The following is a 72089-nucleotide window of genomic DNA, read 5'->3' on the forward strand; positions in this document are numbered from 1 at the left end:
CAGATATCCCAGTATAGATCCAAATGTGTAAAAATCAATGGAGTTCTGCCCTGTAGCAGGATGTCTGATGTAACCAAGACAATGGGTCTGATTCTGATCTCACTTACACCAGTGTTACGCTCACATGAAACTCCATTGACTTTGAGGGCTCTGCTCAGATGCCAGGATCTACCTTCATGAGGCAGTTTGCAGGATCAGGGACTGGGTTTACTGTGGTGTCTAAATCCCTGGAAGGCATTAAGTAAAAGGATACATCAGTGTTTCTAGTGATGCAGAAACCAGGAAGGACCTCCTATAGATCAACCATAGTGGAGATGGTTATATGATCCCCTTTTGTCATTGAGGGTGACAAGCTGTGTGCTGTTTTAAGCTATTCAGAGTTCCATGACATGGATTCTGTAGTCAAATACAGGAAGGAAAGTGCAATTTGATCAGACATGTACCTGAATCTCTATCTCTCCAACCCCCCCAGCCCATGTCGCCCTTCAATATATCAGATCTGCTTCACTGATTCCCTCTTTCGGGGACTGTAATTATGGAATCAAGCTGCAGAAAAATCCTTCTTGTCCAATATCTGCAGTGTTGTTGTAGCCTTGTTGGAAGCCTGTCTCTTTCACCAACAGAAGTCGAACCAATAAAAGATATTACCTCACCCACCTTGTCTCCTCTTGTCTGAGTCGCATCAAATTAGCCACTGTGATTCATTCTGAGGGGAAAATGATGCATCCGCTGCTCCAGCACATGGGAACGCAGCCTGACTGGCAAGAGCAAAGAACAGTCTTCCTAATCAGATAATTGATTTTTAACTCTGCCCCTCCATATGGATTAATCATTCAGTAAAGAACAGACAGAGCAAAAATTCCCCAGGAAAGGGAAAGACCATCCATTACCTAAGGGGGATGCCCAGGCTGAACAGTGCCTAGATCTGCAAGCATCTAAACTATCAGCCTTGCAACTACCAGATAGGCTGAGATCAAACAAGAACAGGTACATAAATTGTGAAGCTGAACAAATTATTTAATAAGCTATATGGGCTTGTACTGATTAGCTGAACAGACTCAGCAGTTCCAGTACACATAATGTTTTGTACTCAAGTATTCATGGAAATAATTCACAGCCACAAAACCTATTAAGTCTTCAGTTACAAGGGCATCCTGAGGACAATGCTGGGGGGGAGGGGGGAAGAAGAGAGCAACCAGCAGAGCACTTTATTTTGCACAGTATTACAACACACTAACAGTAAATCCAGAATCAAGAAACATAAATCTACCCCAGCATGCACTCTGCCTTCCGATTAGCAGCAAATGAATGACAGCACCAGAGCCAATCAGGCTAATTAGCAGTTTTGTTGCATTTCTCATATACTTTTACAATCTGATTTTGGAAAGAGGGATTGTTCTGTCCTGGAGGATAGGGGGTGGTCTGAGGATTTAGGTCTGTCAAGTTTGGCCCTTTCCTTGAGAACTAAAGTCCTATAATGATCTGCAGAAGAGGTTCCACAGCTGTGCATGCTTCATCCAAAGTACAGCTCACCAAAGTACCTCGTCCCTGCCCTGGAGGGGCAAACTACATTCGTACAGCTAAGACTCCATGGACCAGTTGAGCCTGGGCTTCTCTGCTGAGACTGGAATGCGAGAGGCTTTATGGTCTCATTGACAGCTGTCCACTAGGAACAGAACTGAGACCATCAACTCATTTCGCATAGGCAGCTAACTGGTCATCAGACGGTAACAACTTTTAGCCACCACCTGTTTGGCCTGGGCTAGAAGCAGTGAGCTAGATATGAAAGAGTCAATATCCGATTAAGTCACTGGAACTATCCAGTCCTTTATTATAAATATACTTTAATAGCTTCAGAGAGAGAGAGGTAGCAGGAGCCAGTTTCTTTGCCTGCTAACAGCTTTGCCTCCCCTCCCTCTGGCTCTGTGTACTTATTAATATGCTATCAGGAAGGAAGCATTAAGCCCTTTAACTCTATTCTCATAGGGATCTCAAGCAGATGGGGTCTTAGGTCATTAACCTACAAACCAGTTAATGACTCTTGGTACTGACTAATTGCTGAAGGATAATTGCTTAAGTGCTTTGCTATTTAAAAAAATGATGTGAACAGGAACCGTAATTTATTACAAGCAGATCCAGGATTCCACGACCTAATGAGAGGTCGGGTGGTTGGCTCTTTCCAGAGCATATGTATTATGCTTTGCTTATTAGATCAGGGGAGACCAATGAAACTGCTGGGTGGGAGCTTTATGATGGGTTATCAGAAACCACAGCCAGGAGCCGGGGGTGGGCGGTGAGGTCCTGAAAGTTCTTTCTGTTTAGCCTGTCAGCTGCTCTCTCCTTTCAGAATGCAGGACCATAAAGCTGCCATCACCCATGCTGTTCTCTGAGCCTGGGGGGCAAGGAACACAGCTTGAAGATGGGAGAACTGGGGTTGAGGAAGACGTGGAAGGAGTGCATTTCAGCTTAGGTCATATATCATGCACTGTTCGGAGTGCTCAGATACTGTGGTGATGACAGAGGTATCAGAACTGGAATAGAATGGACTAGACTAGAATAGAAATCTTTGTGTTTTATCACTGCCAGAAGAGGGTGTTTTTGATTAAGCCCTTCTCATACTGCCCCCTTTTGGGGGGACTCTTATTCATGGACTCAGTTTATACTTGATCCAGGCCTCACAGGGCTGTCCTTGATACCTTGCTGTAAGTTGCAGAAATCCATGTTTTATGAACAAAGGACTCGATTGTGTAGGTCCTGGAAAAAGGTCAAAAGCGGCCACACCCCAGTGCAAAAGGAGAATACAGGTAGGTACAAGAGCGAAAAAATATTAGGTGTGGTGCTCAACACCAAGAAATAATTCCTCCTTCTGCCCTCCCCTTCCCACTCCCCGCACACGGATGCTCCCAAGTTCACAGGGTCAAAGATGAGTGGGGTAGTTGGAGACTGGGCATGTCTGAGAAGACCTAGGGTCAACACCAATCCTTCCCATGCTACTGAGACACATCTCTATGCCTCCTCCTCTTTGGCCTCATTCTTGCTGCTAGGCAGGGGTAGCCTGTTAATATTGTAAAAATCATCTTTCATTTTACAGAATCTCTGCCCTTACTGGTACTTCCTGGAAGCACAGATGCCATAATATCACCAGCCAGGCCAAGCTGCTGAGGAGAGACTTCCAGCCTAGTTTTGTAGACTCAGTAACTCTTGGAAAGTCTGAGTAATGCATTCAAGCTTTAGGGTGCTTATCCAAACTGAAGCGCCAAATCATTTGGGCTTTGCTGGTCATTAATTCCCATGTTAACCAAAGCACCTTCAACACTGTGTATTACTTTACTAGGCATTGCACAAGTTGCTATGAAAGCCATAGCACTGTGGGGCTTTGAAGGATTTAAAGCTCTGAAATTCTTGTTTTCCCTGTGGAATGCTTCCCTTCACTCATCACAGCCCAACCAGCTTTCGTATATTTGTCTTTGAACTGCACCATTCATTGAGGCACAGTCGTACTAAGCAAAGCCCTGGTAGGAGAGTTTCTTTTGATATACAAGGAAATGGAGATGTTGAACCAGATCATCCAATCACAGGGTGTGTAATCTCTGGGTAAGAAAGTGACATTATCAGCCGAAATCTTCATTGAGTTCTAGAGTGGCACATTTCTAGCATGAACACACATGAGGTTCTATGGCTACACAGGAAACCTCCCTGCCTCTGTTTTCCTCCTTCATAGTTCTATGGCTCCATCAAGAATTCAGGGAACTATTACAGCGAAAGAACTAGAAAAGCCTAGGCTTAAGCCAGGAAATGAGAGTTCTGAGCACCCCCAGAAGAAGCCAAAAAGGGCAAAAGCAAATTGGGACCCATCAAACCAGAAAGACAATAGGATTAAACACTGAATTAAAAATATCTGTTTTTATTGGTACTCTTATGTTGGGAGTTGGGCATTGTTGAAGCTGGTTGAAGCTGTTGCGTCTGACAGCCACCTTCCATTCTGGCTAGCCGAGGGAACAATTAAATGGCCCCTTTTCAGTGACAGCTGAAACAATGGAAAACCACTGCGCAGTGACTAGGCTGCATGCAAGCCTGGGCAGAAGCTGATTCGTGTGGTCCAGTGGATTTCCCAGTGGTCTGGTAGCAAATGTAGAGATGGGGGATTGATGTGTAGTTGTATGTGGGTGAGTGGGATTGTAGCTGTGTGTGTGGGTGGGCAATAGAAACACCACAGAAGCAGACAGAGGAAGCAGCAGGGAAGCCAAGACACAGCTAGAAATGCATTTGTAGGATACCCTGAGCAAAGCCAAGAGAGGACGCTTTTACCTCAAGGTGCCCCTTTAGCTCTCAGGCCTCCAGCCATCACCTATCTATGGGCAGAAACCCATCCAGATTGAGGTTTGTAGTCCCCCTGTAATTCATTGTAACTATCCCAGCAGGTCTGACCTTAATCCAGCTCCTGTGATTCGTTCTCTCAAGAGACAATGACAGTTTACCAGTGACCAGCCGGCTTTCACAAAGCACAGAATGTTTATTTAGGACAAAAGAAGAAAATAAATCTTAACACAATAAACAGTCCACATGCATGCCAAGTTTACCAGGTGTCATCCACCTTCCACCCAGAGACCTTGACAGGTCCAGTTCTTCAACCCTTCTAGCAGGGCTTTTTGCCCTCTGGGGTACAATCTTATGTCAGTTTTTGGATCAAAAATGAGCAACGCTCAGCCAGTTCTGGCTGGTCTTTATCCCAAAAGCATGTTCTTTGTCTGCTGGGCCACTGGAACCCAGTCTGAACCAGTAAATGCAATTTCCCCAGAGGGAGTTTCTTCTATGGAGTTGTTTATCTGCTCTGGGACTTGCAGTAATTACCCACCTCTCTTCCCACTGATTTTAGTTCCTGTGGGAAACTCAGTAACCCTCCTCCTTGGAACTAGAATACAATCCTTAGCTTAAACATACATATAACATTTATAGTGGCTAATGTTTATGACTAATCGCTGGGCCCATAGTGTCTAGCACATCTCAATGTAAAAGTATTTTAAGTTTCCAAGGTCACACATTTGTCACAGGTCTCTCTCAGTCTCTCCTGTTGAAGCTGTTTCACTTTGTGTAAAATAAGTATTTCCTGGAGCAGGGACTGGAATCTGATTCTCCCAAATCCTAAGTGAGAGCTCCAACCACAGCGCTATAGCATATAAGGGGATCATAGTAATTTCCACCTCCAGTTGTGTTTTGCATGGGGGCCCAATCTTCAGAGCACGCTACCAGATCAGGACCCATGGACAAGATAGATAGGGGAATGCCTAGTGTGTGAATCCCACTGGGACTTAGGCATGAACTAGGACTAGGCATCAGGCCTTAGGTGACTCTGCACATGCCTACTGGAAGAAATTTAGGCACCTAGAGGACTTTACTAGTGGAAGCTTAGGCACCTAGGGAATTTAGGGGCCTACAGGGTTACGTGGAAGTAGAGCATGGATCTAGTCCTTAAGGATCTAGTCCTTAGTCTCTCTGTAGCTCAGTTCCCCAGCTGTAAAATGGAGATAATAGAACTTCCCTGTTTCATAACGGTATTGTAAGGATGAATGCATTAAAAACTGTGAGGTCCTCAGATACTTGAGTAAAGGGGGGCAAAGAAATAGATAAGAAAGATTTGTTTAAACACTTATAACTAATTAACATGACATAAGAATGTGCTTTTTTTAATCATTTCAAAAAATAATTGCAAGATTTATTTTTAGTGGTAACATGATATATACAAAAATACCATTAAAACATTTTTTTAAATTGCCTATTGGCCTGATTCTGAGAGAGCCAGCTCACCCATGGCATCCTTTGGCTTCAGTATAGGTGATAGATGCTCAGAGCCAGTTTTTCAAAGGTATCTAGGCACCTAAAGAAGCAGAGAGGCATCCATTTTCAAAAGCACCTGAGCGCATAATGGCAGTTAGCTCCTCCAAAACCCACTGTACACTAGATACCAGGAAAGCCCACCTCTTGAATGAAGCTTCCTGGCACATACAGGGTGTAGACCATGAGTGAGACTCCAGCATCTTTACCCCTTCCCTAATTCAGATCTGCTTCCACTCCCCACAAAGACTTTGGCTGCCCTGGAGGTAGAACAGGATCTGCTTTTTAATATATAGTTCATTAGCAAAATTCAGTGCATCTGGCTATAATATTTGTTTGAGCTTCTATCTCCCAAGACAGGTAAGTAAAAATTGTCAATTGTTGGTTATAGGACAAAATGTGGTTGGTTATGTAAAGTGTTGCCAATGACATATTAGTTATTCAAAACTAAAACTCAGGGCTTCAGAATACATTGGTACATCTCTACTGCCATGGATTTACATTCTTCTAGCTGGCACATTTTATTTCTGTACAAAACAAGGCATCTTCATATAAAGATGAAAAATTATGGCATTTTCAGCACATCTGGGTGACAAATTGGTCTCTCTATCTAATCAGCATATGTAACTCATTCTCCTTCTGTGTCTTTCACCCAGGTACTTATTATGTATCATTACTGGGGAATCTGAGTACTAAATTGACCATGTTGCTACACTAGTACCTTGGGTCACTCTCTGTTGCCTCCTGACTGAATGAAGGAGCAGCACTTATGGACATCAGAGGTAGTGGCATCTAAACTTAGCTGACAAGAGGAAAGGTTTCCCATGAGGGAAGGAAGCATAGTGAAGGAGAATCTGTTTATCTTAGATTCAATTGTAGACTAGAAGATGTTATTTCACTACATTATCTAAATACTGACTGCATGAAAAAAATAAATAAAGGAGGGATTATTTTGCCAGGATTTAGATCTTCTTTCCTGTTCCTTCTTGTTTTTCACACAAGAAGCCCCTGTGCGTGCAGCATGAGTATTGACCATTATGGATCTCAGTTGACGAGCTGCTGCAGACTCGCCTGGCAGAGCAAGAGATAGGTTCAATGAGGCCAATCACTTTGCATTTTTGACCCACCATTTTTGACAGTGTCACAGCAAAGGAGGCTAATGCATTTGTTGGCAATGACAGGCAAGATCCTTGGAAATCTGAATCGACAACTGAAAAGTCCTGGTAAGCAAAATAAAAAACTACTCTGTCCATTTCACACACCGTTTAGTGAAGGTATGAAGGAGGTTGGAAATGCAGATTTAAGGGTTTATTTATTTATTTTGTCAACTTAAATTCATCTTGAAACCAGAGTTTTTGGTGAAGCAGGCAGGAAACCAAAGCCAAATGAAAATCACCTGAATTCCCAACTTAGACAGTAGCTCCTAGGTATTGATACAAAAGCGACCAGACAGCAAAATGATGAAAATCAGATGAATTCCAGATGACTGCGAATGTCTGTTGTTGTGGGTTGTGCAGCATAAAAGAAATCATATGGCAGAATTCTGCTCCCTCATTTACATGGTGGATCTCAGCTCTGGTACCCTGCTCTCGTCTATTTGTGGGAATTCCCATACTGCACTTTGGCTAGGGGAGCTGAGTTTCTAGGGTTATCACTCTGGAACATTTCATCCTCACTGTGTTCATTACAATTATTTTCCCCAATGATTTTTATATGCAACAAATCCACAGCTACTGAGGGCTTCATAGTGATCATTGTGTAGCACAAGATGGCCCCATGGCTCTTCACAGCTACAGCAATAATGCAGGGCCTCCTGCTCCCAAAGACCTGACCCTGACCACTCAAACTAGAGGAGAGTTTGCTATCAGTAGAGGGCTTATGACATGATACACAGTTGAGCAGTTCTGATTGGATGACGCACAGAGCAGTGAAGGGCATGCATATACACACGTTCTCTCTGATTGTTGCTTAAGAATATGGTCTCTGTAGAAGAGGGGAATTGGGAGTATTAGATGCAAAGCAGAGCAATGAAAATTTCCTGACTGTTTGTGAGAAGATAAAGTTAGAGTTTTTTCTTTTGGCCTGTGACAAACAGAAAAAGCTTCTCATCAGGTGATAACTGAATAATGAGTCCAGCCAATTCTTAAACTCCATTCTGAAAGTGGGAAGCTCTGATGAATTCCTCTGAACATCTGAAAATGAGCCCTTAGTGATTTGGAAATGTATTTGTCAACAGCAGGCTCTGTCATTCTTTGCTGTCACTGAATACAATTCTCAATTGTGGTGGCTTAACTGAAAAACAGGAATACAGGTGAGGCAAAGAAAGCTCAAACAATTTTGAGATGTATATGGAGAGACATCGTATCACATCACTGAGCAGCTTCTCTTTTTCTCCTTCTCTGGGAAGAGCACAACTAGGTCTGGCCACCTCAATAGCACAGTGGAAAAAACAAAGAGAATCCAGAGAAGAAAAACAAAATTTACTAAGGAGATAGGGGACTGATTTAAAACAAAGTTGTTGCTGAACGAGATTGTGTGTGTATGTTAATGCCCTCTACTGGATGGAATCAGAACTGCTCATTTGTGTTAGACACAAATGCAATAAATACATTATTTGACAAATTTTGTTTGATTTTCTATGTGTTTGTTGCAGATCACAATTTTCTTGAATTCATTTGCTATTCAAATGTATTTGCCAAATAAGTTCTGAGTAACTCATCCACAAACTTTTAGCTGTGAAGGTTTGCTACTGGAAAGTCTAGCTGTGTTGTTTAGCTTTGATTGGATGCATCAATCACATGGCAAGTATTTGTTCCCTAATTGGATGAAAATAACATTCTCCTGGCAAATTTACTTATTATTGGAAAGCAAGCACAGAAGGGGCAGAAAAATAGCTAGTGCCTATTTGTCTAAAAATATGAATGAAAATTTGCAAGGGCTGAGAGGCGGTAGTAGTCATAAGAAGAGCTGATCAAGAATTTTAAACAAAACCATTTTTCATCAGAAAATGGAGATTCATCAAAACAAAAATGTTTCACAGAAACATTTTGGGTTTCAGCAAACTTCTGCAGAAATGTTGATATGATCCCAGTAGAAACCTGGGAGCCCTGCCTGGGCAGATTTCTGCCTGGTTTCCTGCCAGATGGCCTGGCAGGATGTTGAGAAGCCCCAGCTCGCAGCACCTGCAGCTCCATGGCAGCTCTGCCATGCTGACTGCCTCAGAGTAGGAAACCCCAAGGCTTCCAGGATCCCCGCCACAGAACTGGAACCTGGAAGCTAGGCTCGGGTCTTAGGGCTTCTAGGCTCCCTGCTCCACAGTGGGTGACTCTCTAGGGTAACCCCACGTGAAATTAAGCAAAGGAAATGTAAGCTGGATAACAGGAAAACCATCCAAACCAAGAGAGATATCAGGCTATGGAAAATGCTCCTGGGCAAATGGTGGAAGTGCCATCCCTTGAGAAATGTAAAACAAGACTGGACAAACATCCTGCAGGAAATACTCCTGTGTCTGTGTTGGTCATAAAGAGAGATGGACCATCTCTGCTTCTGAGTGGGCAAAGGAATAAATATTTATAGGTTTTGTTTCTAGGCTCCTTTTCCACTACTGATTACTGAGCAGAGTGGAATCTGCACATAGCAAGCACGTCTAAATGACTCAAAGCTCATTTCCATTTAGAATGTCTGTTTAAATACTGATTTGACCTCTGGATGTATTTTGTGTCGGGTATTATATATAAAACTGTCACTAAAACTGTATATGAAGCACACGTTGAAATGAACATACTGTACCTTATTGGCTTTTTTTTTATTCCTCTTTGGGATGAAAGGAGAAGAGACGGAGCCAGATAATCAATAAGGCAAGGATGAAGTAGGATATTTGATGTACAGCAGTAGTGAAGGGCTGGGCTCTTTTTATTTCATCATTTTTAAAATGTGGTTTATAATCACCCCCTTGGAATTTTGAAAGTGATATTCTATTTGGTGCTCAAATACAATGTTGATGAGCATGCTTCAGATGCCTCGCTAGCTATGACACACAGACTGTCAAGTAGCTCAAATCTAAATTAGGTTTTGTTGACAAATAGAAATTCTATTATGAACCCAAAACCTTTTCACAATTTCCTTTTATATTTGCTATGAAAACAGGGAGGTTGGAAAAAAAATGTTAACTTCTCCTGCAGTGTTTGAAATCAGCCTCAGCTAGAGTAAGGGAATCAGAGAGTGAAAAGAGAATAGAAATAAAAATAGAAACTGATCAGACTATCCAAGCTGAGTAAAGTATAAAAAGTAGGAAAAGTGAAAATCAATTTTAAGAATCTCTTAAATTGTATTAATTTAAATTGGGTCACATAAATTTATAACTATCCCATGATATAGCAATAAATAAATAAATAGCATTGTCAAAATGCTATACAATGCTGGATAAATAAAGTACAGTGTTGTATCAAGGTTTTTTGAAAAAAAGACAAGAAAATCTTTTGTTGTATTCAGTGTCAGACTCAATCATGAGTACTTTTGCATTGTACTATAGCTACATTCTACAGTCAAACGTTGAATGTATTAAAATAAAGCTTGTGTTACTAACTCTTTGGAGTCACGCTTTATATTAAGCATACATTTAGAAATAGTTCATAAAAGGTTAATAAATGATGAATAATTGTTTTAAATAAATGGTCAAGCAACTGTTAGAGTCCAGCATGTCAGCTGGTTGCTTAACTGTCTATAGCATCTTTTATTGATGTGCTTATAACCATGCATGAAATGCACTGTTTATGTCAGTAACATGTTAGATTGGGCATAGAGCACAAGTGGGACAACTCACTTCTCTACCCTTCAGTTTCCCTGTTTGTAAAATGGGGCTAACAATACTTACCTGTCTCCCAGCAGCACTGTGAAGCTTAATTCATTACTATTTGGAAGGTGCTTTGCAATCCTGGGATGTTTGAATGCTGCTGTAAAAGGCAAAGAAGTATTATGTACAAGAAACGAAGCTATATTTCTTGTGTGAGCCATAAGCTGGCATTTCAACACACTGATTCTTTAAAAAATAATTACAAGGACCTTATGAATACATGTAAAAACACTGAAAGTGAAATGCTGGGTGTCCCAATCTTTGCAGTATTTCTTTAAAGTCCAGTTGAGCTGAAAAGATTTTTTTCCCACAAGAATCAACACCTTCATTTAAAACTAAATTGCAATTTTTCCTATATGAGGAGAGTCATTAACCTTTGCCAAATCGTTACCTCCGGAGATAATTAACAGTGATCTTATAGAAAACCTAACTAATAAAGTATGCTCTTGAAAATAATACGGAGAACAAAAATATACTCTACCTCCCAGCCAATGGACTAATTTCCCTGGGGAATGTGAGTTTCAGTGAACTTTTTAAAAAAGACACAGACTTTTTTAATCTAGTAAAGCCCCAGTCATTGGCATTTAAAATCAGCTCTGACTTTGGAATGCACAGTTAACCTAGACTCCAAGTTTATTCAGGTACATTAGCAGAAGTGGAATTAGACAATAATAAAACTTTTTACCAGTGACCCCAAGACCTCACCATACCCTTTTCAGGTAACAGTGTTACCGTTATTAATTTACTTAGTGCCAAAATTATGCTAGATGCTTAACAGTATGAAGACATGGCCCCTCATCCATTGACTTCAATGGGAGTTCAGCACTTATGGCGAATTCCTGGCCCCATTAAAGTCTTGCTACTGGGGCAGAATTTCACCCTCAGAGTGCTTACAGGGTGAATCCCATTTAACTACCTAAGTCTCTCAGCATCCTTTACAGTAGTTAGGAGAGATATAGTAATCCCTAGCAACACGCAACAACCTCTGGAGGGCGATTAACCCAACAGCAACAGTACTCACCTGTGCAGGACAGGAAATGAAGATGAGTCCTGTACCCAGCTGAAAAAACAGGTTGGAATTCAGGGAAACAGAATGTAATGAACAGCACTGGAATCTGCCCAGAAAACCAGGGCTAATAACCCCAGGTGCCATAGGATGTTTGATAAACCCAAGTGGTTATGACCTTGATTTAACCTGCACTGATTCAGCATTAACTTGGAGAGAAAAGAGCTAGCCACAGAATCTCCAGCTTTGTTGGTTTTCAAATTGAAAGATATAAATTTCCTTCTAGTTAAAGGTAATTTATGTTTTGCCTGAGCAAAACAGGTCCATCTTTTTTTGTTAATTTCATGCTTCTCAGCTCTGCTTAGAAAACAGCCACATGGTCTCCACTCTTTCTCACTGCTCCAGGCAGGTGAGGGAGTGAACTGTTGTGTCTGTATAAATATGTCTGCTTTTGCAGAGTGTTAGCTGGTGCTATGGGGGGAGGGTGCTGGAAATGTGCACTGCTGCAGCCCCCAGTACCTACAGCTCTTCTCAGTTGTAGCTGCATGCTCTTTACAAGGTTTACATAAAGGTTGCAGGAAATAAATCACTAGCCTTTATCACTCCATGTAATCCTTCTGTGCATTATTTATGAGTAGCTGGTAATGTATCATGTTGATTCATGCTGGAAACCTATAATCTAGTAAAAGACAAAAAATATGCATCAGAATCAAGCATATTTAGAAAGAATATTTACCCTTTTCAAGAAAGCCCACATGCTGATTTGTGAAAATGCATCAGAAGGATGGAAGGACTGTGATCAGACCTATCAGTCCAAAATATGTAAGAAAACTTTAGGAAGCAATCCCTGCAATTGGTGAAGCAGGTTAGGAGCCTAGGAATGGCCATACCAGAATAGAGCATTGGTCTATCTGATCTAGTCTGATGAGTCCAGCAATGGCCTATATGAGAGCTTTCAGAAGAAAGTAGAATCTATGCAACTGACATAATATACCGTAATACTATCGACAATGTGGGGAGATTGCGTTCTCCATCCACCTGGTTATCAGTTAATGCCCTGCTTCATGGATAACAGTGGCAATCTTTTCATCTGACCAACTGCTTGGTGACAGTAATCTGTTGTTTTCGATGTCCACATTGTAATAATATAATGCACCGAGTCCTATAGATGACAGCCATAATTACCATATTATTCACACACATATACAAGGAAACAGGATTTGAATCTATGCCCATCAGCTCAGAACACACTGAGACTGCTACCACCTGAGCTAAAGGAAAGCTTCTTTAATAGCTAGTAGAAAGGGCCTCTATGGGGATCATGAGAAGCCTAGCTCAGAATTCATTTTTGTGCATAAAACCAGTACAATACGAAAGGCAGTCTGGTCCAGCAGATTGAGCCCTGACATAAGAGATCTGGGGACTATTTTGGGTTCTGCCACTGACCAGTTGCCTAACTTTGAGCAAGTCACTTCACCTTTCTTTACCCTCCCATCCATTCTCTGTTTAGATTATTTATGCTTTGGGACAGGGACTTTCTCTTACCGTGTGTGTTTGTACAGTCACTAGCACAATGCGGCCCTGATCTCAACTGGGCGGGTCCTCTCACCAGTATCTTAATTCGTTACTAAATAATAAAATATACTTCCTGGTAGAGGTGGGTGAAATCTTTAGACTGAAAGTTTTATCAGCAAAAAATGCAGATTTGTTGACACCAAAATATCATATCAATTTTGCCAAATTGTTTCAGTAAAAAAAACAAAAACTGAAAAACTCAAAGTGTTTCAATTTTTCAATTCAAAATTACTTTCCATTTCCAAATTTCATTTGATTTGATTTGATTTGATTTTAGAAAGATAAGAGAGTCATTGCAGCCCTTCAGGATTCAAGAGTAAATTTTAACAGGGATTATGTATTTAATGTTTGCATTAAGGAAAGTTCTGTTCTTTCAGTTCCGAGTGAGATAAGACTGCCCCCATTGCAAAAACTATGGTAAGAAGCCAGGAGGTTAAAAAAGTAAAATATAAATTGTCTCTCTGTCCCTTAATTTATATCTATTATTTTTATTTTAATTCCAATCTAATCTTTTTCCTCATGGATCTGTTTCCCTTTTATTTATACTGTCCATAGCATTTTAATACTGTATATAGAATTGATGTGTAAGATAATTAATTGATAAAAGCAGTTTCAGTACTCTTTAATATACCAAACCTCCATTGTGAAATATCCATGTTTAATGGCCAGCACAGATGCATCTGAGATCATCGTTAGTATGAGTGTCTCTGTGTCCCAATTTCATTTTACAGTTGATGTGCGGGAATGACTGCATCATAGTTTTTCTCTCTCACACTGTGTCTCTTCATTCTCTCTCCTCCTATTTCTTACTGTGCAGTTAGGATTTGTGGCGCTGTGATGCAATCAGAGCTGGAATCCATATTTGGCATTCAGGCACTACATCTGTGCATCCCAGCATCCCAGACAATAGACTCAGCAAGACATTGTCCAGCACATATGTGCCATTGGCAGCTGAATCAGAATCAAACCTTAATACAAACAGGGAGCTGGCAAATAGATTTGGGATATACTGACTTTGATTCTCTCTTTGTTTCTAATTCCCAGTGCTGTGTGTAGAAGCTGGAGGGTCTTTTTCAGGTATGATCCCCTTCTGTGTTTCTGCCCAGGACTTTGAAACCAGAGACAGAGACTGTAACATAGTCAGTCATGCTTTTCCATTTATTATTTGTATGTAGCAGCACCTAGATGCCACAAGCAAAATCAGGGCTTCATTTCTTAAGTGCTGTGTGCACACACACAGTGAGATACAGTCTTTGCCCCTACTTAGACAAGAAAAAGGGTGAGAGGGGAAACAAAAGCACAGAGGTGGTGAAGAGACTTTTCCAAGGATACTCAGCAGGCCACTCAGAACCAGGGAGTACAGCATCAATCTCCTGAGTCCTAGAGCAATACCCTATCCTCTAGACCACTTCCATGATTATAAGGTAGTTACAGGCTGTCAGCCGACATCAATCCTGAGCAAGACAATGGAATGGCTAATAATGGACTCAATTAATAAAGAATAAAAGGAGGGTAATGTATTTAATGCAAATCAACATGGGTTTATGGAAAACAGATCCTGTCAAAGTAACTTTTTGGATGAGACTGTAAATTTGGTTGGTAAAGATAATAGTGTTTATGTAATATACTTAGATCACTGTAAGGTGTTTGATTTGGTACTGCACAACATTTTGACTAAAAATCTGGAACAATATAAAATTAACATGGCACACATTAAATGGATTAAAAACTGGCTAACTGATAGGTCTCATGATGTAACTGTAAACGGGGAATCATCATTGAGCTGGTGTGTTTCTAGTGGGGCACACAGGAATCAGTTCTTGGCACTGTGCTATTTAACGTTTTTATCAGTGGCCTGAAAGAAAACGTAAAATCAACACTGATAAAGTTTGCAGATGACACAAAAATTGTGGAAGTGGTGAATAATGAAGAGGACAGGTCACTGATTCAGAGTGATCTGGATACCTTGATAAACTGAGTGTACACAAACACTATGCATTTTAACATGGCTAAATGTAAACTTATAGGAACAAAGACTGTAGGCCATACTTACAGGATGGGAGATTCTATCCTGGGAATCAGTGACTCTGAAAAAGATTTGGGGGTCAGGGTGGATAATCAGATGAACATGAGCTTCCAATTAATCACCATGGCCAAAAGAGCTAATGTGATCCTGGGATGCATAAACCAAGGAATCTTGGGTAGGAATAGAGAAGATATTTTACCTCTATATTTGGCATTAGTACAACCTCTGCTGGAATTCTGTGACCAGTTCCGGTGCCCACAATTCAAGAAGGATGTTGATAAATTGGAGAGGGTTCACAGAAGACTCACAAGAATGATTAAAGGATTAGAAAACACTCCTTATAGTGACAGACTCAGAGAGTTCAATCTACGTAAGGTAGAGAAGGTTAAAGGGTGACTTGATTACAGTCTATAAGTATTTAAATGGGGAATAAATATTTACCAATGGGTTCTTTACTCTAGCAGACAAAGGTATAACATGATCCAATGGCTGGAAGTTAGACAAATTCAGATTGGAAATAAGGAGTCCATTGTTAACAGTGAGAGTAATTAACCATTGAAACAATTTATCAAGGGTCATGGTGGATTCTTCATCACTGACAATTTTTAAATCAAGATTGGATGCTTTTCTAAAGGATCTGTTCTAGGGATTATTCTGGGGAAGTTCTATGCCCCGTGTTATACATGAGGTCAGACTAGAAGATGACAGTGGTCCCTTCTGGTCTTGGAATCTGTGAGTACTAATGCCAGGGCAGGGCTATATGGGGACATGGAGCAACGCGGGCTCTATTAATTTGTCAGAGAGTTAGTGAGTAGAGGGTCCTGTCCAGGTCCAGCTGCCACAATAAAGAGATCCTTTTTATATTCATTACAATGGTATATTCTCAGCTGCAATGGACAGCTTCCCCCCCACCCCCCGACGCCTCTGAGAGTTCACATGAGGTTTTACATGAGGCTCAGCATGTGCTGGGGCATGACAGTTGGGGAGTTTCCAGGGAGATCACTGCCAAAACTGGATGTAGTCAATAAAATTCAGTCCTCCATCACTGTCACACTGAGATAAAGTGCACTGAAGACTTTTGTAGACCTGGGGCACAAGGCAGGTTTCTCTGTGGCGCTTTGCAAGGTTTTTTCCGGAGAAAGGCAGAGATGGTTTATGGGCCCTGCTCGGCTGATGTCTGGTGCTTTTCATTTTAAGATATGAATTGCTAGCAATTCCTGATCTCACTGTCAGCTGGAGGTGTGAGGCAGCAGGAAGAAATCAGCAATTATCAGCCGGGTCAAGTGTTGAATGGCATAAATCAAAGCAAGTTACCATACCCATAACAAAACATATGCTAACAAAAAGTTTCCTCCACCTGGGGCTCACCCAGAACCTGGCAGTGTGACCTTACCTTGCTGCAGGCATTTTCCCCCTTGCTCCAACAACTCTTCTCATAGCTTTTCTCCAGAACTGTGCAAGGGGTAAGTGGAACTGGAATTAATCCCCTGTATACAGGAGACAAGGCAGTGTCCCAACACTGTCTCAATCACAAATCTCCCCTATACAGAAGAAATCAAAGCATTGGGTGAAGGTAGGCATAGTCCTTCACCTCTTCCAGCATTTTCCTCCAAAACCTTTAGGTTACAGAATTCCAGATGTCAATAACCCCCTGGGGAGGCAAAACAAAACACATGGCACAAACCAGCTCAACTAAAGCTATTCCTTAAAAATGGAGAGAGGGACTTTGGGTTTCTTTCCTTCCTTGAAAGATTAAGCATTTCCTTTGCTCATTTCTACTTCTTTCACAGCTTTTCTGGTGGATGCAAGATACAGTGCCACCTATTACCTTTATAATCATAACCACAAGGTGTCCAGAGATATTGATCCCTGTCTTGTGATAAGGGTATTTGCTTTCAAAGCCCTAGTATTGCCGTGAATCAGACACAGGGGCCAATGCAATATGTACTATCAGACACGAGACAATGCAATACGTCTTGTACATTACATACAACACAATGTGGCTGGAATTGTGGCAGAGGGGGAGAGCTGCATTAAGTTTTTCATCAAACTACCAAATATTTCAGAAATAGGAGAAAAATGAGGGGGAGAAGGCAAATAAAATGCATCCTAATTCAACCAATAATCATAGGATTCTCCATGTTGGGTCTCATCAGCAGTCCATCAGTTTCAATATCCTGCTACTGACATTGGCCAATGCCCAGTGCTCCAGAGAAGGAGAAAATGCTAATAATTCTCTTCACTAAACAGGTGCTTCTATAAGGGTGTGGAATTCCACCCTGACCCACCAAGGCAGTCAGATTCTGCCCTGAAGCATGCTCGTCTTTTGCATGTATAAACCAGAAAGTTTTTAATGCTCATAACATTGTTTGGCCTAACTGAAAATATAAAATGAATTGTAAAATATTATTATTTTACTGTTTTTCTTTCTCTTCTCAACATTCTTCAAAGAATTGTAGGAGCTGATCACATGAGGACAGCTCCTATCAGAGCTGATGGCACTCAGCAGCTCCGAGGAGCTAATCCCTCTTCTCTTCTGTTAGCCATGTTGTTCCTGATTTGAATGCAAGTTAATGCCACTTCTATCAGCAAGCCTGGTTCTGTCAGCACACCAAGTCAGAGAGCTAGTCATTAATAACTCATTCCCAGATAAAATTGACAGCTGCTCCACTGCATTACTAATGCCATCTGTGCCCAGCTCCCCACCTTCCCCTTTCTAACACTCCAAATCTTAGTCTCCAAAACATGCCTCGCACTGCAACATACATAATGGAAATGACTAGCACAAGCATACTGATAAATGGCTCCAGCTAACCCAGGGAGCGCAGGAGGGAAGTGATAGCATAAGTGCAAAGTCCAGCTGAGCTCTCAGCACGAGCAAACACCACTATAATCGGCAACATGCTGCTACAGCCCATTTCCTAGTGATGCTCTCTCCCCCTGCATCTCTGATTAAAGAATGAATTACAAGGCACATTGATATGATCCATTGTCCTTATTTTCTCTGAGAAACATTAACACTTTGATAGGATTTATTATTATTATTATCATCATCATCATCATCATTATTTTATTATTTTATTCTTGCTGACAGATTTTGAACAGCTTGAATCTCAGATGTTTTGTTCTCAGCTAAGGCTCCAGCCAATGAACATTTTCCAAAGGCAGATCCCTTCTCCCTGCTGCCCCACTGGGACAAATTCACATTTGTGAGTTTCAGGGGTGATTGGTTTTGAGTGTGGCATCAGCAGCATAGAAAAAAAAATCAGCTGAAAAGCATTTCCTTCCACTGATGCAAAAAAAACACTGAGGATACTAAAGAAAATAATAAAGCAGCAGTGTGAGGGCTGAATTTTTACAGGTGGGTGAGGTGTAGATTAGATCCTGAGCATGAATTGTTAATGTGTTACGCTCCCACAAATTAAGAGAAACTACACACACACAGAGTCACACAATCAGTCATCTACACTCCCTACTGTTCAGTGGAGAATATAGTCCTTTTGACCAACTGCTGCCTTAATTTTGTAGGTTCCCAATTACACCAGAGATGAGCACATTCAAGAGAGAAAACACAATATGTAATTAAACTGTGGAATTCACTGGCACTGGATGTTATGAGACCAAAAACAGCTAAATTCATAAAGCAGATTGGATATTTATATGGATAACAAGAATAGCCAGACCAATAACATGGTACCATATATTTCGAAAGAAAGATTTAACCTTTTGCTTCAGCGTTTAAACTAGTCTCTAACTACTAGAGATTAGGAGATTTCTTGCACTTTGCTCAGAAGAATCTGAGGCTGGAAGCTGTGGGAGACATGATACTAGACTGGACGGACCATCGGTTGGATCTAGGATGTCAGTTCCATTGTTCCTATAAGATATTTCAGCTTTCAATGCAGAACCATTTTCCCCTTTCTCAACATAGCAGAAATTGTTTCATATTCATGATTTTGGTCATTATTGTCAATTTTTATTCATGATTAGCATTATCATCGTACTGTATAATAATTAACTATCACAACTAGAAAGGGGTCCAAAACAACTTTCAGAAGTTTTGGTTCTGAAGTTACTGCAAACTTCTCAGTTTGGAACAATCTCTTCTCAGAATCCCTCATCACACTTTGAAGTAGGAATGCTGGGGGTGCTGCTGCACCCCCTGGCTTGAAGTGGTTGCCATTGCATAGGGTTTACAATGGCTCTCAGCACCCGCACTATAAAAATTGTTCCAGCACCACTGGTAAGGACTGAGTGCTATCGCTTGGCAGCCATATTTGACCATTTCTGTTTGTGGAGAGAACACAGGGAGGTATAGAGCAATATGGGGAAGTCATCTAAAACATACAGTATACATATGAACTCACCCACCAAACTGGGAAAGAACGGTAGTGGCTAGGAACAGAAGGGTTACCATACATCTGGTTTTTCCAGACCTGACCTCTTTTTTGGTCCTCTGCCCTCCGTCTGGGTAGATTTTTGAAATAAGAGGAAATGTCCAGGACTTTTCCTTGTGGGGCAGACATTGCAGCTCAGAAAGAGCTGTCTCCATGCCCCTGTTGGTCCCTTCTCTGCAACCGCAGCTGCTGGATCCTGCCCAGCCTGCCAGTTAAGTGGAACCACCAAGCGCCTCTTGACACAAATAGCTGTTACATTCCATCCCACAAATGTCTGTATTTCACTGGTGGGCAGAGTAACCTTCAAAACACTTTGAGATCCTTCATCATTCAAGAGTACTCTATACTTTTCTGTGATTTTTTTAATGTCATAAGAACTTTTTCCTTACTGGCATTGATTTGTTATTCATTAGGGAGTTCCATTTGTAGCCATTTGGAATAACACAAACTAACTTCATAGCAAACTGCTGAAGTGATGATTCTTTCAGGCATAGCATATTATGTCAGAACATTTTAATAAATTCATGGCACCCAGCAAAGCAATAACTACTGTCTCTGGCAGAATAGTTAATCACAGTAGTGTAATGTATACCAAGATCCCCTGTAGTTGCTTTGACCTCTGGAGCTACCATGGAGAAGTTCAGATCTGCTGCCAGATGGTAGCAATCAAAAGTCATTCCCATCTGACAGCTGTTAATCAACCAATATGAAACAAGTTGGGTTGATAATTACTGGCTATATCATAGAAACACAGAGATGACCAGGACTAAAAGGGACATGATGATTGAACTGGGTCACATTTTATATGAAGCTTCCATTTATAAAGGGATAATAGAGGATTAACAGATGTTTTTATAAAAGGTTAATCAGCTGTTATAGAATTCAATAGGCCGATAGGTTCCTCATAGCCATGGCTTATAAGCATCTATAATGATTTTAATGATATGCTTATTACTATGTAAAATGCAAACTATTCATGTCTATAACATGCTTATAACAATGCTTTAGCTGTTTATAAACCATTTATAAATGGAACCTTCATACAAAGTGTAACCCTGAACTCTCCTCTCACCCCCAAGAATTGATTCTTCTAAGCCAGGGTGGAAGCACATGGGGATGGGGATACCTGGTTCTTCCACTACCCATGCTGTACAAATGAAAGGTTTCAGTCCTCAAGACGTCAATTTGGCAGCTGTTACTAATGTTAACATTCTGCTTTAAGCGTATACAAACCTCAAAGAATAATTTATTCCTACACAGAGAAGCTCTGCAGAGAATGGATTGAGAACTGGCTCAGACATTCTTTATCTTCTACTTCAAGTTCAAGTGCAAAACCTACACTGATGAAGGCCAGGTAATGGGGTAGATAAACAGAGATAAACAGACAATGGGAGATTTGCTAGGTCTCTGCTTGCACCTGCTGTGGGATGAAGGGAAGGGAAGGGGAAAGAAATAGCTGGAAGGTTTGAATAGAAGCATGTGAAAAATTAAAACTAAATTTTTTTTAAATGTGCTTTACATTTGATGTTGAATTTTCAATTATGACTCTTTTGTGGGGAAACAGCCTCGCATTTTATGGGTTTTCACTCAAAAAATGGTCTTGTTTCTGATTGACAAAATGCAGAATTTTCAGAATATTAAAATTCAGTACTTTTATTTCCAGTAAAAATCAGGTTGCAGAGTATAAACATGAAAAATCTCCAATTTCCTGTGATTTCAAAGCAGAAATGTTCATTTGGGGAACTATGACGTGTCCAGAGCCACAAAGAGATGTGGAACAAATAGCAATGACATTTGTGGATATGCGTAAAAAAGAAGTTGCCTATCGCCCACAGCTGTAATTTTGGCGGCTGGTAGAGGGAGCACGAAGCAATGCAGGAGGAAGGCAAGGCTGCTCGTTGGACGGTTCTTCCTGGGAAAAGAACAAAGAGGGAGTTTGAGCAGCTGAGGGAGAAGATGCTGGTAATGGGAGAGTCAGAGTTTAGCAGTTAGGAAAGGGGCGGGGTAGACAGGTGGTGGAGGTTACCACCCACCATTGAGGACTAGAAATTTGGCACTTTGAGGAGGGTCCAGTTGAAATGGATGATTGATATAATTTTACGATTAAGTGAAATACAGTGGTTTAATGTGTGTGATTATCAACTGCTAGCACCTATCTCCAGGATCTATAGCAATCTGCCAAGTACAGCTAAAAGGAATTCTACTTTAGCTTAAGTGGTACGGGTCTGTCTGTGTTTTGAGTCTGAGTTCAGTCCCCACTAATGACCATGATGTCTGTATGTGGCCACAGTTCATTATATAAGCATGCTAGATTTTTTAGGAGATTAGGAGTCAGGAGATGATTTTACAAGCTTGTGTAGCTCTGGGTCCTTGTGTATTATAGACCTAATTCCACTGGGTACCACCTATTAACAGAGCAGATTTTGGCCCTGTGCTCACAGTATCCAGCTACACAATGTATGTACATGGTGCTTCCTGTGTCAGGATTCTTTGTTTCAGTACCTGTCTCTAATAAGCCTGCAAAAGCAGCGTCTCCCTCACATTACTCTAGGACCCCAGACTGCTACAGGAAAACCAATGTGAAGAAACTTCAACAGGGAAGCCAGTGGTAAAAGATGCGATAGGGAAGGGCTGTGGGTTTTGACAGACCACAGTGTGCGCACAGCAGCAGATTCTGAATTCTGCATAAGACCAAGGCTAATTGTGAGCAGGGTGCAACTTGACAAGCCTGCTTTGAAAAAGGAGTAGGAGAGAGACTTTTTTGTATATGGTCATTACTCTGTCTGTCGAGCTGTAAATCACTGTTCCAATACCACACACAAAATCATCAATAGTTCTTGTTTGTTTTTATAGGTTAAGCAATGGGAACATTTGATCTTATCTCTCAATTCTGCTTCCCTTTTGCCTTTCACAGCATTTAAAAATAAAAAAACAGCTCAGTTTTTCCCAGGCAACCAGAAGCTTGAAAACAAATCTAATTGATGATTTTAATTATCCCAAAAACACTTAATTAGAATTACATTTAATGAAACATTTTTCATTGCTCGTTCTTAAGACCGTGATGTACATGTTAATGACCAGGTGGGATCCGCAGGCTTAGGGCCTTTTGCTGTTGCTATTGCCTTTGTGTATTTTGAAATTAAAAGCAATATGTTTTATTATAACTGCCAGGGCACTCTGATGTGTTTTTATGCAAACAAAATCAAATGCTGCAAGCTATCCTGTATAGAAAAGAACAATGGTTTTGTTTTAATATGATATTAGCAATCTCAGGTATCATGACCAGCCTTTCTGTCATGTCAGAACAAAGGTTTTAACAAGCCTCTTTCTATATGGATTATGTTTTTAAAATCCCCTCGGATGCTTTATATGAGAGGGGAGGCATTGAAAATATCATATCTTGTCTGGACTGGATGGAGTGTTTTGAGTTAATTCATTGCAGATTAAGTTCATCCCAATACAGAGGGTTTGAACAAAGATTTATGCTCCACTAAAGCTCCTACTCAGAGTTTTAAGTGGGATTGAAAGGTAACCTACAAAGGCCTATTTTGCCTATTTAAGATGGATAAAGAAATCCTGGAATTTTTTTTTAAATACACAGCTTTTTGACCTGCTTGTATTTTTACCTTAGAAATATCAAGAGTATCAAATCTGCCCTGCTCTGTTTTTCTTCTCTTGGGAAGTCTAAATCTGCCTTACAGCAAGAGTCTAAAGAAGTTTGGTCTATTTAGCAAAGAGAAGATTAAGAGTTGGCTGGATCAAGGCCTACAAGTATCTATAGATTTCTGATAGAAACTCTTTAATTTACCTCCCCCCCCCCCCCTGCAAAAAAGCATAATAAGATCCAGTGGCCGGAAGCTGGAGGTAGGCAAATTCAGACTACAAATAAGATGCACATTTTTTAGAAAGAGGGCAATTAACCATTGGAACAACTTATCTGGGGATATGGTAGATTCTCTGTCATTTAAGGTCTCTAAATAATGATTGGATGTCTTTCTAAAATATATTTTCTAGCTCATCCAGAAGTTATGGATTTGGTGAAATTTTCTGGCTTGCATGTAGGTCACATTAGATAACCATATTGTCCTTTTTCACCTTTAAAATCTATTAAAGCAATGGACTGTGATGTCTCAGCCCCTAATAGAAGGGATGGGTATGTAAAATCTTTGTCAAAAAGAGATTTTCTCTCTGACTGAGGCCCCTGGGCCTAATAATTGAATAAAAATAGGGTGAGTAAATCTATTACACACTGAGAACACTAGAAGGAATCTTAAGGAAGCAAAATGATGGAGCTGTTTCATTTTTGTGCTTGTGTTTGAATAAAGAATGCTGTGGACATCTAGTACCTACAGCCACACGCCAACAATCTGCTTTCCTCTCTCACTAAGTCAGATTCTAATGTCCAAGGCAGCTTTATGCACATGCTTTTGCTGTTCATCTCACCCAGCTGCTGTGTTTCCATAACTAACTTCTTGTTTTGTAATGTGCCTGGAAGCTCCTTGGTTACTAGAGACTTTATGAAACCATTCTCTCTTGTATTCTGTGCTGTTAAAATAAAATTTCCTATCACATGATCTCAGTATGAAGTAAAATGTCAAAGCAAAGTATTTTAAAGCTGCTCCTACTTTATATTATATTAGATCAGATTCTGCCTAGGAAGTGATGATACAAAAAGGCAGCATGTCAGATCTGATAAATTACTGCATGCTATTAGCTCATAGATTAAGATGCTTAAAATAAAATACTTTTCTGTATATAAATATCCATGTACGCCATTTCTTTATTCCTGGCTAAAGCTCTTTTAAGGTATTTCTGTAGGAATGCCAACAATCATAAAAATAATTCACAGCGCACAAGACCATCTGGAATTTGGGAGGCAACCATGTAAGGAGCCTTTGATTTGTGCACACTCTTGAGACAGGTTAAAGGAAAGTCCACACCACACAGGACTAAATGTTATTTATTTCTCTTTTTTTAACCTGCAAGTGATACTAAGTGCTCATGAAAGAGAAGTGCTGATGCCAGGCATCATGAGGGCAGATTTCACTCTCCTGTTCCCTGTACCCAACTGCTCTACCAGTTTACTCAGTCCAAAGTGTCAGAACCATCTGGGCCCTGGTGCAGTGCACCTCAGTCCTCACCTTTATCACTCCCTGCTATTTCAGTCTGATCCCACACACACACACACACACACACCTCTGCCTGACATGAAATCCATTCTCATCCTCCATAAACCCTGTTCTTATGGCCCTGGACATGGATAAATTACTGCATGCCATTATGCACACACCGCTCAGCCAAAGCACCTCACTTCTGACTAGCAGCCTCCCCTTCTATTTTAATTCTGGGCCCTTCCAGAGCAACAAGTATTGCCCACCCTGATGAACTGTGGTAGAGTATGGCATCATTTAGTAATGAGCAAAAACTGCAATCAGCAAATCACATGTCTACAGAGGTGTGAGATAAGTGCACTCATACACTGCCACCTAGTTTTTAACTGTATGACCTCATGTGCTCTAGCCCTAAAAAGACCACTTTAAGACCCTTAGATACTGTATTACTTACAGTATCATTCAGGAAAGCTAATATCAGGTCCTAAAGAAACCATCATGTTTAATCTGAGCTTTCCCATCAGTTTGTACAGGTATCCAATAGCGGTATACAACCTTGTTAGGGCAGTCCAGCATAGGCATAAATCACCAATGCAAATATCAAATCAATGTTAGGTCTTCAATACATTACACTCCTGTCCTGTCAAATTAGGGACCAACACATATGTCCATTGTGAAACGTGGAATGTGAAAGGAGAGTGACTGGTTGGTGTCTGCAGACTCTGCACTTCCCAAGGACAAAGTGTCAGTCTGCATCTAATGTACTGTAATGTGCGACTTAGTAGTATGTATGCGAACCATTTGCCCCTACTGGATGGAATCAGAACTGCTTAATTGTGCATCATCGGCTCTTCACTGCTAAAAACTCAAAAGATTTTCCTCTAATTCACCTGGTACAATCCTAAGCTTTTGCAGAAGGAGGATCTGTATTTCAGCTCTCTTGCTTTCCTTAATTAATGAATTGGAGTGCTGGTGAAGGGTACTGGGCTGATATCTCATGTGATATTATGTCCTCTACCTAGAATAACGTATGAGCAGTGGCAATACAATTTTCCCCTATACTGTCCCTCCACAGTATGTGCACCCTTGGCCTCAAGAGACTCTAGGTGAAAGTATGATTTGTTAGCTAGGAATATGATGCAAGCTCAGTTCCCATTTTGTTCAAGCATTTGGTTCTCTGCTGAGACTGCCTTCAAGGCTGCCAGTTAGTGACAACGGTAGTGAGGAGGACACTTGCCTCCTCGGAACTGGAGTGAGGCCTATAAACATCATTTCACCCTGACCACCAAAAGGCAATCAAATAGTAACACAATTGGTTGCTACTGAGGTGGGATGAATTTGAATAGGCAACCAGGAGATTTAAGGCTTCTGTAACCAATTTTTGAGCTCTTCAGCCCTTCCCCACCTGTAAAATTTCACTATTTCTTCCCCATCTAAGATTCTTCATCCAAATTTTTATATCTATCATTTAAAAAAAGCCAAAAAAAACCCACACTAAAACCCAGTATGTTTGTTTGCTGTTGATTTGCCCATTGAGGGAAAGAAATTGTGTTTAATTGGAGTGTTTTCCTAGTTTTCATTTAGGAGCAGAAATCAAAGTGTGCGGAGAGCTGGAAAACTGACTATCCTGGATCTATTCCATGCCAAGACTTTCTGAAGGTTTCCATTCGCATCACAGGCCTCTCCGGCAGGGTGTTGAGTACTACCAAGTGGTGCCAAGTCCCCTGTAGTCAATGAGAGGTAAGGGCTCTCAACACCTCACAAGACTGAGCCCTAATTGCTGGAAATTTTGTGAAGTCAAGGGGAAGCATAGCCAGCAGGACTTGGCCCATCGCCCCAAAAGAGCGGTACAAACAATATCCATATTCATTAGGTGGCTGGCAGGAAAACACAGAGAGCCAGGCTGTACTGCAGCCTGCCTACGAATTTGAAGAATTAATTAAATAAATAATAAAAATAATGAGCTCGCTGTTCAGAAGGAGCCTTTTAATGTGCCTCAAGCCGTTTTGCGTAACACAAGTAACTACAGGAATTTGCTATTTAGCAATGATAGGTCATGTCAGAGCTGGATTTCTCTTGATCTCCTGTTGAGATGACAACATGCACTGCACGCTAGTCTTCTGCCAACATGAAGCGACTGTTAACAGTTTTTCTCTTAATGAGCTCATCAGACGGGAGCACCAGTTAAAGAGAGGTCAGAGATTTGTGTTTGGTTGGCTGTCCTGATATCTCTCGCTTCTCAATTCGACACACGAACTTGTCACAAATAGGAGGCTCCCCCAGTCCACTGGGTCTAACCAGTCTCTCCCCTGACATTTATAGGCATACTCTCTGCCAGAGCCTCAGCTGGGGTGAGTTGGTAGAGCACCATTGACTGTAATAGAGCTAGGTTGATTTATGTCCATTCGGGATCTGGCCCAGCGATCTTTCACACACCACATCATTTTTCCTAATAAAAAATATTTTTAAAGTGAATAAATTATTAGACAATGGGGTTTCCACTCCCTCAGGTCAGGACATTGAGGCTACCCTCTGGATCTCATTTCTCCTGAATAGATGGGTGAGGTTCAGGCCCGTCCACAGCATCATCCCTCCCTTACAACATCCCAGACCCTGCACAGCACCCTCTTTGGATTCAAGACTCTATGACTGTGGAGCTGGTATAAAGAGCTGGTACTGATGTGCAATGATCCCTGGAACTTTACTGAAAAGCTCCAGGCTGTATTCTCTTTGCCATAGCTCTCCTCCGCACTGTAGAATGTTTCATATGGGATGTTAGGGGCATTTGCCAGTGGGAGAAGTAGCCACACTGTCAGGGAGAGCAGTAGGGGTCCACCAATAAACCATTCAAATGGCACAAGGTCTCTGCTGGATCCTCAAATTCTGTGATGTTTGAGGGCTAGATGCTCTGCTTCTTACCCAGGGGAAAGAAAGCCCTGCACCTAAGATGAAAGAATTTAGAGGAAACTTCCAGAATTTTCCTTCCACCAGGCCGCCTCCCACATGCAGGGCACACTATCTGGGCCTAAATTAGGAAGGAAACACACATGGTGGTAAAATAATGTCCTGTATATATACTGAAAATAATAGCAGCATCTCAGCTCCCGACTACATCTCCCTTCTCCCCTGCTAGTCCCCCCTCACACCCAGCTCAGATCCCCTTAGCTCCCATTTCACTCACATAAGAGGTGCTGTGCACTTTCTTTCCACTCACCTCCCATGCCATCCCTGATCTTGTGCACCACTCAGCTTCACTCTCCTCTTTCAAATCCCTTTTCAAAATTTGCTTATTTGGTTCAGCTTCCCCACCCTTTGACCTGGCTTTTCTCCCTCAAACCTAAAATGCACTCCAGTCACCTATTAACGTATGAATGAACATTTCACGGTCCATGGCCTGTTTCTGGAGCGGTTTGAGAAAACACAGTATTTGAAATTCAAAATGCTTTGATTGGACACGTAGGTAACATGATATGTTTCTCTTCCTGGACTGGATAAACTTAGTTGATAGGATGAGGTTTCAAGCATTAGGACTTGTACTTACACATTTGTTCTGGCCAAACGCCAGTTTTATGGATTATATTTTTACCTGCCTAAAATTCCCCTTGTGATTATATAATTGAATACAGGGTTCTTTTTTCACTTCAGGCCAAATTTAACTTCACTGAAGACAAGTACCTACAGGACTTTGCTATTTAGCAATGATGGGTCATGTCAGAGCGGGATTTCTCTCAGTGAAATGGAGTTAAAGGAGGAATGAATTTTCACCACCACAGAACAGCAACTGCCTTCCATCTCTGAGCTGAAAGCATTTCAGCGGTGGGTGAAGTGTCTATATATGTGTGGATGCTATATATATACAGTGACACATAACCTATATATTAAGTGTCAAATCTTCAACACTTTACTCAGTCCTTACTCAGGCACAGATCAATGGGAGTTTTGCCTGAATATGGAGTAAAAGCTGAAGGTCGTGTTCTGATATCTTTATTCACATTGAGCAGTATTTTACTCTGCCAGTCGTTCCATTTAAATCAAGGAGATTACTTGTGGAGCAAGTTATTGACCGTGGTGAATAAGGGTGGAGGTCTCTGACTGAATAAAAATTTCAGGATCTGATGTATGTAAGGTTTATGAAGAAAGTTGGTAACTTAATATCTTGCATTTATGTATCATTCATCGCATGTTATTTTGCATAGTTCCAAATTGCATCAGATCAGGTAGCCTTCAACAAATTTCTGTAAGAAAGCAATCCTTAATACTGTTTCTTCAGACATGCATCCTCCTTAGGTCTTGCATAGTTGTTATCTAAATCAATATCCGAGTAATTAAAATCCTATGACCAAAGTCCTGGGCCTTCCTTCTGATGTGTTTTATCTGTAAACTCATATCCTGATCCTGTCTTTTATCTAATTGCTCTGGAGATTTCAGGAGAAACATAATCTGACTCATTTTAATGTCCTTAACTTCTGTTCAAACTGTGTCAGTCAAAATATTTATGCTCTTTCTCTCTACAGACTCAATAATCATCTCTCTCCAGGATTGTCATCCTCTCTTCTGCTTCATTTTGCTTCTAGCTTTGAGCAACTCCTGCATTGCTGATATTCTAAGTCCCCAGATGTTTTCCAGGTTTGCCTACATCTTTATTTAAATAATACTACACTTTTCTTTGGAAACATGTGACTTCGTAATTCTGTAGCTTTCCTGTCTGAGATGCATTTGCCTTCTCTTTGTTAGCCTCCTATGCTGTGAAATCTCGTGGGTTTGTACAATACTAATCTAAACGCTCTCTATATTACCTTGAGATCTAAGAAAACCCTCTACTGTTCTATAAGAGGAATGGATGCTTTTGTGAATAATATGCTGGCTGGGGATTCAGGAGGTCTGACTTCACATCCAGCTCTGCCAAAGGCCCTGTGTGATCTTAGGCAAATTGCTTAATGTCTCTGTGCCTCAGTTTGCCCCCTGTAAAATGGCGATAATAATAGTTCCTTTCTTCCACCTTCTGTATCTCTTGTCTATGTGGCTTGTAAGCTCTCCAGGGCAGGGGCTGTCTCTTGTTAGCTGCCTAGCACAATGGGGCTCCAATATGGTTGAGTAGATACAAAAAATAATTAATAATAATACATTCCTTTCATTCTGGGATCTCTATCTAATTGCTGGATCCAGAGGTATCTGATGTATAACATCTCTAAGATAGTCCCTCTTTTGATTTTTTATTGCTATTTATTGTTTAAGTGCCAGTAGCATGCTTAGTGCAGTACAAACCAATGGGGGAAGGCTTGCTCTCTGCCCTATAGAGCTTTCAGTCTAAATGGAAACCAAGCACACAAACATAGGCTGTTTTTGAAGGAAAAGAGAGAAGTTATCAAGAGGCAACAATGTTGCAGTAACCATGGAAATAATAGACTTAAATATGTAGGTATATCATCATGGGGTGATATACACACTCTAGTCTCATAAGGAGGAAACCTATGCTTCCACTGTAGTTCCCCCAAGATCTGCCTCTGAATACACATAATGAGCAGATCTGGTGAATAAGAAGATGCCATTTTTTCAGTCACTTTTCAGAGCAGAACCACTTTAACAATTTGAACTCTAGTAAAGGCTCTTTCCCCATTAGAGTCAGCAAATGTCACACTAAAGAATAATACAGCACCAGGTCACCCACCACATATTTTATCGTCCATTTGGCTTGAACTTAGTTTCTGTCTGGTGAGCCACAAACTATCCAGGATCTATATACTATTCTGGCAAGTGCAGTTGTCTTAGAGTGTTATTTGCTTTCTAAGTTCTATTCCCATGAATTAATGTTAATCATTCTAACTACTGTATAATATTTTCTACATTTCAAGGGCGTATGCAAAGAAGTATTTAATATACTGAAGCCAGTTTTTTATTGTATGTTTCTTTCATACTTTGTCATCTATTCTAGTTTGTGATATTCTCTTAAAAAAAACCAAAAGCAGCAATAATTGTATAGCATTATTTACATTTTCATTTAGCTAGAGAAAGTTGTTAAATGGTTAATAAATTTGGTTCGGGCTTCTTTTATGGATTCTATCAATTCTATGATCACTTCTCTTTCAGACTAAATGAGCACAGTTAATTCTAATGCTCCTTTATAGGCTTGATTAACTTGTCAGGATCTGCCTAATTTAGTTTCCTGGATTTAATCATTCAGCAAGAACAAAAATGTCTACAAAAATGTTCTTTATTACAGGGACACACAACTTAGTTTAGTTTGAAATCCTGACAAGGTTTACAAATGGGAACACACTTTTTCTTTTGGATTTTATTATTCATTATGGCTATTGATTAATCGCAGTTAACTCAAGTGATTAATGCAAACAAATCAAATAGATTAAAAAATTAGTTGCGATTAATTGCAGTTTTAATCTCACTGTTAAATAATAATAGAATACCAATTTAAATTTATTATAAATATTTTTGGATGTTATTCTACATTTTCAAATATATTGAGTTCAATTACAACACAGAATACAAAGTGTACAGTTCTCACTTTATATTATTGTTATTTTTATTATAAATATTTGCACTGCAAAAAAGATAAAAGATATAGTATGTTTCAGTTCACCTCATACAAGTACTGTAGTGCAATATCTTTATGGTGAAAGTGCAGCTTACAAATGTAGCTTTTTTTTTCATAACGCTCTCAAAAACAAAACAATGTAAAACTTTAGAGCCTACAAGTCCATTCAGTCCTACTTCTTGTTCAATCAATCGCTAGACAAACAAGTTTGTTTACATTTATGGAAGATAATGCTGCCCGCTTCTTATTTACAATGGCACCTGAAAGTAAGAACAGCCGTTTGCATGGCGCTATTGTAGTGGGCGTTGCAAGATATTTACGTGCCAGATATGCTAAACATTTATATGCCCCTTAAGGCGTCGACATGTAGATTGCACTATCTTTATTAAAGTGCAAATATTTGTAATATAAAATAATAATTAGGACTGTCAATTAATCACAGTTAATGCATGCGATTAACTCAAAACAAATTAACATGTTATTTTTTTAATGAGTGTTAATCGCACACCAGAGTGCTGTGCTCAAGGGGTACCGCTGAATGCCTCTGGGGCAAGGATGCCCCTCCTCCTGCTGCCCTGCTCCACTACTGCTCCTGCCTTCCTCCCACCTCCCACCAGAGAGCCACCTCTGGCCAAGCTGTTCCAGACCAGAAGTCTGGCTCCTGTCTACTGGTCACAGCTGAGGGTAGGGGCTGATGTTGGATGTTCCCTTCCCTGTATATCCGGTCACTGCTGAGCTGGGGTCGGGAAACAGGGGGAGCCTGTCTGCTGCTTCAGCTGGTTCAGGAATGAGTGCTGCCAACAGCAGCTACTGCTGGCTGAAAAAGCCTTCAGGCTCCTGAGCACTCTGCCTAAAGAGACAGCACTCCCGCAACACACACACACACACACTCTTCCCCTTCAACACCAAAAAGATTTAAATAAATGTTTAACAGTGCAATTAAAACTGCGATTAATTGCAACTTTTTAATGTTGCAATTAATACTTTAATCATCTGACAACTCTAATTATTATTTTTATTATTATTATTATTATTGTAATGAAACCTAGAGATGGGATGGAGCCACATTGTTTGGATCTCAAATCATATCTCAACTGCTCCAAAGGTAAGGGATGGATCAAGGTTTTACTTTGGATGGGAAAACCAGAGGCATGATTCATTGTTCATCTTAGTCAATGGCAAGTCTTCATTGTCTGAATGGGGAGTTGGTAAGGTTCCAAGTTCAATTAGATCAAGAAATACCTATGTATATGGCACTGAGGAGACTGATACTGAAATAGTCCAATCAGTTCTGGAGTCCACCTTTTTAAAAAGGCCTTGAAAAATTGGAGAAGGTGCAGAGAAGAGCTACAAAAATGATTCAAGGGCCTTACAGTGAGATATTTTAGGAGCTCAGTCTGATTACCGTATCAAAGGAGATCAAGAGGTGACTTGATCACCATGTATAAGGGCTTGTCTACACCACCACTTTTGTCAGTATAGCTTATGTCATTCAGAGGTATGAAAAAAACCACCCCTGAGCAAAATAAGTTACGCTGACAGAAGCGCCAATGTAGACAGTCCTATGCCAATGGGAAAGAGCTCTCCCATCGGCATAGAGTGGCTACACAAGCAATCTTACAGCTGTGCACCTACATCAGTACAGCTGTCATGTAGACGTGGCCTTAGTATCATCACAGGGAGAAAATACCAGTTACTAAAGGACTCTTTAATCTAGAAAAGAAAAGCATAACAAGAATCAATGGCTAGAAGTTAAAGCCAGACAAATTCAAATAAAAAATAAGGTCACGTTTTTAACAGTGAGGATGATTAACCATTAGAGAAAATGACCAAGGGAAGTGTTGGATTCTCCATGTCTTGAAGTTTTCAAATCAAGAATAGATGCTTTTCTGGAAGATACACTTTTAGCCAAACACAAGTTATTGGACACAATAAAGTGGTAACTGAGTGAAATTCTATGGCCTATGATATACAAGAGGGCAGACTAGATGATCTAATAATGTTCCCTTCTGGCTTCGAAATCCAAAAAGTGAAACGGGCTAAGAACAAAGGCCCTACCTGCATGAGAATCCCAGAGCATGCCTTGTTGCAACCGGGTTGGCAAACACCTTGTCCACGAGGTTCTTCTTGATACAGTTTGGTGAATTCATGGTGCAAAATACCGTTGAGCAGACTGTGCTGGTGTGTCCATAATGGCACTAGTTCAAATAACCTTTCCCAGCCCACCCCTCAACAGCCCAGCCTCATGCTGGTCAGTCCTCCTGGTGTTGCTTCCATGGCTTCTGCCACAGATGTCGTCGTCTCAACACCAGCAGCCCTTGCCTTCAAAAAAGAATTATAGACAAGAACTGAAAATCCATCTCACTTTAAAGACATGCCTCAGAGGTAGCTCTGTAATCTCAGCATCATTCTAGGGCTTTGGCTCAGTGCTGAAATGCATTGCCTACCAAATCATCAGCCTCTTGTACTGTTGCAACAAATGTATGTACCGCCGACACCAGACGTCACTGTTATCTAATCACAGGGAGCTAGCACTAGGATTTGATAGCTGCCCACCATTCTGGTTTGGCTAGGACTGTCCTGAGCTTTGGAAATCAGTCCCCAGTAGATCTAGTTGAAATGTTTTGCTGGAAGAGCTGTTTGTTTGCTTGTTTTTACAAAGAACAGTTTTTGAAGGAAACAAATTTTGTCATTAATGTTTTTATTTTCCAGGGAAAATTTCAAGTATTTCAATCAAAGGAAACAAAAATGTTAATGGAAAAGGGGAGGGGCAGGAGAGGGGAAATACTGGGGTTGTACTCCCCCCACTCCCAAATGAAACAAAATTAAAGGTTTTCAAACATCAAGTTCCATTAAAAAAATTGAACAAAACCATTGTTTTCAATTCTTTCTAAATTTTTGGTGGAAAATATCTCTCTCACCTCTGCCATCTCTAGTCCTGAGTATTTTCAGTCTTCACCAATGCCCCTGGGACTGTGGGCAGCTGGAGGGGACTGTAACACTGCTTGTATAGCAGCACGTCCCCAGCAGCTTAGCAGCATGCAATGAGCTCTGTGATTCCCCCACCAGTTTAGCCCCATACCTTGCAGAGATAAAAGCGCAGGTCTTGAGCTAAAGGAGATCTCCCTTAACTTCTAGTAGCAGAAGGTCCTGTATCGTCTCTGTGGACCAGCCACTACAGGACAACATCTGACTGCCACTCATACCTACACTGGGCTTTCCTTTCTAAATAGACTCAAGCCTTGGGTGGATTGATGAGAATTCCACTCGTGTTCATGTGGCTGCAGGTTGCAATTTTGAATGAGAAGGATCAGTATGGCCATCCCTCAAAGCTCTTGCGCTCGGAATTGTGTACAGGTGTGACATTTATATCTGAAATATGACTTGCTCGCCATGTGAGAGGAGGGGATTTCTTCCACCTTTTCTGATCTTTGTATTAGAAAATACATTTAACATAGCTGTAAATATTATAATTTATCTCTGAGCCACATTTTGCCTATAAAATACACTTGCCAGTCCCCAGTATTGTTTATTTACAAAGGCAGAGTGGCCAATGGCTTGAACACAGGATTGTAATCAGGCACTGTTGAATTCTAAATCTGGCTCTTCATAGTTAGAGCAAGTCACTTAATCTCTGCCTTGGTTTCCCTATATGAGGATAAAAGAAAATAGGCTACAGTCCTTCTGTGAGACCACTTGGATCTCATTGCAAGATCTGGGCCTTAGCTACTTAAAGTGTTGTGAGGATTTATTAGTTCATGTTTGTAATTCACTTTGAAAAGTACAGGGTATCATTGTTTCTTTCTTCCATGTTTTCTGAAGGGAGTACATTGCTCTTCCCACATTCCAAACAGGTATCCCCAAATTATTATACTTTCCAGTAGAAATGAGCCACGTGTGCTTATGTTCGTATGTCCATATTTTGAAATGAAAAAAATGAACTGAGCCTCATCTGTTTCAGACCTTATCAAAAACAAATTAGAATTAAAAATGTCCACTGATGTCCTGTGAGGTTTTAAGTAAGAAAATCTGTGAGGCAGCCACAAGAATTTCTCCTTAAAATCAAGAAAATACATATACCTAGACACATCTCATCCATTCCTTCTTAATTAATATAATTACTGCATTGCTGAGTGCATGGCAGCCTCCTCTTTAAGGAACCAGGTGAAGGGTCTGTAAACACATCTGAGAAATCGTGGCACTTTTCATCAGAATTGCTCATGAATATTTATGGAAAAAATCTAGATAATTGTAAAGGGACACTGTCAAGATAGAAACCATGAGTCAGATCCGGAGAGGTGCTGAGAGCCTATAACTCCCATTCAAAGCTCCAGTCTATTTTTTTTTTTACCATGTATACTTGCTTACTTATAACACTTCACTCATCTTGAGCAATATGGTCAGTTTCTTGTTTCATTTATAGTTGAGATAGACTGGAACCAGCACCTAGAATCCAAACATGAATTAGATGATTTAGGACCTTCATCAACTCCAATATCTAAGGTTCTGACACCTCTGACACCTTTTAATGCCATTATTAATTGTAAGGTGCAATAACTGGGTTACCTAGGGAGGTGGTGGAATCTCCATCCTTAGAAGCTTTTAAGGCCCAGCTTGACAAGGCCCTGGCTGGGTTGATTTAGTTGGGTTTGGTCCTACGTTGAGCAGGGGGTTGGACTAGATGACCTCCTGAGGTCCCTACCTCCTTCCAACCCTAATCATCTATGATTTTATAACTCCCACTCAATGAATTGTTTGTTCTTGAAAAACCTCAGCTCGCTCTTATCACCTGGTTTCTAGTAACATAATCATCAAGATGCAGCCCTTCCAGGGGTTATGTGAAATTAATTATGACTGCTGCAATCTAGGAAATCAGGAAAGCGATTAATTGAAACCAACATCTTGTATGGGCAGGTGACTGCTGTCGAAGATTCACAGGTATCCATGCTGTGCTGCAGCAAAGCACTCTGGGTAGCCTGCAACTATGAAGCACGTCGTCAATAATTTTGAATACATTAAACAAAGCTACAGCTACATGATTTTTTTCCCAGAGAAGAAATCTTAAGATCCCACAAGACGAAGAGAATAGCAAAGCTTCGCGTGTCAGATCCGAGTAGGGAAACCCATCACCACCCAACAATCAAATAACAAACAGAAGAGCAACAGAGCCACCCTCATGTGGAGAAAGGAAATCACCAACAGAGCTTGTGCCCCCATTCAAAATTCATTTTGAGACAAAAAAAAACAAACCCCAGCCTGTCCTTTTTAACTGATGAATAATGTATAGGCAAGCAGCAGGAATAGTCAATCAGCTGATTACATGCAACTGTTTTGATAGGGACAGAGACACAATAGCCAGTCTCCATAGATGGACACCCTTGCCAATTTAGTTTCATACACTGATGGATGCTGGCTGACTCCTTATCCTTTTCTCTACCCCTTCCATTGGTTTGAAATAAAAGAAGGTTACCTCCTTTCTCGCCTTCTCTTTCCTGCCACAATGATAGAGGTTAAGTATGGATAAGAAAGGCAATTAAAATAGATCTGTCACACGTTTGTTATTCCGATGTGTCATGCTATATTCCTTCTCTGGAGTGAGCTGACACTGTAAGATGGTAATTGAAATTCTTCACTGTTGACAGCTCATGACTAATATGGCGATTTTTATTACACGTTCTCCTGAATGTAGCAAAGATGAATGCATATTAAATTAGAAATTTGGCAGGCTCTAAGGCCAGGACAAACTCAAAGTTTCCTGCATTCTGTATCACATTGGCAACATGCCAGCATCCTGTGGGGCCACTACCTGGTTTGCATAAGATGGAGTCAGTGCCTAAATCCAGCCAAAATAGCCGCCATCCCTTCCAGGTACATTCTAACCAGCAAAGCACATGAGTTACCTCAATGACTCACTGAGTAACTGGAGTGCAGCAATCTCTCTACTAACAGCAGCACCTACTTTGCCTCTTCTTGCCAGAAGGAGCATTGTTCTGTGTAGAGACCCCAGGGATTTTCCAGCAGTTAATGGCAAGTTCAGATAAGGCCTTAGTCTACTGACCTGGTACAGTTTGTCTGAACGGTTGGGAAATACTGGCTTTTGTATCAGCAGGAGGGAAATATGTGAGCAAGCTTCAGGTGGAGATCAGGCTGGGACAAGGAAGGGTAATGAAGGTGCCCGACCGCCACCACTAAAACCATACAGTTCAGGAAAGAAGAGATGGCTGGTCAGGTCCCTAGGAGAGGAAAAGGGAATTGTGTGGGCCGAAGAGGTAAAAGGATCAAAAGAGAAAAGGCAGTGAAGAAATGAGGGAAAGAAAACAAAGTGATCATCTATCTATGTATCTATCTATCTATCATCATCTTAGGGTTTTCTATACAACCTGCGACAGTCGTATCTAGACATTTCCCAAGCATCTTGGGTAAATAAATGCTATGAAATTTATTTAAGTTTATACAGTATTTGCATTTTCCTGTCAGAAAAGTGAAATTGAAAGAACAGTGTGGGGCCATCTTTGGTCCCAGGTGAGAGATAGTGTGTAGAAAAGGGGAAGGACCATCTTCCAACCAATTACATACAGCCTTCTGACATCGCAGGAGAAGTGGGGACACACTTTCCCCTCCAATTTGAGTATTAAAAGCTGATGAGGACAATCATCTCCATTGCCATTCAGATCTATGTGCCAGAGGGATGATGTGGAAAGTACTGTTCTAAAGGGCACTTCTGGAGCTCTGCACTGTTTATTAGCACTGAATGAATCTCAAAAGATTTAAGGAAGGACCAGAGGACTGCAAATTACTTGCAAAGAATGCAAAACTATTAAAACTATGTTTTTGCCTTTGAAACTCAAAAATGGACCCATTTTTTGCAGTAAATCTTGGTAAGTTACTTACCTTTTTTGAAAAAAACTTTGAAAGCATGCTCCCCAAAAAATCATTTTTGCATGTTTATTTCACTTTCCCATGTTGCATGTTCCTGTAGGGTTGCAGAAAAAGTAGCACTCGGTGTAATGGGGAAGAATCAGCTATAATGCCATATGGATATGGTACAAAATACAGGCATTTCTACATCTCACTGATGTGAAAATAGCATTCTACCAATACAGTAAAATTACATGAAATAAACTGACAAACATCGTGCAAAACTCCATGAAAAAAAGACTAAACATAGCTCTGTTCAGGAGAAGTCTCCTGAAATCCAAACTGATACAAAGCTTTTTTGGTCAGGAAAGCAGGCTTCCTCTTATAATATTTCCATTATTTTCTGATTTTGAAAATTGTTGTTTTGGAGACTGTATTTCCATTTTCCCCTGATTTTGACCCAGTTGGAAGTCCAAAGCCAAGAGGATCCGTATTTCATCTGATAATCATCATTTCACTTTGGTACCACTTCTTGCTGGATTCTATCAAAACATTAAGAAATGCATCTTTTGCATTTTTTAAGGTAACCCACATTTTTCAAATCCTCAAAAATGGTTTAGTGCAGGTAAAGTTCAATATATGGGCACAAGTTTGGATTAGTTCTTATATCACAGAATCATAGAAATGGAGGCTTAGAGGGGACCTTGAGAATTCATCAAATCCAGCCCTCTGCACTGAGGCAGGAACAAGTAAACCTAGACCATCCATGATGGGAGTTTGTCCAACCTGTTCTTAAAAATCTCTGGTGATGGAGATTCCACAACCTGCCTTGGAAGCCTATTCCAGAACTTAACTACCCTTAAAGTTAGAAAGCTTTTCGTAATATCTAACCTAAATCTCCTTTGCTGCAGATTAAGCCGATTTCTTCTTGTCCTACCTTCAGTGGACATGCAGAGAAATTGCCCACCATCCCCTCTGTATCAGCACTTTAACATATTTAAAGACTGTTATCCTGTCCCCATCAGTCTGCTTTTCTCAAGACTAAACTTGCCCAGTTTTTTTAACCTTTCCTCATAGGTCAGGTTTTCTAAAGCATTTATCATTTTTGTTTCTCTCCTTTGGACTCTCTCCAACTTGTCCACATCTTTCCTAAAGTGTGGGACCCAGAACTGGACACAGGACTTCAAGTGAGGCCTCATCAGTGCCAAATAGAGTGGGACAATTAACCCTTTTGTCTCTCATACAGCACTCCTGTTAATACACCCCAGAAAAAATAGTAGCCTTTTTTGCAATTGCATCATATTGTTGACTCTCATTCAATTTGTGTTGCTCTATAATCCCCAGATCATTTTCAGCGGTATTACCACCAAACCAGTTATTCCTCATTTTTAGTTGTGCATTTGATTTTTCTTTCCTAAGTGAAGTGCTTTACATTTGTCTTTATGGAATGTCATCTTGTTTAATTCAGACCAATTCTCCCATTTGTCAAGGTCATTTTGGATTCTGATCCTGTATTCCAAAGTGCATGCAACCCCTCCTAGCTTGGTGTCATCTGCATATTTTATAAGCATGCTTTCCACTCTATTATCCAAGTCATTAATAAAAATAGTACCAGACCAGGGCACACATTTGTCAGAACCACTAGAAAGATATTCCCTCCCAGTTTGACACCAAACCATCGATAACATTGAATATATTCTTTCAACCAGTCGTGCACCAACTTTATAGTGATTTCATCTAGATTGCAGTTCCCTGGTTTGCTTATATTTTATACTATGTGAACTGGTTTGCCCAGCCTTGTAAAGGACCATGAGAGAACAATGGGTTCCATCTTCATTCTCTGATTGAAATCGTGGCCCCAGTGAAATCCGTAGCAAAACTCCCGCTCAATTCAATGAAGTCAGGATTTCACTTTGTACTTTTTAAAGAATTGAGGCTTAATTTAGTTCTGGTGAAAGATGGCAAATTAACAGCCCTAGGGAGTGATGTCCTCTGTTTATCCACAGAGCAGGTATGGCCTGACCAGATTCAGTGCAAGCTCTCCAATAATGCCCTGTCAATATGCATGAATTCTTACCTGGAGACAACACCTCAGTTTAAGTGGGTACATCAGTGTCCATGGTCAAGCTAATTGTCTCTGTGCCAAGAGTCAAATGGGAATGACTTTTGGTCACAACTAGCCTGACCTAGATTTGAACTGATAACCCAGATGTGGAAGGCTCCCCATTACCAGTTCCAAGTGATACATGCCTTAACCTCTCCATTCTTCAGTCAGACAGTAACACATATCAGACTAAAGTGTTTTCTGCATCTCATAATTAAAAGCAGTCAGTGCTTCTGCTGGCATATGACTGTTCAAATATCCATCTGACAAAACAAGGCTCACCCTCAGAAAACCAGCCCAAACTTATTACTGATTCAAGATGAGCATGAGCTGCAGAATTTGATCTGCATTTCAAACACTCTAAAGTTTGGTATACTAGGATATGGGTTTTTAATTCAAGCCAATGTCTGTTATGGAAGGAAAAGACATTTTCCTACCATGATTTCTTTTTGTGACTGTGTACATGGTCAGTGTAGCAGGCAAGAGATGGGGGATGAAATGCCAATTGTTTATGTTCAGCAAACCAGAATGAAGAACCACTCATTTTTGTACAGCCAAAACTGGCCCTGGGAATGTGTTTTCATAGACTGTAATTAGCCTAAAATGTAAGTATCAATTAATTTACATGCAGAAAAGCTGTGTAGGATCCATCAGAAGACATGCTTTCTGCTACAGTCATAACTGTTACAAGCTATGCTACCTATACTTTTATCTGAGACAACTACAGCTGGCAGAGATCTTCATCAGAAGTGACCAGTGTGTCCTGGCAAATTCCTATAGGCTCATGCTATGTTTTAAAGCACTTCAGATCCTACAGCAAAATTTCACCTATCTTCCTATCTGTTTCCATAAAGGATGTTTTAGCAAAACCTATTCTTATTTGCCACTGGCAGTTAACATGTGGATTACCCTAGATGAGGATCTGGCCATATGCACCAAACTTATCCGTTGTGTAACATCACTGACTTTATGAAGTTACATCAGGAAAGATTTGCTACATGACTTTCTTGGTGTCTCAAATACTGATTTAATTACAATCCAATAAGAAAATTATTAGATGATTTACAAATACCAGTGGATTATTAAAACTGTATTTCTTAGGTGCCATCAGCCATTTAGCTGATTTGTTTTATTGCATAATTTTATGTCAGGAAATACCCTTAGTTTCATAAAGAATTCAATGAAATATGTATTTTTAGATTAAATAATATAATTCATTGCTAATTAAATATCAACTGTCTGACTCATATATACTTATGACATGTAATTGTGTAATAGTTATACAGTATCTTATTAAATAGTAATTACATCTCAATAAACAGATTCTCAATGTTTTAGGGGGGGAAAGTAACAAGAATAGAGAGAGATATCTTTTACTACAAATTATTTTTCCAACTGGAAGCAAACACCAGTAATTTGAACAAAAACTGGAGACACAACAAAAATTTGGCAAACTGCATTCATATTCTGAACCTCTCTAATCTTTTGGAGATTCTGGACTAAAATCTTCCTTTACATTATGCAAACCTTACCACTTAAACAAATTTGGCTATTTTAGGATACTCATTGGGGCTACAGTTAGTCGTTGTCTTCTCTTTTCTTGCCACTTCCCTATTCGGAGTCGGTGACTTCTATAGCCTTCTTCCAAAACTCACGATCATACACCTGGCTGTCATGTAAACTGATCTCTCTAAGGTCCGCTGATATCCAGTCCATGTATCAAGTCTTTGGTCTCCCCCTTGGTCATTTTCCATCCACAATCATTGCAAGGGCCATCCTATCAATATAATTCTTAGAGCTCCACTGGACGTATCCATACCTACGTAGCCTCCCTCAGTTTGTCTTCAACTGGGGCAACCAATTGAAGAGAGGCTACAGATAATTTTGTTTAAAAATAAGTCCCCAGTTCTGCAAAGACTGACTTCAATGGGACTACTCACAGTGTATAAAGTTAAGCACAGACAATTAGCTTATCTTGTTCTCACTGACCTCAGTGGGAGCAGGTTTGGGCCTTAATCTTCTACTAGTTATAGTTTGGGAGGCCAAAAGAGAGAGATTTATTAGAATAGAAGGTGACAGTCTCCTACAGCCATGAGTTGGAGGCTTTACACAGGATAATAACTATTGAAAAATCTATATATGGTGGGTGAAAGAAACCCAACATGTTTTCTTAAATTTGAGACAGAGCACTCAAAGCTTTCAGCAGAAATAGGGGCCAATCCTGCAAGTTTTCTGTAAACAAACTGCTTACAGAATCAGGCCCCAAATAGACAAAGTGTGTGCTTTGTTCTGGCTGGTTTACTCCTCCGGGTCTCTGAGATAGAAGGAGTTAAGTTGAGAAGAACGTTGATTTTCTTGTTCTGGTTTATTTGCATTTTATTCCTCCTCCTAAGATCTTAATGCTCATACCTTAATCATGCTGTGCGTCAGAGTTTCCTTTCCAAAGATGTGAATAAATGTAAAGCTATATATGGATTGTCAATAATTAATGTTGCAGTTTGAAATTTTTACTGGAACTTCTTATGCTTTTTCAGTCCAATTTATTTATTATTGGTTTTAGCAATGTGCTACTTACGTTATGACTCAACTCTTTGATTCTGTAACTAAGGATTATATAGCAATCTTTGGAAAAATCCATTAGAAAATTGCATTTAAAATACTCTCCATTATCAGTTACTATATTTCTTTAAAAAAACCCTTAAATAGTCTATTACATCCAAAATGAATGCTCCCCAGGACGCTTAATTTAAGAGGAAATCCTCAGTTGCTGCTGTAGGGGGTTAGATTGTGTCTGTGGGTACAATCCTGTGTAAGGGCCATTGCCTCAGGAGAAGCACCAAGGAAGAATTGTAAATCAGATGGTCACAATCCCTTCCCTGGTCCCATTGTGCTCTACAGCACCTTAATAGATACAACAGACTCCCCCATTCTCAGGATGGCTCAGCTCCACTATCTGGGGCTTTGCAGGAGGTGGAGTCACCCTTCTCCACCATTTAATTGCCCATTTGCTTGTGAGGTGTTGGGGGAAATAGCAATGGTGCAGGGACTGCTTCCTTTCCCCACATGCCCCTTGCACCTGGAGCAAAATTCTGGGGAGGCTGCACAGAGGAGCATGAAGGAAGGAATCTTATCCCCCTTGTACTTCTGAATGACCACGTAAACACAGTGTTATCCATTAAGGATTTGTGAAAATGCCATCAGTAGAAGAAACCTGAAAGATACATTGGAACAAGAGAAGCTACCTTAATGGAAGGAACTCCATTATATGCTTCAATGGGCCTTACTAACACAGAATGCTGTCTAGGAGTGAGCAGGGACAAGCATATTCAGGACTGATGTGCAGACACTGGAACATGATTGCTGGCTGAGTTGCCTTTTTCTGTCCATTTGAGACAGTCACTTAAGAGCTTATTGCTAGTGATGCATCTTTGCAGCAGGTACTGCCACAAATCAGCAGTTTCTAAAAACTCTTGCAGCAACTAATGCAGTTCCATTCAGGGAAGGAAAATGACAGCACTGTGGAAGCACTACTAGCAGAAGAGATTGATCTCAGGACTGCAACAGACTTTGTGAGAGCAAATGGGTTGACCTAGATTAACAGGAATTGGTAATATTGCATAATGGATAATACTTTGTCCTTGTACAGCTCATTCCATCTCATCCTCACAACACTCTCCTGTGGGAGGGAAGTATTATTATTATTTCCCATTTTACAGCTGGGGAAACCCAGGAACAGAGAAGTTAAGTGAATTGCCGAACACCGGGCTCAGGAAGTCTGAGGCAGAACTGGGCACAGAACCCCCATTGCCTGACTCCCACTTCCTTTCTCTAACTTCATCAACACTGTCAGTGCTTGAAAATTGAAACCACATCTCTGTGATGTTTAGCCAGGGCTATAAAGAGGCTCTCATAAACCATATAATATCGTCTGCTGGAGCTGTTCAGAAAACAGAATTTTCACCCTGCTGAAAATTTCAAGTAAAATTTCGGTTCCGATTTGGAACAGAGTCAAAATATCAAAAAAAAAGTCAGTGAAACAAAGAATTCCAAAAAAGCTTTATATCAGAAATGTTAAAACAAATAACTTTGACTTTTCAATCCAAAGAAATCAAAAACTGTCATTCTAAATTGACATTTCGAGATAGCATGTCTTCAGTTTTTAAAACCAAAGAAATGAAGCAACATTTTATGTCAAAACAAAAAGTTGTTTTGTTTCAAAATGGTGATAGAAAACAAGTTTTCATTTTGACATTTTTTGCCAGAAAATCAATGTTTTTCATCAGAATTGATACTTTCCCCTGAAAATAATCAGTTTTGACTAAATGAGAGGTTTCAGCAGGAAAATTTTCATCAGGAAAAAAATGCTGACCAGTTCTGACTACCAACATTCCTCTATGTGTTTGGAGCCACCCTCTATAGTTACCACGCACTATCTGCTATAGCCACTATGATAATGTTAACCACCACATATCCCATCCCACCACTGGAAATGGAGAATCTGGAGGCTTGGAGTGGAAGTTCATTGTGGATAAGAGGTCTTGCCATGCACAGACCTGGTCTGAGAAGCAACCGCCAAAGATACAGTTGAGACCAAGAAGCTCCCACTGAGATCCAGCACTAAAAATATGGATGAAGTAGTGGTAAACACAAAACCATAGGAAACTTGTCTGGTTTTAGATTTCATTATGCATTTGGAATAGCTTTGCCATAGTTTGCTAAAGCCCCTTAAAAGATCCTGAGCTAATTTAGGAGTTTTCTTTGAAATCAGGTGAATCAGCTGTTTTGATTGAGTTTCACTTTCAGTTTTTAGGTTCCTTGGTATCTCAAAAACAAATTCAGAAGTTTTGAACCCACGTGGATCAGATCAAAAGAAAGGTCCTCTTCCACCCCTGTGAAATGTCACCAACCAGGATCACACAGCTCTGATTATATGGTTATTCCTGGATGAGTTTTTTAATTAAATGTGGTAAATTTTCATTGAAAATGGTTCAATTGCTGTCTTCAGAGAGAGGAGACAAGCACATTCTTCTAGACTAGCTTTGGGAAAGGAAGTATGAGATGGGAGTTAGGAGATGTGGGTTCTATCCCGGCTCTTCTTGAGTAACCTAGCACAAATCAGTTCACTTCTCTGTGCTTCCATTTCTCCCTCTCTAAAATGTAGATAACAAATCTGACCTACCTCATAGAGTAGCTGAAAGGCCTGATCCATTGCTTGGGAAATGCTTTGGGATCCCCTTGTAGAAAGGCAAAATACTATCATTATTAAAGTGTACTCCACTAAGCTAAAACCTGTTCCGCAACAAATTTCATAGATACAGTAAAGCTCTTACACAGTGGGATAAATTCTTCTCTCGGTTACACATACACAACCCAATTGAGCTTGTTGTTATCATTGCAGCCATACACTGTCAACTTCATGCTGACAGTTCAGTAGATTTTGATGATTTATAATAACTACCTTTTTCTCATCAACTTTTATTTTCCTTGCCCCAATATCTGACTCCCACCTGTGTGCACAAGCTCTGATTGATGGTCTCCTGACTCTCTACCTCCAAAGTTTCAGAGATGATGGTAGAGCAGCTGTCCTGAGATTCCTTCAAGACTCAGGGCAGCTATTTCATCCCAGCTGAAATCTTCAAGTGTTCTTTTAAAAAAATCCTTCATCATTGGAAATGGAGAAAGAATGGCAATGAGCAGTGGTTCACAGTGTGAGATTTTTAAACACTTCATTTCCATCTTAGTTTAAGTATCTTAAGTCTTTGAAATAAAGAAGCTAACATGAGGTGGACTGCCTCTTTGTCTAACAGCAGTGTGCCTAGCATTAATGATCTCTTACACCCACATACAAATACATGGATTTGTATACTAAGAAATGTAATAGATTTTAAACTTGAAATCATGGCAAATAAATTTTCAACAATATCGCATCTCCTTTCTCCTGCCTGAGATGAGTTTACCATCAGTTTGATAAATGGCATATTTTAATGCACTTGTAAGGCAACACATTTTGCAAGCAGGAAATATGAAAATTTTGTCAACATCCTGGAAGAATGTATCTTAAAGAACATGTGTCTAGTGATTAGAGCAAGGGACTGGGAATCAGGGTTTGCCTTGTCCATTAATTCACTGTGTGACCTTGGTAAAGTCTCTTAATTATTCTGCCTCTGTTTTTCCATCTGTAAGGTGGGGATAATACTTATCTACATCTCTGGAATGCTAAAAGGCTTAGTAAATTATTGTTTGTAGAGCACACTGATATCAGAGGAGCAAAGTTATTGGGGTGAAAGGAGTTATTATTTATTATATATTGTTATGCAGAAGAAATTTACGCTACACTGTTAGGTACACTTTAAGATGTACAGATTTTAGTAATTTTTCCCTGACTCACTGTGTAATCCATGCTGGGAAGTTTGGGGAAAATATTTGTGTCCCTAAACAGTGTTGTCATTTTTTTTTTCATTTCACAAATACTAATTTCTTATTCCAATGTCATTTGAACAGAGCTGAAGCCAACGCTGTCTACGATGTTGAAAAATTGGAGAGGATGCTGAGACGAACAACAAATTATTTGAGAGCTGGAAAAATGCCTTGCAGAGAGAGATTTAAGGAACTGAATCTGTTTAGTTTAATAAAAAGATTCAGAGGTGACTTGATGGTGAGAAAATAGGTATTAAAGGTATTATAAAGCTAAAATGGGTATTGAAGGGATCTTTTGTCTAATGGAGAAAGGCATCACAAGAACTAATGGCTGGAAATAAAAACCAGATACATTCAAATTAGAAATAAGGCACAATTTTTAACAATGAGGATGATTAACTATTCAGAAAAACTACCAAGGAAAGTCTTAGATCAAGACTGGAGGCCTTTCTGGAAGATATGCTTTAGTCAAGCACAAGTTATTCGGCACAACACCAGAGTAACTGAGTGAAATTCTTTGGCCTGTGTCATATAGGAAGTCAGACTAGACAACCAAATGGTCCCTTCTATCCTTAAAATCTATGAGTTTTTCATATCCCAACATATAGTCCTAGTGGTAAAATCTTTCTGAAGCTCTCTCATGAAGACTTGACTCCCATTGATTTTTAATAGGACTTTTGACTAAGCAAAAGGAAGGATGGTCTGGTAACTAGGTTGCTAGCCTAGGACTTGGGAGACCTGCGTCAAAGTCTCTTCTTTGCCACAGATTTCCTGTGTGACCTTGGGCAAGTCACATAATATCTCTGGGTCTCAGTCCTCCATCTGTAAAATGGGGATAATAGCACTTCCCTTCCTCATGGGGGAGTTGTAAAAATAAATACATTAAAAATTGCGAGATGACTCAGATACTATAATGATGATGGCGGTGGGGGTACATAAGTACCTAAGATAGATATCTAGCAAAGATGAAGTAGAAAGTTCAAGACACGGCGCTATTTAAATAGCTGGGTTGTATTCTCACTCTTGCTGCAGATTCTCTTTATAGCCCCTCAATGCTACATAGAAAGTGACAGGTTAAAAAGAATTTAGAAAAAGTCTTTTGCTATACTAATTTCTATGGACTCATTCCAAAAATTCCATTGATTTCAGAAGAAATACAGGTGTTGGCTGTATGCTTCTATTAACAAAAAGATCACACATTATAATTAAGTTCTCCATTCTTTTCTGGCTTACCATACAGCACAGTGTAAATGGGCTAATTATAGGCAGGGCTGGTAGTGCCACCTATTATTAAGGTTGCCTGACACTTCCCATTATAAGACCCTGTTTTCAGTTGCTTATAACTTTGTAAAATGTAAACATTTGGAGTGAAACTTTATATGTAGGGTGTGTACCTCTGACTAATTTCTTCTGGAAAAATTTAGCCAAAATGGTTCAGCTGTTAAAAATTTATTTTACATCCTCTAGTTACCCCACTGCTTAAGAACAGGGACTTGACATTTGGTATGGGGTGCATTTTTGTCAGTGATGTGTCATTTGCCATTCCTGGGAAAATCCACCCAAATTTGGCCAATTTATAAGCCTCTGAAAAATTAAGGCAAAAACAACGAGAGTCCTGTAGCACTTTAAAGACTAACAAATTTAATTTCTGCATGCATAAGCTTTCGTGGGCTGTAGCTTATGCCTGCAGAAATTCAATTTGTTAGTCTTTAAAGTGCTACAGGACTCTCATTGTTTTTGCTGTTTACAGACTAACATGGCTACCCCTCTGAAAAATTATGGTTGCCTGTGCAATCTTAATTCAGCCCTCCTGTGTGTATGTATTATGTTAAAGCTAGAGTCTTTTCTTAATGTTAAATCACAAAATTGAATTCAACTTTATACACCTTCACTGTCACAAACAAATTCATTTTTAATGTTACTATGATGACTTCTGTACAAAAGGAATTAAAGGCAAGTGCTTTTGTAAAGGTAAACTGTACATAAGATGAAGAAACAAAATCCATCCTTTTCTTGCTGCTTTTCCACCATATTGCTCTTACTTTTCCCATTTGAATGTCCTTATTGACTCATCCCATTTCATCTCTCAAACCATCTCCCACTATATACTTTTTTAATAAAGAAAACAAATCATTTATTTTAAATCATAGAAGAACTAACATGACATTTGCCACCCACCACGCTGATCACTGCTTAGAGCCACATCCTTCCTCCCCACCTTTCATCTGTCTTGTCTATATAGACTGGGAGCAATTTGAACAGGGACTGTTTTTTACCGCATGTTAGTACAGTGTCTGTCTAGCACAATGGAGCCAATTCTCAATTTGGGTTCTTGAGGTGATATTAGAATACAAACGGTGGCGATCACTAGCGTTAGGCACAGTCGGGCCCTAAGTAAGTACTTGAGGATTTGGTCTGTTATAGCACCAACAGTGTGTCAGGCATTTTAAAGACAACTGTGAGAACCCGGTCCCTGACCTGAAAAATTTGTATCTAACCCAGGGCTTCTCACCCCAGGAGTCATGTACAAAACCTGGGAGAGTGGTAAATAACGAAGAGGACAGGTCACTGAATCAGAGCAATCTGGATCACTTGGTAAACTGGGTGCAAGCAAAAAATATGCATTTTAATATGGCTCAATGTAAATGCCTACATCTAGGGACAAAGAACATAGATCATACTTACAGGATGAGGAACTCTATCTTAGGAAGCAGTGATTCTGGAAAAGATTTGGGAGTCATGATGAATAATCAGCTGAACATGAGCTCCAGTGAGATGTTGGGGCCAAAAGAGCTAATGAAATCTTTGGATGCATAGACAAGAGAACTTTGAGTAGGAGTGGAGCAGTTATTTCACCTCTGCATTTGGCACTGTTGTGACCAGTGCTGGACTGCTACGTCCAGTTCTGGTGCCCACAATTCAAGGACGTTGACTTATTGGAGAGGGTTCAGAGAAGAGCCACGAGAATAATTAGATTAAAAAACATGCATGATAATGATAGATTGAAGGAGCTCAATCTATTTGGCTTAATGAAGGGAAGGTTAAGGGGTAACTTGATTATAGTCTACACAAATCTACATGGGGTTCAAATATTTAATAATGAGCTCTTCAATCTAGGAGACAAAGGTATAACACAATCTGATGGTTGGACGTTTAAGCTAGACAAATCCAGACTGGAAATCAGACATAAATTTTTAACAGTGAGGGTAATTAACCACTGTAACAATTTACCGAGGTTCATGTTGGATTCCCCATTTTTAAATGCTGGCAATTTTTAAATCAAGATTGGATGTTTTTCTAAAAAATCTGCTTTGGGAATTATTTTGTGGAAGTTCTATGGCCTGCATTATACAGGAGGTCAAACTAGATGATCACAGTGGTCCCTTCTGGCCTTGGAATCTATGAACAGGAGCCAGGGGGTCATGACAGACCTGCCCTTCCTTTGTTATTAAATAGCAGGAGGCGGATCCCATTATGAAAAAAGATGAGAACTGCCAATGGAAACAGAGGATATATACATGAAGTATGAGGGATGGAATGCTACAAACAGTAAGTGATTGAATATTGGCTGTTTAGCATGCAGCTTGTTAGTTCCACATTTTGTATTCATTCATATCACATCACTGGCAAGTATCATGATGCTTTCATATATTTTTGATGGAAACAAAAGCTAACAAAGATTTATAAGCATTCAGTTAAGAAATAAGTCTTCAAGTTTAAATGTGATCACAATCACTGAAACTGACAAACGACTCTCTTCCGGGAGAGGAAATATGTGATGAAGCTATATATTTTGAATATGGATATAAAAGCAGTGGAGATGACCCAGCTCATAGATCATGACATTAAGCATAGCAAGTTTAGTAGAGAACACAGAGAAATCAGCCTGTTTTGGTAGGAGACTGCCATGGTCTTTGAGGATCTTAAAAGTCAGCAGCTGAATCTCAAACTCAATTTAATGGTCCACCAGTGTAATTGAATGAACACGGTGTGGAGCATGAGTAGTGAGGAGACTGGGAAATTAAGTGAGCAGCATGGTTCTAAACAGCCCACAGAGCCCAGGGTGAAGGAAGTGAGGATAATGTGGAGGCAATAGGATTAATATTCAGTGTTATTTTTATTGCAAACAGCAAGAAGAAGATATAAGAATTCTCAACCTAGCTCCTGAGATTCAGGCTACCTCGTTTCAGGCAATGGAGATTTGAATAATTAATAACCCACTTCAAAGTTCAAAACCTCCATCTCCTCCCCCGAGGTAGTATTCGCAGAGGCAACAGCCAGCTAACAGGACAACTGCTCACAATGGCTTATGCAAATCAAACCTACATCATCACTGCTTCAAGGTGATCTTATCAGCATGGTCAAAAGGAGACCAGACACACACACCTGACAAGAGGTCATTCAGATCCCTTACATTATCTCACGAAGAGCTACCACAGTCAGCTTTCATTCTGAGGCATAAGAAGGGATCTAGGGCTTGGTGGTGGCAGTGGTAGTGTATAGTCATTATAAAGCATTCTGTGTTCGTTCCATTGGAGCTGGATAGACAAGAGGAACCTGGCTCAGCAACAGAGATAGGTCAACCCCACATGAAGTTCAATGGCCTTGGATATGGGTTAGTCATCTACTCCAGAGATAAGAAGTAGGGAGTATTTTATTGGATGTGCATCATCAACTAACTGCTATTGCCTTTCCTGGTTAGTTTGTGCAACCTATGCCAACAAATTTGAGGAGGAAAATGATTCGTTCAATTAAATCCTCTGATCCCATGTCTAACTGCAGGACCACCTCATGAAAACAAATGCATTCCTTCAACATCAAGTATCCAGAAGAGACAGTAACAGTATCATTAACACAATGGATGAGTAGGTGAACAGCTTTAGATATGGTAAGAGCTCCGGCTTACAAAAAAACCCTTTACCCACCTCAGAGAAAACACTTTTTGGAAGGGCCGAAATGTTCAGATAAGTTTTGCTCTTGGAAACTTTTGTGTTTCTGGAGTTCATGGAAGTAAGTATTCTCATCCAAATGAGTATATTCATCCAAGAAGTGGATATGCCAAGATACTCCAGGAAAAGAAAGCCACATGATGTTTTGGACTGAGTTCAGAAACAGGGAGTGCTGGCTGAGAGAGTGACACTGTTCCAACAAGATTTTAATTCCAGTCCTGTAGACACAGATGGCAGCAGGAAGGGTTTAACAGCCCTGGGGTTCAGGGTAACGGCATCTGGTTCATATCTTATGGTCCTAAAATCACATGCTTCAGAGCTTTAGCCAGTCACCTGCATGGTCAGGAAGGGATTTTTTTTATCTCAATATATTCTAGGTTTTGGGGGGCTTTTTATCTTCTTTCTCTGAAGCAACAAAGATGGCCACAGCTGGAGGAAGGGCACTGGGTTGGGTGGGCCAGTGCTCTGAGGTGGTATTGAGAATGATCTCTCTCAGGTGCTTGGCAAAGTTTCATTCTAGACATACTTGGGGTCTAACTGAACACGTTAGACAGAGAAGGCATTTTCTCCCAAGTCAGATTGGCAGTGTCTTGGGAGGAGAGGGTTGCATAGGGCATTGGTCTCTTCCCAGGATTATCTGACTGTATCTCACTTAATCAATTCCTCTTCTATTGCAGGGGTCTCAGGCATTGGTGCAACTTAGTCCTTCCTATTCTTTGCCTGTGTCACATAATAGTTTAGTTTCCTGTGAGCTGTAACGTGTTGATCTAATTTCGATTGTTGAGTTCAGTGTGTGGGTGCTGGTGGCCTGTGATATGCAGGAGGTCAGATCGGGTGATCTGGTATTCTCTTCTGGTCTTAAACATGACTCTGTCATGACTGTGACCTAGGAAGTTCAGATGTGATTTAGCATCCAGTGCTGTGCTCTGGTGAGGGATGAAGATGGATATCAAACTGAAGTAGGATACTAGACATGTCAACCAGAGGACTGCTCTGGAATGACAATTCCTATGATCATCTTTTTCTCCTCAATGATCTCCTTTTATCTCCTCCTTTGTTCACAACATTTGTATTCTCTTTCCTACTGTGACGCTAGGTACTGAATCCAATCCACAATGGAAACATTTTCAGGTCTTCTGTGGGGCTGCAGAGTGACAGGAAAGACCGTGCTGTCTCTGATCCAGTTAGAAATGTTCCTGTGTTTTGGAAATATCTGGTGGTTTCCTTGATTATCCACTAGTAGAACATTTAAGGCCAAATCCCACCCTCGGATAAACAGGCATAACTCCCATTCAGCTGTGCCCACTTACACTACAGATAGATTTTGTCTGTAGAAACTACTTTTGTGATTCCACTTGAGTTTGGTTATTTCAGTCCTAGGCTGTCTTTGATACATTTTGTTTTAATACAGGAATCCAGTAAGAAAAGGGCATGGAGAGTAATTTTTACTGATGGGAGAATTTAAATTATTCTTCCTGCCTCCACTTATTCAGTGATTGCTAATCTGCTACAAATTAAACATTAATTCATATTGAAAATCTGGCAAAGTGACTAAGATATAAATAAAGCCTCAGGAAATGACACTGTGAAACTGGAGATAAGGAAAGGTTTGGAAATCGGTGAAAGATCCTGGCATTCACTTCACCCATCCTGTGCGCCTTACACCTGGCAATATTTGAGACACCTTGTTCCAGTCAGACATCTTTTTTTTCAATCTAGCTGGAACAAGAAACAGGGAGTTACATGCATAGGTGCACAAGTGAATATGCAAGTGCTGTTTTTTGGATATGCAATTTAGGCAGCCACTTTTGAAAACTGAGATCCTGTGATTTTCACCGAATGTGATTGGCATCATTCAGTGCTTTATGTTTATTACATGCAATGATTTTTTTTAAGTTCCAGCTGCCATCAGCAGTGTTGATGAGAAGGCCTCCAACAAAAAAAGAAGTAGCTCTGGAACAAAGACATATGCAACATATTGGCAAGAATTTCCAACAGAAACCAAAATTATAATTAATTACAGCTGGGTTTTACATAAGTATTTTACATAAGTTTTACTAAGTAAGTTAGGACCCAACACTGACTCCTTTGAAAATTCCACCATACCTGCCTCCATCTCTTAACAGTCCAATAATATTATCTATATCAAGATTATGGGGCCAGATTAGGCCCAGATGTTAAATTTTCAAAAATCAAGCATTTACCAAAGCAAAGACTGATACAAATGGATCCATTATTTTGTATTGTTTTGGTTCCCTCAATGGGTTTTTTTCCAAGCAAATAAGCATTCCTCTGCAATATGTGCATTCTCAGCACTGGGCAAATGCATGAAACTGAAATCACGGATAAACAAAAGCCTGATTTTTTTAGTGGCCCAAACTGAGAGAAATGTAAAAAGGAAACAACCATCAGAGTGAAAAGACACTTGCATGTTTAAAATTCTTTCCATCTTAATGATATAAGATGTTATTGTATTAGTAATGCAGGTATATTTAGAAACATTTTTACAGAGGTTACTCTTAACCTCACAGTCTCCCAAAAGTTAAGAGTGAAGTTCTGAGGCTCAGGATGGAGCACATTCATAAACAAGGGTATTGTCTGGCCGTAAGGCACCTTCTGGGGAATAATGAGCACCCTCAGTTCTCACTGATTGCAACAGGAATTGAGGTTACTCAGCATATACAGGAAGTGCTCTACTCATACAGAATTGAGCATGCTGTTCTTTGATGTGTTAAATAAAACAAACAAGAGCTGTTACTGTTCCAAGCATTACAGGGAACAGTTCTCACCTTAGGGACAAATTTACCCTCCACCCCAAACAATCCTGGTGGGATCTCTCTATTATTGCAAAGTAAAATATTCCCATTTGTTGCTTAGATTGTAGGCTCTTTAGAGCAGGGGCTGTCTCTTCCTCTCTCCGGAAAGCAGCTACTGCATTTGGGATGTGACTGAAATATAAACGGATACCAAGGGAACATACAGGCCAGAAATACAGAATCAAGCAACTGAGGTGGATCCTACATCTGTTAAATCTTCCTGAACTCTGTTGTTTCCCATGTTCTTTATTTTGGATCATTTTCCCACATTTGAGCACAAGCACAGTGAGTAGTACTGTATGCCAAGGACTAATGAATCCTTCCCTCCTGTCTTCATTATGCCCTTCATCTGCAAGACAGAAGAGCACAGGTTTCCAGTTAGTTTGATACAGCACAATGTGTCTCTGCGAGGTGATTCATAGTGCCAGAAGAAACCCCGCTATTGCAAATGATCTGAACACGTGCCTGTTTTATATTTAAACACACCTTTCTCTCAATCTTCTCTTCCAAAGCATATCCTGAGTATTCACTGAGTTTCTGATCACCCAGGGCAAGGTCAGGGAGAGCATCATTGCTGTCCCAAGCAGAATAATGGAGCTATCAATAATACTTAGATCAGGGTTAATAAGTGGAAGATAATGAGGGGGAATGGGAGGTCACATTGACACATGCTGAAAACACCTTGAAAAAAGTTCTGCAGTGAGGCAGGCTTTTCATTTCCATCTTATCCCTGGCAAGAAATTAATTTGTATTCTCCCTTTATACTGATTCACTCTGGCTAGGGATTGTTCTCTCAGCTTTAGCAACTAAGGGCCAAATCCTGAGAGATGTTGGGCACCTACAAATCCCACTGAAGGGAGGCTCAAGCTCAGCTGACTCAGGAGTACTATATTGAAGAAACTGCCCTGTCCAGAACTCCCTGGTTAAACACAGTGAAATAATATTTAGTCCTCCTCATTTTCATTGCATGGTACAAACACTTCCACCTGACTACTCCTCACAGCACTATACAGAGAAGGGCACCGAGACGCCTGCCTTGCCGCCTAGAACACCCAAGGGAGGGCAATGGCAGTGGTACCACCATCTGGTCTTCTCTGGCGTCCAGTGCCCCATCTAGCAATACTTACCCCCAGAGGCATAGGTGGGAACTAAGCACCTTGTGTATGAACCAGGAGCCTTCTTTCCCATGCAAGGGCCAAGAAAAATCATAGGCCCCGCTTTTCCGTGACTGCTGAGACTCACTTTTCTAGTGCTCTTCAGCACATTCTAGGCAAAAGCAGCCGGGGCATTCTTTCTATCTGCACCCTGCACCTGCCAACTGAGCTGCCCACCCTAAAAACAATGTGGGGTGCACTCTTCACTCATGATCTCACTCAGTCCGTGACCTCTCTGGGAAGACTGCCAGTTAATAATTGGATGTAATTCACAATTTTTACCGACTTAATTTAGATCTAAATAGGGTACCCAATGCAAAATTTGTGTCAAGACAAACTTGCAATGAAATAGCAAAGGGTGTGAATCATAATTAAGTTAGTTGATCCAGGTACTGTATAGATGAGCCTGTAGAAATAGGTCTGGTGGTGGTGATCTTGGTACTGGATGGAGACACCCACTGATTTCATGTAGGCTTTTCCTGGGTGCATTTCCTCCTGTTCTCCATGCTAAAAATAACTGTCCAGACTTTCCCAGAATTTGCCACAGTTAAATGGTAAATGCAGACACACAAGCCAGGATGACACATGATTTTGGTGTGAAGAAAGCAGCTGTGTAGACACAATTCAGCTGTATTTGTTGTAACTGGGTCAGACATGAATGTCGTGACCTGCTGAAAAAACTCACATCAGTACCTATCGTGTCAATGGGGATTTAAGCTGTGCAGTACACTCACAAGGAAAGGGACTGAAGTCTCACATCTTAGAAGCTTTTAATACCAAACACTAGGAAATATCCTCTAGGGAGCAAGCTTGCATTGGCAAGAAGAGGGACTGGATTTCTGTTAGTTGATGTAGTTCCTCCCATGCTCCAAATAGAGTATGCTTATACTATAGATAGTCCACACTCACCTCCTTCCTGGAATCTGGATTTATTGGTAACTCCAATAACAAAACAATCCTCAAGCCTTCTCGCTGCAGAACCTCCTCTGTCCATAAAAGAGACTCTAATCCCTTTAATATCTTTCCTGGAGCAAGATGACTCCACCTGCTAGTCTGAGTCAGCAATAATTCCATTTAATTTGGTGCAAGGTTCAAGCACCAGACAAGATGCATGGACAATGGAGTCCTGCAAGCTTATTCAGAGTCTGCCACCCACTTACAGTGATCCAGGGGGTGTGATAGGTCCACAGGGTGCAACCAGCCTCCCTCTCTGTCTGCCTACCTGGGAGGGGAGTCCAAAACTTGTTTCAGTTATAACGTGGGGTCACAATATGGAAAAGGTTGAGAACAACTGTGCTGGGGGCGGGGAGCTGCCTTCTCTAACGTCTATGATTGTGCGCACCCCATGCTATCTTACAGACTCAGCTCCACAAATTTGCTAGCACATACCAATTTACCTGGAAAATGTATTCTTCTAAAATATCACCTTGTAAGTGTTTGTATTCCTTAATACCAACACAGTATAATTGGACGGCATTTAATGTCAACACAGCCGCGCGCTGTTCTCTACCTTTGTTGCTTTCTGCCTCTTCACTCTGAGGAATGTGATCATGCTGCACTCTAGAGCTATTGCTGAGGTGAAATCAAAGATGTAAATTTGGAGATCGCTTGAGTAAAAAGCAATGTGTGTGTGTGTATTTATAGAGTTCAGTACTATGCCTGCATACTTGAGCCCTCGACACTAGGGTGAGAGGCACATTAGCTATGACAAAGGTATTAGACAGACAGTCTACATCAGCAGCAGTTTAATTTTTCCAGAAAAAAAGGACATTGTAATTGTTTTAAAATATTGTATTGTGTGACCAGAGAGGAAACGTCTCAAAATGGCATAGTGGTAAACGTGTTTGTGGGTATGTTCATTTCATTCCACCCTTCATCTCCTCCTTCCTCGAAAATGCACTCTGAATGATCTCATGTGCCATCACTCTCTTTTTACACACACACACATACAGGTGCACTGACACAAAGACACAGGATTAGATGGAGCACACAGGATTATGTGCAGAGTATCACACACAAGCTCTCTCACACACGCTCACAGTTTTTCGATGTTCTATTTTGAGGTTGTCAGAGGATTAGAACACTACCACTTCCATCCCCTCCAACTCCTGGACTCTTTCCCTATCTAAAAAGTCTCCCAAGTGAAGTCAGTCAGCAGTGTGGTGCCCTCTTCTATTTCATTCCAAAACTGCGTGTCGCTCCAAGGATACCTCCCTCACCCTCTTTCCCCTTGCTGTGCACAATTCTTGCACTGCACCAACCCTCTTTGGCCACACACTAAGCTTATTCAAATAATCAATGCCCCTTTTAAACAGTCATCTCCTTCCCCTTCCTTTTCCCCTTCCCCACACAAGCCTACAGGCAGTACAGTGGCGTGCCCCTGACGAAATTAAACCGTCGATCCAAATCCCACAGAGCTTTGAGAAGCCACCTTTACCCTTGTCCTCTCCATGATGCTGTCTACGCAGCTGGAAACTCTCTCAGAAAAGAGAGAAAAGCAATCAATAGCGTCTTTAAAGAAGATGCCATCGGCGGCATGGTAAGCACTTAACCACTGCAGTGAACCACATGCTGCTGATTAAGATGCCTGGGCAGGGATTGATTGATTTGTCTATCCCTCCAGCATGCTAACCAGCAACCCAGCTTTCAGTTGCTTCCTTTGCCCCACAGAAAGGAGAAAGCATACAGGTGAAAGCTGTACTTAAATCTGCACATAGAAGAAATGCTGATGGCTGATAGTTCTCTGTGAACTCTGATCCTGAAGTAATGACATGCAGGGCCAGAGCTCTGGAAGGAAGAAATAGAAATGGCCTGTTAGATTACAGTTAATCCATCCCTTGCAGACTAATACGAAACTCTTCCTTACAATGGATTCTTCAGGGCTATGTCCAGTGCAGTTAAAAATGACTCAGGCAGTGAGGATTTCCCTGTTTGCCTCAGGAGATTATTGCAGTCTAACAGACCTCGCTATTGGTGCATTGTTTTTTCTCCCCAAATATTCAGCCTAATTTTTCCTTTGCTTAGTATCATTGTCTCATTATTCCTAGCCAGACCTACCCCCACTGGATCATGCTAACCAATTCCTTTCTTGTTTCCCTCACTGCTGTTCATTTGTACTCCTCAAATACTTGTAGACGAAAAGGTTCTTATCATTATTAGTTATTTTCTAAATACTGACAATGTGCACTTAGTGCTTCACTAACACAATAATGAAGACGGTCCCTTCCCTAAAGAGCTCACAGTCTCTGTTAAACAGAATGGAGAATATGCTCTGGGAAGGTCAGAAGGAGGAATAATGTAGGGGGTTGGGAGGTCAGGATTGTGCTTGGTTTGGACCACTTCTTGTATACACTGTGGAAGCAGTGAGTCATTAGGAGGGCTCCGAATGTGGGAAGGGTGATGGCTACTTGGCAAACCAGGATTAGGAGAGCATTTCATGTCTATAGGGTGGCATGGAAAAAGGCCCCAACATAGTTATCATGTGTCACGCTGAGTCATGATTTGTCAAAGCTCTACATATTTAACCTTTCCTTAGAAGTCAGTACATCCAACCGTTCAGTCATTCTTGTTTCTCTTTTCTGAATACCTTTAGGTTTGGTCACATCTTGTGGGTGCCCAAAAGAGAACAAAATACCCTGGGTGTGTTCTCACCAAATCACATACAGTGCAAATCATCCCTGTGCAGAAAGCCAGTGCAAGGTCTATATACCACCTAAAATCAATTTAAGATCTCAAAATAGGGCTTAAAGGGGATTTAGGGAATGCATATACTTGTTGCTAGTTCTGTATCCAGGGAGGAATTTCACCCATAGTTTCTGGATATCTCCTCTCTACTCCTTGACACAATATCTATGGATCCCAAAAATCACTCCCGCCATATCACATAGCAATCTCATAACTAATTTCCTATCAGCCTTATTTTTGACAGTACTGCTTCCCAGGTTCTTATCCCTCTTTCCCAATGAACATCTGTCTTTCTGATTCTTTCCTCCCATATGTATCACCTTACATTTTTTCCAAGATGATTCCTGCTGGTTTGTTTTCTACCCATATGTCAGTGATGTACGTAACTATGAGACTAATGGATTCTTTTGTACATACTGCACCTTTAAGTGTACCTGCCCTTTCCATGTGCAGAAAGATCAGCAGCCATTTTGCTCACATAGATCATCAGTCCATAGTATCAGAGGAGATACGACATGTATTCTCTCTTTCTGTTTGTTCTTGCTTGTCTTGTTTTCTGGCTGAAAATAAGTGTGTGCTCTGACTTTTTGAGGAGAGGGAAAAAATACAGTGTCCAAGCTCTGTTAGCCATAATGTACAAACCCTTTGTGTTATTTTCTAGTCCTCGCTGGCATTTGCAACATCTTCCAACTTAATATTATCTGTAAACTCCATTAAGAGGCTGTTTTAGCCATATTCCCAGCTCATTAATGTAGGTGTCACATAAGACTGACCTAACACTGCAGCACCTCACTTGACACCAGCTCTTTGCCATTTGATACACTGCTGTTCTTCGCTACCCTTTTGTCCTTTGCTCCTTCAGTCAGATTTCAGTCCAGGGCTCCATCACCCTGTGTTCATACATATGGCTAATTCACATCTTAAATAGACTCTTTCAGGCTCAGCAATTAGGGAAAATGCACAGGAAAATAATGTCTCAGATTGATATCTGCTGGCCATAACATTAACTAAATTCAGAGGCAGGGATACATCTATATAGCAGGTACAGTTGGAATATTAAAAAACAGTCTATATAATTATGCCCTTGGGAACTTTCCCATATCTCAACCACCAGGTGGCAATTTCATCACATTATATGTTCCATTAGGTAGGCAATGGCCTAAATGGTGTGGAAAGATGAATGTATTTTCAGTCCATGCAGTCTGCAGAAGGGCTGAAATATTCCAGTGTGTCAGGCAGGGGGAACAGCTGAGTTCTCTGCATGGGGATTTGGAATATTTCTCTTTTCATATGCACTTGGTAGAATAATGTTCCTTTTTTGTTTGTGGCTTTTCTAGTTTCCATGCAGAATTGGGGGAGGCTGCTAGGTTCAGCCCAGAGTCAGGATGCAAGAAGAAGCAGTGATGCAAACACGAACGAAATTAGGTAACACAAGGAGTGAAATCTTGGCCTCTTTGAAATCAAAAGGAATTTTGTCCCTGACATCATTGCGATCAGGATTCCACCCAGGATTTCTGATCATGTTCAGATTAGGGATGGGAGGATAAATCAGTTCACAAAAAACTGAATTGGGTCCAACCTCAGTGCTTTCCCAAACAGAACCAAACCTGAACCTTTAGGATTGGATCGATTAGGAGAAATGCTCTCCCATCTCTCCTGACCTCTCAGATTGCATAACCCACAACATGTCTCCAAGCCATCAGCACCTTCTCCAAAACCCCAGCTGACCTCGCAGCTTTCATCTCCGTCTCCCCTCAATGGGCTACCCAGACTTCCACTCACTCTACCAATTCCCCAGTGGGCCTGCCAGCACTAGGGGGTGGGCTAAGGCTAAATGAGGCAGAGCCACCCAAGTTTTCAGAATCACAGGACACCCTCCCACTAATCCCCCTCTCCCCACAGGATAGACTCTTGTCTTCCTCTTGCTTCTGAAATCTTGATCTTCCTACCAGGCAAGATTAAAAAAAACACCTCTACAGACACACCTGGCTAGCAGCCACCAGATTCACCTGTGCTGCCCCTGCTATGCCACCTCTTGTCCAGCTTTCACAAGGGGGCCCAGATCACAAAGACGGTATCAGAATCTATATAGAATAGAATCCTACAAATCTAATGGGCCTACTTAATTTGCCTCTGAATTTACCATGTGACATTGGAGAAATCTTCTCAAAATTACTTAGTAAATATAATTTGTTGTTATTACAAATGGGGGCCAAACTGTAAAATTCCAATCTGATTCTGGATTTTGAACACCCTAAAATCTGGATCCAAGTGGTTTGATCCATTAAACGGATAGGGGCCATTTGTAAAATTCAAAGCAAACTATTTCAAACTATTCCAAAATTCATGTGTTCTCAAATCAAAGGTTTTGGTTTGAATCTGCCTCCATCCATTTGACTTGTGGGCCTCATTTCCCCATCTGTAATATGGGGATAACAACATTCACCTAACTCACAAGACTTTTGTGGAATTTGCAAAATCCTTTGAGATCTTTCTATGAAAGTCCCCATGCAGTAAGAGTAGAGAGCACTATGTACAAATGCAAACTAAAAATGTAGTTATATTGTTTCAAAACAAATGAGAAAATTAAGGTCATATGATGAGGTTCCTTTTTGAAGCCTACCACTTCATAGCTGAGAAATTCAAACATCTGAATGCCATATATCAGGAATTCCTGGTTCCCAGGCCATGACTCAGCAGACCATATCTCAGGAACTTATCTGACTCCCATCACTGTAGTATCTAAGCACCGCATGATATTTAATATATTTATCCTCACAACTCCCCTGTGAGGTAGGGTAGTATAATTATCTCCATTCTACAGCAGGTGAATTGAAGCAAAGAAAGATTAAGTAACTTGTCCGATGTCACATAACAAGTCTGCTAGAGCAGGGAATTGAACCCAGGGGGCCCTAGGCCCAGCCTATCATCCTAACCACTGGATCAGCTTTCTTCTCTGTCGCTCTATTATAGGATCACTGAACATACATCTCTGGATTGTAATGCTATCACCCACAAATTACTTGATCATGATATTCTGGGTTTCTGTGATGTACTCAAACTATTTGGAGTATGTGTAGCCAGAGCCTTGCATTTTAGTTATTTGTATAGTATGTTTTCCCAGGGTTCGTTAACAAAGATGAACAATAATTTTCCCTTCTGCTCTCCCTTGTTCAATGTTTGAAGTTAGCTAAATAATCGCTGCAGATAATCTGGTGATTTACGTGTTAAAGCAGAAATGAGAGAGCGACGCACCTTGCCTTTCACAGAGTTATGGCCAATAAATCTACTTCTGCTTTTCCTCTTTCTTTGCTCAATCAGTTTAAAATTCAAAAGCTGCCCTAGCACAAATTAAACAGCCATTCATAGGGCCAAGAAGAGGAGATCTGCTTCATAGACAGAGACAGTCTCCAAAGCAGCCAGCCAAAGCACTTCGTGTTATTACACCAAAGAGCACAATACCCAGAGAAGAAGAGGAGCTGATAAGCTATAAAGGGGTCCAAAATATGTGCGTGCTGTCCTAATCACCCTGACATTGCAAGCTTTGGTATAAGTCTGATTGCAATTACAGTGGTAGCAGTTAGTTGAGAGGTATATTTTATATCTAGCTATATTTTATTAATATTTGTAAAGTGCTTTGAAAACTATTAATTCAGGTATTTATACTGTATTCATCCCCGTGGCATCTGAGGTCCTCAGGTAGAAGGTGCAATCATAGGCTAAAGTGTTATTACAATGTATCCTTTGCTGGACTTTATGTGGAATCTGTTTCCCCAGATTCTGTTGAAGTAAGACAAAGGCCTTGTTCTCAGGTCAAATTAACAAAAGATAGTATAGTGAGTCACGTTAGACATGTGTCACTTCATAGCAGGACAGTCCAGAGAAATACAATTGATTGGAAGCGCATCAGGACAAGGGATCTTCTCTTCTTATCTGTCTGTTAAGTGTCATGCAAACTTATGGCTCTATTTAAACAATAATGATATAGTTCAGTTTAAGGAATGAGCAGAAGTTTGTCCTTATGTCTCTTTTATTAGAACCAAACTCAGATTACAGAATCATTGGGGTGCATCCCAAGGAAATGCAGAGGTCAGCCACAGCTGATGTCAGTCACAGCCCATTTATCTTCCCCAGTTTATTGCTGAAGCCAACTATACCATTGTATCCAGTCTAGAGCCAAAAGTCAGAGCAGGCCTGGTGAGTCTGGTTATCTCCTGTCACATCACTAACCCATCAAAGAGCAAATCACTAGAAGACGGTACAGGTATGTCTACACTGCAATTAAAAACCTGCAGCTGGCCCGTGCCAGCTGACTCGGACTCTTGGGGCTCACGCTAAGGGGCTGTTTAATTGTGGTGTAGACCTTCAGGCTCAGGCTGCAGCCCAAGCTCTGGGATCCTCCCATCTTGCAGGGTCCTAGACCCTGAACCCTAAGTCCCTAAGGCAAATAAAAGTAGGAGATAAGTTGGGGCTCTGGCATTTCATGTCTGTAAGCCCAGGATCAAGTTGTTACATGAATTTCAAGGGAAAATAAACTCAGTGTGAGGCATCCTGCTTCCTAATTGACAGTATATTGGTCTGCATAACAAAATCACCATATAATTGGAGAAGGACTGGCCCTGGAATGAAAGGGTACATGAAAGGTTATGAGTGCAGTACCATGGCAAAGCTGGGGCAGAATGGAACGCTAGCACAATGCTTGCCCTCATGATGCCTTTCTCAGACCAGATTCGTTGGCTTCTCACATTGATGTGAACAATCTTTAAAGGCGTAAATGCTAGGATGTCTACCAAGGTATCTGGGTTACAAAACACTGGGTCCTTCTGATCTCACTTCACCCTGGAACTCCTCTTGCCCTTTACACTCTTCTTAATCCTCACACTTGCTTTCCTTCCCTTCTCCCACTGTTAGTTTGTGCCTTCTCAGCTGCTGCCCCTACTCTTAGAAGAGTCTGCCAAGTTCCCTTTCTCTCTTTTCCCCAAGGCCCCTAACATGATCTGTTGTCCAGTATCTTGCCTTATCTTTGTTTTGCCTTATTTAGATTATAAGATCTTTGGGGCAGGTAACACATCTCTTTTATGTGTATAAAGCATGTGTGAATTGATGGACTCTGTAAATGGTTTAGAATAATAATAGTATTTTAGGATGCTTGTATATATTGACTGTCAGGCCATATAAAAAGAGAATGTTTTACATTCAAAATATTACGTCTTAGAGCTTCTATTTGTAACATAATTGAAAAACGTTATTGTAATTGGTTAGCAAAGCCACTGAAGTTTCAGCACAGTCCACTGTGAAATGAAAATGAATGGAGATGTGATGAAAATGACATCTTAATAAGAATAATGAAATTCAACCCCCTAGTGCAAATATGGTGTGTAATCCATTACATAGAGATTAGATGAGATATAAATACCTCAAGGATATGAGATTATTGATCTGACATAAATCATCTGTTTTTGCAGCCAGAGAATGACAGACAATGGGGACATGGATAAGGTGCAGTGCCTAACTCCCATTTTGTCAAGGAGGTTGAGCAGAGAATTTAATGGCCCTACTTTGTCATGGAAAGTCTTACTTTGACTTTCTTTTTATAACAAGAAGGTCTTGTCAAGGTCTGGACAGTCTTGTAATGAATGTAGTGAGACTGAGACTCAATAAATCTGGGACTGAGACTCAATGGATCTGGGACCAATTTCTGGTTCTGCTACAGACTGAATGTCTTTGTGTCTCAGGGCATGTCTACGCTGCCATGGTGATACAGCGGCATTGACCCACTCAGTCAATAGGGGAATGCTCTCCGGTCAACTCAATTAATCCACCTCTCCGAAAGGCAGAAGGCAGTGTCGACGCAGTGCCATGATGACACCGAGGTATGTCAACGTAAGTAAGTAGCTTGCGTACCTCCCGTCAACCGCTGCTGCCAGTGTAGACCAACCCTCAGTTCCCCACATAATGCTTCAATACATGATAGGGCTGTTGTAAGGATAAATTAATTAGTGTTTGTGTGATGCTCAAATACTATGGTGATGTGAGCTATAGAAGTACCCAGAGAGATAGAAAAACGTGTCTCTCTAAATATCTGTGAACCAAACAAAACTATCATTTGCAGCTGGCGATGATTGGATTTATTGAGCCTAATTATACCAATATAAATGAGAAATAACTCTTTTGAAGTCAATGGATTTACAGTGATGTAAAACCAAGGAAAGAAAGAGCATCAGAGATTGAATCTCAGCTCCTGGGCACTGGTGCTGAAGGCTGAAAGAAGCAACAGTTCCTTTGGAGCTTGTTGGAAAAGTTGATTATCTTTTTCAATGGATTGTCTCTTGGCTCAAGCTGATGCCAACGAGTGCAAATGCATTCCCTGGACCAGATTCACAGATCCTATGCAGTGCCAATGGGCCATAAAGCCAATTTAACTGGTCTCCAGCACAGGGGAAAATCCCCAGCTGAGTGCAATTTGCTTCAATCTAGATACTTATATGTGCCCCGCTACTGTGCACCTCTCAGCATCTCACAATCACAGAGATTCTGTAGTAGATCAGGGAGTTGAAGCCAGGTCTCCCAAGTCCTAAGCTAGAACCCCAGCACTGGACCATCTTTTCTCCCTAACCAGACAACTAAGTAGCCAGCATGTGGAAGGAGTGCACAGGACTGGGGAACTCCACTTTGTTTCTTCTCAGGGCACTGCACTTCTCCTTGCTTTTTGGGTGGGGTAGGAGTATTTCAACTCAAACAACTCTGCTAGTGCCCCTAGTTACACAACCACTACATGAGGGTAAAGATTAGCACCTGACACCCCCTACAGCATTTCTCACATCTCGTTTTCAGCCTACAGCTCTTGGTTGAAGAATGTAGGACACATTGAGCCAAATCCTAGCCTCACGGAGGTCAATGGTTCGGATTCTGATTCCACTCACACTAGTTCTACACCAGTGTCATTGCCATTACTCCTGATTTACAGTAGAGTAAGTGAGAGAAGAGGGAAGCCACTGAGACCAGAATTTGACCCATTAAAATACCAATGAATTGCAAGAGTGTGCAAGTTACACCCTCTAGGCATTTACTCACATGAGTGCCTAACTTACACTACTGTGAGTATTTACATCAATGAATGAAGCGCAAGGAACCTTTAGTTTTATACCTCTGCTCAACTTCTAAATCACTCCTCTAATCTCTGGGCCTCATTCTCTTCTGCCTCATACCAGTTTTACCCTGGAGTTACTCCAGTTTCATGTCAGTGTAACTGAGCACAAAATCAAGCCTGCTAGGTGTTCATTCTGTGGCTATGCTGTGGTTTTGGGGTAGGAGATAAAATGCTAGAGAAAAACGTGAAGAGATCCCTGACTCTTTCCACTCAAACTAACAAATCAAATCAAATGATTCCTTCACTAAGCTCTCACTGCCCTTGTGTGTGTATATAGCCACAGACAAAGATAAAATCTGTCTTTATATATTTGAGCTGGCCACATATATACAAGCACACACAGACTGACTGCAAAAGTGAGTGAGAAAGAACAAGTGTATTTCATGTCTGTATTCCTTTGCCTAAATGCACTAGCTCAATGGGGAAAACTCTGTGCAGAAAAGTAGTTTTTATATCTTGTAAAAAGCAAGAACGATGGTCTTGTGATTAAGGCACTAGACTAGCACTCAAGAGATCTGATTCCATTTCTACTCTGCCACAGACTCACTGCATGACCTCATGCAACTAATTTATTCTCTTTGTGCCTCAGTTATCTTTTTGTAAAATCGGATAATACTCCTTTTCTTCCACTTTTTTTCCGTCTTACCTATTTAGAGTGTAAGCTTATTGGGGCAGGGACTGTCTCTCACTATCTTTTTGTACAGCACCGAGCACAATGGAGCCCAATCTCACTTTGGGCTTTTAGGCACTAGTGCAATAAATATAATAGTGATTGTCAATTGAATAAACATGACAAACTCCCTACAGCATGAGGATGATGCTTAAAGTGGTTTTGCATACATATTCAGGTATGTGATTTCTCCAACTCAAATGCACTTTCTACAGGATGCTTGCTAAAATCCATACATTCCATACCAGATCTCCTGCTTTCCCTTCCCCAGCAAATACACATTAAGGTTAATCCTGATTTCTGAGACACACTGCTTTGATGTTGTGATCTTGCTCCTGAATGCAGAGGCTGCAGTCATAGGATGGCTGGCGTAAGATTGTCTGTGAGTGCTCAAGCTGGGCAGACTGGTTTGGTTTTGAAGAGCAGCCCATGAGCGTCTGGGCTGCACACATAGTTTGTTACTGTAGAGCTGCTTGTGCACAGTGGGGCTCTGTACACTGTTTTTGTATGGTAGCATGCCTGGAAGCAATGTATTTGCTTTTGGTGGGGGAACAACAAAGAATTACATAGACCTCCATAAAATTTATGGAGGAAAAGGAAGTTACATTTTCTTGCCAGTGGTTCTTTTGACTTTACTCCACCATCTCGTGTTTTGTGTAATATCCTCATTCGTAGAGTGACCAAAGAAGCACTCTGCATTATAATGAAGCACTTGCCATTTAAAATGCTCTCTGCTTCTAGAGATGCATCCTGAGGTCTTTGTTTGGCTTGTCTGCCTCTGTCCAGTGCAAACATTACCCAGATGATTTAAGAGGCTTCTTCACAATGCCCTGCAGGACTCTCTTCAGTGCTGTGTGTGCTGCAGTCTGTTCCTACTTAAACCATGAGCACTTCATTTAGATTTTATTAACATCTTCTGGGTCATTATGTACTTTTCTTCTGCTGTGAAAAGACAGGAAATATCAAGTGGGCTGGGGAAATCATTTGAGTGGTACAAGCGGAAGAGCTGATGAAGGATCAGCGAAAAGTGACTTCTGGCTAAGACCAGCAGAGCATCGCTCCCTTACCTCTGATACAAGCAGGATCTGTCTTGGCTCACCTTTCCTGCCTACTAACTACAAATATTCTGGAGAATGAATTAAATGGCAGGGAAGTTAGAACTGAAACCAACTATTGAGAGGCAGTGTAGTCTAATGGGCAAAACACTACAGTAGGAATTAGGACAGCTGAATTATAGTCCTGGCTCTGCCACTGGCCTGCTCTGTAACCTTAGGAATTTATTTCACCTGTTGTTTTTTCCCCCCACCCTTTCTCTGCCTTGTCTATTTAGATTGTAAATAGTTTGGGGCAGGAACTATATCTTACTGTGTCTGTACAGTGCTTAGGACAATGGGGCCCCAATCTGAATGGGGATCTTTAGACACTACTGTAATACAAGTAATAATAATTATAATATTTCAGAATATTCACAGAAAGCAAATACTGAATTTATCATGAGTGTTTGCACCAGATCCATGAGTCTAAAGCTTCTGTTCATGCAATCAGTGAATAGAAACAATACCATGTGACCTGTGCATCCAACCTAAACTGCTTATATTCCAAGTACTGAATACTTGCAATAAACTGCTTACAGACGAGGTGCTTACATGGATCCCATCAGCAAAGTAACTGAGCACCCCACAAATATTAATGAATGTAGCCTCACAGAACTCCTAGATGGCAGGCAAGTATTATCTCCATTTTACAATATCTTTCTGGTACAACATACCTGAACATAGTAGTCCAAGTGCAGCCCCAGTAGAGTTACCTATCTGCTCCTCTCACAAGGTTGTTTGTTTTACTACTATATTATATTACAAGATCATATCTAATTAAGATAATAATCTCTTGGAAGTGATGCATCAGGGGAAATGAAGACTTCACAAAGCATAATTGCCTTCAGAAAGGCTGACACTGTGAATCCAATTTTGTTTGTCTGTTTTAAAAGCCACAGAATTTTCTTCCCTTGTTTTTTCCCTATTATTTCTTCCTGTGTTTTTCAGAAGTTGCTTTCCCAAGGCCCTGGAACTTCTGGCTGGCAGAGCAGGGAAATGCTGACTACCATAACTTGGTGTCAAAGCTAATTTTAATTCCTCCCCCATTTTGTTGAACACTTTTCAGTCATTGCTTCATCTCTTGCTTCTATGCCATTGCATTCAAATATAACTGCAGCTAAAACACCCAGAATCCTATGCCAGAGGTCCTGGCATGCTCCTTGTTTAATTTGAAGTCTTTTGGCTCTACGTAACAGATTATCAAAAGTGTTAAAAATCCCTCTGGTCTTTTCATCAGCCTCCGTTCACAGTACAGATTGCCAGAGGGACGATGGAACACCCTGAAGAATAACTGCTACAAGTTTGCAATGGCTTGTGACATACAGCTTTTTTTTGGTCTACAAATCAACAAGGTGCATCTTGATTAGTCTTCTGGGTTGATTAGGTTTGCACCCTAGCCTATAAAAAGATGCCAATTTGGTTTGCCTCTTATATCAGTGCTGCTCCTCACATCAAAGAAGGGTACACAATTTGGTTTTGTTTGTATTTTGTGGGTAAATTATTTTGTTAGCAATCATCTACCAGCAGGACAAATAGTGTCTGCTTGAGCAAGGAATAGTGTGAGCAGTACAGGGTTACAGGTATTGCTGTATGTATCATGTCAATGGTACATCTATTCTGGTAGCTTGTCAGCCACAATGGCCTGTACCGTCTGCTTCAGAGTTAATCCCCCACCATGGGCAACTAGATAGCAACATGTCCTTAGGGGGCATTTCCTCCTTTGCCCATGCTTTTACTGATTGCCTTAACTCCTGAAGTAGAGGGGATTAATATCCCTTTTAAATATGTATCCTAATTTTCCAGATATTGCACAGGCTTCTTCCTTTACACAGCTCCACATTGCACCTCAGTCCAGACCTGCTACAACTCCTGCTCTTGCAATCTTGGGCCTTCTCCCTACTCTGCTAACACTTCCCCAGCCCTGTACCACAGTCCAGACCCTCCCCCATACCACTCTGCTGGAGGACTCCAAGGATATAGACATCGGAACCAGTAAGAGTCCAAGTCCACTTATTTATTATCATGACTTATGATAGTGTTTGAACTTGTGTCCTTTAGGGAGAAGCAGGGGGAATGTCAGTATGCTACTCCACTATGGCATGTAGCTCGCCATTAGCAAGATGTGTAATTCCTTTGACTACTGCCTCCTCAAGCCCCGGCCATCTATACTCCAGCGGCTGCCCAGTTTCTCACATACAAACAAAACATGACCACTTCACCTCCTATCTTCAAACCTCTCCATTAGTTTTAGTGAATGGGGACTCATTTACACATTGTAATCCAAAAACTTCCCAGACTTGCTCCAGTCAAGCTCATTTCCCTGTGTCAGCCATTGTGTCTTAATATAATGGGTCAAATTCATCTATGAAGGAAGCCATGGTGCAATTGTGATGGTTATCCTCTTGGCCAACACCAGGGATTGAACTAGTGACCACCAGCCCTAAAAGAATGACTATCTATAGCTTGAGTTAAAGAACTGCTTTCTTAAGTCAACAGCAGAATAGACCCATATCATCTGTGGAATGGGCATAGAGAGGAATGCATGCATACTATTCTATTGACTCCCCTTCCCCCCAGACTGAATATGTTAACATCTATCACACTCTGCTATTGCCTGTTAACTCTTTAAAGCCTTTTGGGATGCAGGTTTGTTTTGTGGGTTTTTTTGCAAAGAAAGACGCTATACAAAATCAAGCTGCATTGCAGTAAAGCTCTGGAGCTATCTCAGATCCTTAGAGGAAGGTTCTGATTTTGTGCATTCCCAAACTTTCTTAAACTCTTTTTTTTAATATGCTATGCAGGTAGCAAAGCAGATAATAGAGGCTGCCATCTTTTTAATTATGCAAATGAGGAATGTTGCAGATGACTTATCTAGTAATAATGTCTTGGATGGAAATACCCATCGAGGAAAGGTTAATTCCACTCTTCCCATTCACGCTGGTCAATAGAACCCTGGTAGATATTATTTTTCCCCTTATAAGCTTCTTACTTAAATTGGGTATTAATGGGCTTTGTTGCCTGTAAGCGATGGTCCTGATAATGAGGACTGAATGGCTAATAATAAAGGACAAGTCCAGGCACTGTGATTAAGGCACCCCAGTGAGATAATGCAAGGCTCTTTGCATTACAGAATGCTTGAGATTTTCTTTAACATTTAAAAATACTTTTCTTTCCCCCCATAGACAGCAAATCATGCCAAAAGAGTACAGAAGTGTCCAAGAATATAGACACAGGGACTGAGAAGATGCCAAGGCCACTTCTTTACTATCATGGCCTATGAAAGGATTTGAACTTATTAGAAGTGATGGGGGAGGAGAAAATGTTTTAGTGTGCTATCCCACTATGGCATCTAGGTCTTTGTTACACATCTCTTTTAGTAGTGTAACTCCCTTGTCTGCTGCCTCTCCATGTTTTCACTAAAACTTTTTCCCCTTTGGAAACTTTTAACAAAAATCTGTTTCTTTCCCTGCATGCCTCCTAACTGGTTTGTTACTGTAGGACTGCACATCAGCACTAAGCTATGTATGTTGATTTGCTATTGTAGGGTTGCTTGTTAATTTCCTAGCTCACTGCCGTAAATTGCTCTTGAGGGCCAAGTTTCTATTCACTACTGACCTGGGGACCAGCATCCTTTAAGTGAAAGACTCCATAAGCTCACTGCCAATCCCCTGGGCCATCCTTTCTTCTGTTTCCATTAATCAATATGTATTCCCTCCTTCACTGCAAGACGTCAACTTCAACCTAAGGGACAAGTTTCAAATCCTATGATCCACACTTGCTTCTACAGTTTGGTATCCAGGTCAGAACCAAATCCAGAAGAGGCTCATTAAGGTCCAGATGTGGC

At 40.7% G+C, this 72089-nt stretch overlaps 1 long non-coding RNA gene across 1 annotated transcript; it reads left to right on the forward strand.

The window, feature by feature from the left end:
- Positions 1-20968: 20968 nt before the first annotated feature.
- Positions 20969-46992, forward strand: LOC137142520 (uncharacterized). The gene is made up of 4 exons (XR_010916956.1): positions 20969-21042; positions 28445-28615; positions 29314-29425; positions 46813-46992. It is a non-coding gene; the product is annotated as an uncharacterized lncRNA (long non-coding RNA).
- Positions 46993-72089: the final 25097 nt, after the last annotated feature.

Source organism: Emydura macquarii, unplaced genomic scaffold (genome assembly GCF_026122565.2).
Source record: "Emydura macquarii macquarii isolate MOO-44397 ecotype Brisbane River unplaced genomic scaffold, CSIRO-AGI_Emac_v2 contig_374, whole genome shotgun sequence".
In the NCBI taxonomy this organism is placed as follows: domain Eukaryota; kingdom Metazoa; phylum Chordata; order Testudines; family Chelidae; genus Emydura; species Emydura macquarii.